This window comes from Pantherophis guttatus, chromosome 8, assembly GCF_059756535.1.
Source record: "Pantherophis guttatus breed Tessera chromosome 8, ASM5975653v1, whole genome shotgun sequence".
NCBI classification, from domain to species: domain Eukaryota; kingdom Metazoa; phylum Chordata; class Lepidosauria; order Squamata; family Colubridae; genus Pantherophis; species Pantherophis guttatus.
The window spans coordinates 8,854,668-8,926,756 of NC_142070.1; the positions used below are offsets into that span (position 1 = coordinate 8,854,668).

Sequence of the window (72,089 nt, forward strand, 5' to 3'; positions counted from 1 at the left end):
CCCTGTGGGCCAGATCTAAGTATCTCGCAGGCCAGATCCAGCCCACAGGTTTTGAGTTTGACATCCCTGAACTACAACATTTTGTCCTGCCCACTCGGTGACAGCTCTTCAAGATGCTGTAAGATTTCCCCTAGGCCTTCTTCTTGTTAGGCTAAAATTTAAAGTTTCTTCTTCAGGATCTGGCCTTCTAAAGAGCAGTCCACGGTTGATCTCCTCTAGGACTGACCATTTGTTTTTTTGTTTGTTTGTTTGTTTGTTTTAAATTTGATTTATATGCCGCCCTTCTCCGGAGACGCAAGGCGGCCTACAATGCGCTAAGCAATAGCCTTCATACTTTTGTATATTTACAAAAGTCAGCTTATTGCCCCCACAAACTGGGTCCTCAATTTACCTACCTTAGAAAGGATGGAAGGCTGAGTCAACCTTGAGCCTTGGTGAGATTCGAAACTGCAATAATTGCAGGCAGCTGGTGTTAATAACAGGGTGCTTTAGACCACTGTACTACCAAGGCTCTTGCAGTCCAAGGGACTCGCAGGAGTCTTCTCCAGCACCAGAGTTCAAAGGCCTCAATTCTTTGGCGCTCAGCCTTTCTTATGGTCCAACTTTCACAGCCACACATTGCAACTGGGAAAACCATAGCCTTGACTATACGCACTTTTGTTGGCAGGGTGATGTCTCTGCTTTTTTAGTATGTTGTCTAGATTTGCCAACTAGATGGGGAAGAAATGGAGGTGGTGACAGGTTTTATTTTCCTGGGCTCCAAGATCACCACAGATGGGGACTACAGCCAAGAAATTAAAAGATGCTTGCTCCTGGGGAGGAAAGCTATTGAGAGATAGATATGCCAATTCTTCTCTACTCAGAAGATAAGACGATGTGTCCTTGGAGGGCAACCTCCAGGATTGTAGACTAGATGGGGAAGTAAAAAAAAGAAAAGACACCCCAACATAAATGGCAGTGATTCACCATGTTTACATCGCTTCGAAGATCAAAATGCAGAAGATGTCCACCAAGTCACTACTTGAAGGAGACTTCTCCTTCATAGAAACAGAGTCAATTGGATTGAGAAGGTCCTTCTCAGCTGCCCAGATACAATGAAGGAAGGTTTCTGGGCCTTTATAGAAAACTTCCCCCTTTTAAATTTCCCCCCTAGTCAACAGGTAAAACGGTATAATTACTTCTGCTTCAGAGAACACCAGGAAAAATAAACGGGTGCAGAAGTTTATACAGACAGACAAAGACGCATATATTCACCAGGGGATTTTTTTCTTTCAACCGGTCTTTTAAAGGCCATATCTGCAAGTTCCCTTTAGGAAGGAAAGGTTTATAAGGCGAAAACACTTCTTCAAACCATCCTTATTGGGAACCGTACGATCCAGCGGCGATGAAGGGCCTGGTTTTGATACTAACGCTGGTCATAATAGCTAATCACATCAGTCAGAACGATGGTAAGTCTCTTTTCTTTAATTTCAGCTTGACCCCATTGGGCTTAACGACAGAACCCATTTCCTGATACAGAATAACAGAGATGGAAGGGACGTTAGAGATCTTCTAGTCCAACCCTCTGCTTAAACAGGAGACACCGTGTAACATTCCAGACAAGCGGTTGTCCAATCTCTTCTTAAAAGCCTCCACTGTTGGGAGCACTCACAACTTCCGGAGGCAAGTTATTCCACTGGTTATCCCAAAGGTGCTTTTTTTCAAGAGGCAACTGGCCTTTCTGGTTTTTATAGATTAACAGAGTTGGAAGGGACCTTATAGGTCATCTAGTCCAGCCCCCCGCTCAAGCAGGAGACCCTACACCATTTCTGACAAATGGCAGTCCAATCTTTTCTTGAAAGTCTCAAGTGAGGAAGCTCCCACAATTTCCAAAGGCAACTTCTGTTCCATTAGTTGATTGCTCTCACTGTCAGAAAGTTCCTCCTCATTTCTAGGTTGAATCTCTCCTTGGTCAGTTTCCATCCGTTATTCCTTGTCTGGCCTTCAGGTGCTTTGGAAAATAGCTTGACCCCTTTCCTCTCTGTGGCAGCCCCCCAAGATATTGGGGATATTGAAATGTTTTAAATGATGGGCCAAACTTTATTTAATTATTTTAAATCTATTTTAACTTTTGTGTACAAATGTTTTACTTTGGCTGTTCACCACCCTGAGTCCGAAAGGAGAAGGGCGGTATAGAAATCTGAAAATAAAATAAAAAAATAAAAATATTGGAAGGCTGCTATCATGTCTCCCCTGGTCCTTCTCTTCACTTGACTAGCCATGCCCAGTTCCTGCAACCGTTCTTCATATGTTTTAGCCTCCAGTCCCCTAATCATCTTTGTTGCTCTTCTCTGCACTTTTTCTAGAGTCTCAACATCTTTAGATGTTGCTATGGTTGCGTGAGGTCTGGTTGTAAGTCCCTTTTTTCGGTGCCATGGTAACTTGGAACAGTCACTAAAGAAATGGTTGTGAATTGAGGTCTACGGGTAAAGTTTTGCTATCAGCACTGGGTCTGCCCCATCCAAAAAGAACAGCTAGGTGTAATGAATTCGCTACCATCACTTCTGTTCCACCCTGAAACCTGGCTTAAAGGAGCAACGCTAAAAAGAAGGAAGATGCCATTTGAGACACATGATGGCACCCTTAGACAATGATTGGAGTACCTCAGTCTCGTTTTGCACAGTCTAGATCAGTGTGCTGCCCAAACATTTTGCCACCAGGGACCCGTTTTGTGGAAGACAGTTTTTCCACGGAATGGCCAGGGGGGTTGTTTTTGTTTTGTTTTTGTTTTTATTAGATTTATATACCTCCCTACTCCCGAAGGACTCAGGGCGGTGAACAGGCACAAAATAAAATACATAGATACAAAAGTTAAAAGACATAATTAAAACCAGATAAAATAATTTAGCCCGAGACAATTAAAAATCCCAATAATTTAAAACAGATTAAAATTTCGATTTAAAAGAATTTTAAAAACAGGGGAGAAAATTAGGCCAGGCCGGCTTGCTGGAATAGAAGAGTCTTAAGAGCACGGCGGAAAGTGCGCAGATCCGGGATCCTCCGTATCTCCGGGGGGAGCTCGTTCCAGATAGTAGGTGCCCCCACAGAGAAGGCCCTCCCCCTGGGGGCTGCCAGTCAACATTGTTTAGCTGACGGCACCCAGAGGAGCCCCTCTCTGTGAGAGCGTACCGGCCGGTGGGAGGCTGCTTGTGGTAGCAGGCGGTCCCGTAAATAACCAGGTCCTAAGCCATGGAGCGCTCTAAAAGTGGTAACCAAAACCTTGAAGCGCACCCGGAAGACCACCGGGAGCCAGTGCAGCTCGCGCAGGAGAGGTGTCACACGGGAGCGCCATGTTGCTCCCATAACCACCCGCGGGGCTGCACTCTGTGCCAGTTGGAGCCTCCGGGTGCTTCTCAAGGGGAACCCCATGTAGAGAGCGTTGCAGTAGTCCAGGCGGGAAGTGACGAGGGCATGAGTGACTGTGTGTAGGGCTGGGTGGGTGGGACCTAGAGTGCTACCTAGATCAGGGATGTCAAACTGGATTTCTTGGAGGGCCGGATCAGCATTGTATTTGTTCTCCATGGGCTGGGACAGGGGGAGGTGGGGGGAGATAGGACAGATGGCCTCCTGTAGCATCCTGTTGGCCAAAACGGGGCACGCCCCATTTTGGCCGGCAGTGTGCTGCAGGAGGCCGTCCAGGCCAAAAATGGGGTGTGCAGGGGCTCCCCTGTCCCCCATTTTCACTAGCAGAGGCACCACAGGCCAGTCCTTTGCTATTTCCACACTAGCCCCACGAGCCGGATCTAAGCACCCCGCAGGCCATTTGACACCCCTGACTTAGATCCTGCAAATGCCCAGGGATTGGGGAACCCCTGTTCTTGATAATACGCCGCACTCCAAGGCACAAAAATAGCTGGTTAAAAAGACTCTCTTAAGATACATTACAGCAAGGGCAGCCATCAAAATACCCTGTTAAAAAAAACCTATAGAAAATAAAAGATCAAAGAAGAGGGTTTAAAAAAATAAAATAAGCAAATGGTCTTTCAACGACAACAACAGCAAAAGACGTGGTGTAATAAATAATGATAGATTTGTATTCGCCATGCTGGTACAGGTGGATGCCCCATGCAAGTATTGCCCTACTGCAGGAGTCCCCAACCAGGGCGTGGGATTCTACCTGTTCGGGAGAACCGGTAGCTCCAATGATCAGCTGGGAGCGAACCGTTTAGCCCCGACAACCAGATGGCCTCACCCACCCCCACCCGCGCTATTTTCCTACCTTTATCTTCTCAGCTGATTCGCGCGGCAGAGCAGATTGCCGCGCCTCAGCTGTGTTTCTTCTACAAAGAAACGCGGAAGTGAAGATTTCTTCAAACTGCACACGCGTGCACAGCGCACGCATGCAAAGCGCATGATCACCGAACCAGTTGTTAAACTGGGAGGATCCCACCACTGTCCCCAATCCCTGGTTTGTGGGCTGCAGCATGCCAGCAACCAGGCTACACAAATAAACAAAGCCCCATCTGTGGGATGCAAGGCAGCACATGAAACCACGACCCCTCCGGTCAGGGTTGAGTTCTACTTACCTTTACTACCGGTTTGGTAGTAGAAGAAGCTTTTGCGCATGCGCAGATCGCCGATGATGACATCCGGGGCAGTGGGCGGGGCCTCCTGCTGGTTTTACTATCGGTTCTTGCGAACCGGTCCGAACTGGGGGCAACCCACCACTGCCTCCGGTCCACGGAAAAATGTTTCTCCCAGGAACCAGTCCCTGGTGCACAAAATGTTGGGGGCCACTGCTTTAGTTGTTCTCTTTTGTCAACTAAAATTCTGAATTTTTACCTTTGCTGCTGACACCCGAAACCCAAGCAGCATATAAAGTCACCTTTTCTACTTTTTCTTGTAAATGCATTTCTCTCAACTATTCAACATTGTGCAACAGTTACGAGAAAGTTTCTTGGTTCTTAAAGTCACTAAGAAACAAGACCAGTGAACAAAGTTTGCTTACCAATCTTTTAATTTAGATGGTTCAGTTAAAGTTTTCATTGTTTGAAGATACTGTGCCTGAAAAATCCTATGCCTAAGAAAGAAATGGGGAGGAATTAAAAGAAATGTTGGAAGAGTAACAGCATATTTAAGGTTTCTACACCTTGTTAGAGGTTTGTAGTTTTGGTGGCATTCATACAATTACTTTCTGCATATGTACACTGCCCAGAGTCACTGTGTGTGAGTTGGGTGGTTATATAATTTTTTTAAAATAAATAAAAATAATAATAATTATACTTGGGTGTTTTTTGAATGTATGCAATTCAAAGTCCAGAAAGGGTGCATTTGCTCAATTTCGTAAGCCAACAGAAAACCTACACTTACCTAGCTACACTTTGCTAAACTTTGACTATTGTGCAAATACAACAACTGGGCCAGTGGGAGGTTTCAAATTTTTTTACTACTGGTTCTGTGGGCATGGCTTGGTGGGCATGGCATGGCTTGGTGGGCATGGCAGGGGAAGGATACTGTAAAATCTCCATTCCCACCCCAATCCATGGGGAGGTTGATGCAAAATCCCCATTTCCTCCCGATCAGCTGGGACTTGGGAGGCAGAGAATAGATGGGGGCGGGGCCAGTCAGAATTTTTACTACCGGTTCTCCGAACTACTCAAAATTTCTGCTACCGGTTCTCCAGAACTGGTCAGAATCTGCTGAAACCCACCTCTGAATTGGGCCGTCATCTGGAGAAGTGTGTTATTACAGATTTTGGATGTATGCAGTCACAATGGCTAAGATCCTATATATCATGCTAACCCATTGTTTGTTACATGAATGGCTTGTAAAGAATCCTGAGCGGCTTGTTACATACTTCAGGCATAAACCACGGTTTCCAGAACCCAAGCTTGGAACTCATCCATGATGCTAGGCAACGAAACAAAAACAAACACATCGCGACATTGTCTATTGTGTGAGCCCAGTGAATTGTGGTTTATCCATTAAACTGCAATTAAAACAATAACTTACAGCTATTCTTTCAGCCTGGAGTGCTTAACCGGCTCGAGGGCGATGACCCAAAGAAGCGAAATAGTTAAACTGTGTGATACTGAAAGCTCTTTGGAGGAAAAATTTAAGATCAAGATGTCAAGAATACACTAAGAATACATTGCAGTAAATTATAAAACGTGTGTATTGGTTTGCAAACAGGTATGGCATTCGAAGGGCATGTCGCCCACTTGGGAAGATGCAAGTGCTTAAAGCAGATTTCAGGGTTTTTTGGACTCAGACAAGTGAAACGCATTCAAGTCATCCCCAGAGGAATACACTGCCGAAGAACTGAGATTATGTAAGTGAGCTTCAATCTGGATTAAACAGTCTAGAGCAGTGATGGCTAACCTTTTTGCCATCGCGCGCCAGGAGCGGGGTGGGTGGGTGTCGTGCACATGCGTGCCTACACCCGTAATTCTATGCGCCTTGCCCCTGCACATGCGCATGTGACCCCCCCCACGCTCCCCTTGCTCCTGGCACGTGATGGCACGGTAGGCCCATTTGTTGCTCTCCCCAGCCTCCAGAGCCTTCCTAGGAGTCTGGGGAGGGTGAAAGTGGCCTGCACCCCCCCCGGAGGCCCTCTGGAGGCCAGAAACGGCCCGTTTGCCAACTTCCAGTGGGACCAGTGGGACCGGAAATTGGCAAATGGGTTGTTTTCGGCCTCTGGATGGCCTCCGGGGGGTGGGGAAGGTTGTTTTTGCCCTCCCCAGACTCCTAGAAAGGCTCTGGAGGCTGGGGAGAGAGAAAAAAACGGGCCTTCCCCACCACCACCCCGAGGTCCTCTGGAGACAGGAAACAACCTGTTTCCCTACTTCTGGTGGGCCCAGAAGGCCCGAAAATCAGCTGGTAGTAAACTCACATGCCCACCGATATGGCTAAGTGTGCCACCTGTGGCACATGTGCCATAGGTTCACCATCATGGGTCTAGAGCAGGGGTGTCAAACTCAAGGCCTGTGGGCCGGATGCGGCCCACGGGGTGCTTCGATCTCGCCCCCCGGTGCCGGCCTGGAAATATCAAAGGACTAGCCCACAGTGCCTCTGCCGGCCAAAACTGGGTGTGTTGCAGGAAGCTGTGAAGCAGTGGTGAGTTTCAACCGGTGTTACCACTGGTTGATTTTGCGCACACGCTTTGCGCACGCTTCGCACGTGCAGCCCCCCCGCAGCCCATTTTTGGTCAGCTGTGTGCTGCAGGAGGTGTCCATCCTGTCTCTCCCCTCACCCCCGCCTCCCCTCCCACTGGCCCATGAAGAAGAACTGCAATGCTGATCCGGCCCTCGAAGAAATCCAGTTTGACACCCCTGGTCTAGAGGAAGCTTGTCATGTGGAACATGGGTCCCCCCCCTAAACCAGTGGTGGGTTTCAAAAATGTTTCACTATCGGTTCTGTGGGTGTGGCTTAGTGGGCGTGGCATGTCTTGGTGGGCGTGACTTGTGGGCATAGCAGGAGAAGGATACTGTAAAATCTCCATTCCCACCCCACTCCAGGGAAAGGTTAGTGCAAAATCCCCATTTCTTCCTGATCAGCTGGGACTCAGGAGGCAGAGAATAGATGGGGGCGGGGCCAGTCAGAATTTTTACTACCGGTTCTCCAAACTACTCAAAATTTCCACTACCGGTTCTCCAGAACTGGTCAGAACCTGCTCTAAACTCACCTCTGCCCCCAACCCCCGGGCCGTGAACCGATATCGGACCGTGGCACACAAGAAATTGAACCACGGAAACAAGTGAAGCCCCATCCGCGGGATGCGGACAGCACACACAAAACCACGACCCCCTCCGGTCCGTGGGAAAACTTCTCTCCACCGATTGAGGGGGCCGCGGATCTGGAAAAACTAACAGCTTCCTTTCTCTTTCAGATTCACTCTGATAAACGAATGGAAATATTGTGTCAACCCTGACACTCCTTGGGTGATTTCATTGCTTAAAAAGCTGACCAAGAGGTACAGTCTTGCATATTTTTATTTATTTGTACTCTGTCTTTATTTTTACAAATAAGGCGGCAAACCTATCCAACACGCCTTCTATTTTTCCCACAACGATAAACCTGTGGGGTGGGTTGGGCTGAGAGAGAGAGAGTGATTGGCTGGCTTTCGTGGCTAAGGTGGGACTAGAACTCATCATCTCCTGGTGATTGGTCCAAAGTCACCCAACTGGCTTTCATGCCTAAGGCGGGACTAAAGCTCAGAATCTCTGGTGATTGGCCCAAAGTCACCCAACTGGCTTTCATGCCTAAGGCGGGACTAAAGTTCAGAATCTCTGCTGATTGGCCCAAAGTTACCCAAACTGGCTTTCATGCCTAAGGTGGGACTAAAGTTCAGAATCTCTGGTGATTGGTCCAAAATCACCCAACTGGCTTTCATGGCTAAGGCGGGAGTAAAGTTCAGAATCTCTGGTGATTGGTCCAAAATCACCCAACTGGCTTTCATGCCTAAGGCGGGAGTAAAGTTCAGAATCTCTGGTGATTGGCCCAAAGTTACCCAACTGGCTTTCATTCCGAAGGCGGGACTAAAGTTCAGAATCTCTGGTGATTGGCCCAAAGTCACCCAACTGGCTTTCATGGTTAAGATGGGACTTGAACTCACAGTCTCCTGCTTCCTAGCTTTGTGCCTTAACCACCAGACCAAGGTTTCCGAGAGCCAGCCTTGTGTAGTGATGAAGGAGCTGGCTTAAGAGCAGGGGGGAGACCATCTCCCTTAGGTATGGAGGCCACTTGGGGGAACTTGGGCCAGTCACCCCCTCTCAACTTGATCAGTTTCCCTTTTGTGAGAAATGGCCATAGTCCAAAATTCTTTTTTGCATTATGTATATTGGTGACTTCACGGTGAGAACTAGGCAGATACAGTACAAGGCAAGATTCTGAGACAAAGATTAAGAAAGGGAACAAATCAGAGGATTTCATGTAACCTTCACGTAGTCCTTGATTTATGACTGGTCACTTCATTTTTAGGATCTTCCCAGGGATACCTATCAGGGGTGGGCTGATGGGTGTTCGCAGAGGTTCGGGAGAACTTCTAGCTAGGTTTCTGTATAGTTTGGAGAACCCCCAAATCCCACTCCTGGCTGGCTCCGCCCACCCCTCCCCCTCCTCCCAGGAGTCCCCACGCGCCCCGTTTTGGATGCAAGTAAATGCAAGGCACATGCGGAGGCTCAGGGAGGGTGAAAAACAGGCCTACCGGAAGTTCAGAAACAGGCCTGTTTCCAGCCACCAGAGGGCCCCCGGAGCCTGGGGAGGCCGTTTTCACCCTTCCAGAGGCTCAAGGAAAGCCTCTGGAGCCTGGGGAGGGCAAAAATGCCCCCTCACCATGGTGCAGGAGGCTGACTAAGCCACACCCACCATGGTCACACCCACCCAGCAACCAGGCAGAGAACCCCTTGCTAAAATTTTTGAAGCCCACCCCTGATACTTATGACCCAGGTTCGAAGTCCTGACAGCCAGCTCCTCTCCTCCCTGTAGTCACATGATTGCAGCTGGCCCACAGTTATACCCCTTTTGATGGAAGCAAATGACAGAAACTGGCAAAATCTGCCAGAAATCAGTCACATGACCACAGGATGGTACAAATAGCCATAAACATGAGCTGATTGCCAAGCACCCAAAATGGGATCCTGTGATTATGGGATGTGTGGGGTGTATGTGGCCATTATAACTAGGTTGTAGGGTAGCTCTGGGGAAGTCTGTTTTAACTTCAACTGGTCACAGACAGAGCAACCAGTCACTAAGTGAGGAGGACCCCGTACATTATCCTGTACAAATGTACGTCTTCTTTTGTGAAACTGCTCAATCCACAGAAGAGTGTCCTGGATCCAAAAAAAAAAACAAATTATCATCCTTATCCTCTTGTCTAGCCCTCTACAAAATAGGAGAATCACATGATTGGCTTATCATGTTGGCTGCTGTAAGGATTAGCAATGTAAAACGAAGTGGTTTGAACGTTTTCAACAATAAAGTTGTTATTTCTTGGCTCTTGGGGAACCATACCAAAAATAACATAGGATTCAACTCGTATAAGGAGTTACGTATGGATTCTATGATTTCTAAGTTTTGTAATCCTTTCATTACGAAGCACTTATGGCAGGGGTGGGATTCAGCCAGTTCTGACCGGTTTGGGCAAACCGGATGCTAATTTTACAATGACTGGCTGGCTCCGCCCACCCTACCCCACCCCTCCCCTCCAAGGAGTCTCCACGCGGCCCGTTTTGGATGCCAGGTAAGCGCATCCGCGTGGAAGCTCTGGGAGGGCAAAAAACAGGCCTCCCGGAAGTCTGGAAACGGAGGGTCTCCGGAGCCTAGGGGAGGCCACTTTTGCCCTCCCGGAGGCTCAAAGAAAGCCTCCAGACCTTGGGGAGGGCAAAAATGCCCCCCCCCCCGTAGTGCAGGTGGCAGAGTAGGCCACGCCCACCATGGCCATGCAGAGAACTGGTTGCTAAAATTTTTGAATCCCATCCCTGATTTATGGCTGTTTTTAACATTTAAAATCGTCAAAAACTTACATAGGTTATGTAATAACAACAAATTTGCTTTGATTGCAGCTAATTGCAAATGGATTTTTTTTTTCCCCTGGGGGTGAACTCCTCCTCTTAAGATGTCTTGAGAAAACAGCCCGTATCCTGCAAGCATCAGGTTTATCTTTCCATATGTACAGATTTAATTGCATCCGTTCAAGTGGCAATTTCTCCATTCCTTGGAAAAAGCTGGGGGCAGAAGGCAGACACGAGAAAATAATGACTGTTTTGGAATGAAATGCGTGATATTGTTCTGTTTGCTTAAAGGAAAGTTAACAATTCTGGCAAAGCTGCTATTGAATAATTATACTATGCAGCTACTCTGCAGTTACCACCCAGAGCTACGGCTTCACAGCAGTTTTGCTTCTAGTTGGTTTCTAAGAATTATGATGTACTCAGCATGTAGTCTCTGCCCCCAGGACTCATAATCCTGCTCGTATCCTACATATTCCCTCAAATATTTTCTTTCTATTTTGTACTCTGCAAGAATGTCTCAGCTATTTTGCTGAAAAGAGAGGGAAATTCACAAACCATTCAGAAGTCGATAAAAATAACGGTTAATTTCGTATGAATGAAATTAACCTTTCAGGTTGTGGCTGATGGGTAACCAAGCCAGGCCTACTCTTTCTGACTTCACTTTCCAAACCACTATGCGTTGCTCTGTTTGTGGCATGTATGCACCAGGGGTGGGTTCTACTTACCTTTACTATCGGTTCGCAACGGGAGCGCGCGTATGCGCTGATCACCCATGATGACGTCGTGGTGGGTGGGTGGAGCTTTCCGCCAGTTTTACTACCAGTTCTATAGAACCGGACCGAAGCGGGGGCAACCCACTACTCAGTGGTGGGTTGCCCCTGGTTAGGACTGGTTCGCAAGAACCGGTAGTAAAACCGGCGGGAGGCTCCGCCCACTGACCCGGACGTCATCAGGAAGCTTCTGGGCATGTGCAGAAGCTTCTGGGCATGCGCAAAAGAACACGCAGCCCCATTGCGAACCAGTAGTAAAGGTAAATAGAACCCACCCCTACCACTACTGGTATCCACAATGTATTATGTTTTAGATATTTGCCGCAAACTATAACAATGCCTAATGTTGTGTTGGCTGTGTGATGAAAATATATATTCCTTTTGCAAAAAGTGCCACCAGCTTTCTTTGACATGTTGGATACATTTGGAGTTTCGAAAAAAAATCTTAGGAGCTGTTGCAAAACTGATCTTTATAATGGAGGCTGGCAAGAGGATTATATAATTTGACTCCGGTGTCCATTAAAAAACAATTTTTAAAAAACGACCTTTTCCAACTAACTGAATTTATTAAAAGACATGAAGTTTGTTCAAAAGGCATAAACTATGCAGCCGCAGACATTTGGAGATTATACAATTCTTCTTTTTTTCTTCTTTCACTGCTTGAAAACATCCTCTTTTTTTGAGCCAATCAGCAAACAGGGATGACTGTTTGTCTATGCTCCAGAACTCCATCAGTAGCCTAGAGCAATGATGGCTAAACTTTTTGCCGTCACGTGCCAAAAGCAGGGAGAGTGCAGGGGGGGAGCATGTGTGCGTGGCCACGCCCGTAATTAAATGCGCCCCACCCCCCGTGTGACCCCCCCATGCTCCCCACGCTTTTGGCACGCCTTGACTTGCAACAGCGTGTTTAGTGACCATTCAAAGTTATGGCACTGAAAAAAGTGACTTATGACCGTTTTTCATACTTATGACCGTTGCATACGATCATAGTCATACGATCAAAATTTGGATGCTTGGCAACAGTTGTTTCAAATTTAGGAAATCTAAATTCTTTCTTGCACCTCAGGATGTTGCATCTGATGCTCACTCAGTTAAAAATTGTTCCATTGTAGACTCCGTACATTTCTGCAATTTTTTTATTTATTTCAAATCTCAGGATTTTCTCATCTCTTCCATTTCTTTTGTTCTTCAACATTAACGGAATTGCTGTAAATTATTTGTACATCGATATAATTATTATTTTATTAGAATGTAATTATAAAATGTTTGTATTCATAAAATTAAAGTATATATTCATCATCACAGTGAAGATTATGCCTATCAACTGAATCTTTTTTTTTCTTTTAATCAACACAGGAATACAGTAGTAGCCAAAATTGTGGAAAACTTTTGGGAAAAGTGTATTTTCTAAAACTAGCTAATAACACCACTTTTTTGGGGGAGTAGTACCATAATATTATACATCAATGAAGAACGTAATGCAATAACTTTTATGAAGGATTTGCTATTAGAATAGCAGTTACAGTATAAAGAAGAAAAGCGAAACACGTAGAAAAAACGAGACATACAAAAATTATCATCATGTCAGTTAATCCTTAGTTGGGTAACCTTTAGCATGAATTACGGCCTTACGACGTCTTCCCATGGAGTGAACCAAGTCTTTTAGTTCTGCAGCTGTTATAATGTGAAACCAAGATTGAAGGATTGCTTCTATTAACTGGGTTTTATTGCTGGGTCGCTTCTGACTAACAAGTTTCTTTAGTTCTTTACTCCATAGATTTTCAATTGGGTGAAGGTCTGGGCTATTCCCAGGCCATTCCATCAGTGGAATAGGATTATCTTGAAACTCCCCCCAACCCAAAAAATTGTGTTATTATCCATCAAACCTCAAAAATACACTTTTCCCAAAAGGTTCCCACAATTTTGGCCACTACTGTAATAGGAGCCCAGCAGAGTGTCATGCCCTCGTATTTAAAACTTCATTAAACTTCACTTCTTGGGAGAGGATTTTAACTTTGACGTTGTAAGGAAAATGGCAGTAAAATGCTTGTTATGCACCTCAAGTTCTTGGCTTTTGTGGTTTGTACATGGAAATAATGAGTATATTAAAAATAGATCTGAAGTTTTTGCCCCCCCCCCACACACAAAAAGAGACCACAGGTGAGTTGGATTTGATCCCCAAGGACCTAGCACCTGTAATGGACTGAAGGACAGTCTCTGGTTTCTTATTTAGTAGAGCAAAAAATGCCAAGTAAAAAGCTGAAATTCCCTATTTTTCTCAGGACAACGCTGATCTTGGGGGAGGAATTAAGACAATGCCTTTTTCTTTTTGCTAAACCAACTAGCTCAGAGGTCTTCTAACTGGGTCCTTTCTAACTAATTTTGGATCCCATCAAGTCACTTTCTGAAAAGAGGCGGCTAGATGGTTTGGGGGTAACGACGAGCTGCAAAGAATTTATTCTAATAAAACGTAGGGGAGAGAATAAATGGCTTATTTTCAGACGATCTATCGATTACTGAGATGAATCCTGTTCTTTATTAAGAACTAAGAGCAGACAGGGGGAAAAAAAGAGAATAAGCTTTGTGACTAGAAATGCTCCATTATGACCAACCGCACAGTTTTCATGGATTCACTTTTGTGGCAAATGCCCAGGTGCCTGTTTTGAGTAGCCCTTCAAAACCCATAATCCTCAGCTAATACATCCAATACTTCTGAAGGAAATGATGCAAAAGAGAGCATTGGCAGCTGCTCTGGGATGCCATGAATTCCATTTGTGTCGAAGCGGACTTTTCCCCATATTGATTTTGACCAATCTAGTTTTCTACTAAAGATAAACTACGTCAACACTTAGTAGGTATGGATTTTGTTTGCTTGCAAAGAATCTGGGGTCACATGTGGCTTGAGGTTCATGAAAGGAATGTCTAGTGCAACATCTGAGGAACCTCCGTGTGGTTTTCACAAGAGGCGGTGGCACCTGTGAGAAGTGCACATCAGCCATCACCTGTCATTTCCATAACCATTCCAAATTTATTTATTTTTATTTATTTATTTTATTCGGCTTATATGCCGCCCTATCTCACAATGGACTCAGGGTGGCTCACAACAATAAAACACAAGCCACAATAAAACTAAAGACTAAAATCTAAAAAATTTAAAATTAACCCATTAAAACCCTAAAACCCCATCATCAGACCAGGTCAAGGGATTTGAAAAGCCAAGTTTTTAATTCCCGGCGGAAGGTGCGAAGGTCAGGCGCTAGTCGGAGCTCCAAGGGGAGTTGATTCCAGAGGGTGGGCGCCCCAACCGAGAAGACTCTACTCCTGGGGGCCGCCAGCCGCCACTGTCTAGCCGACGGCACCCTGAGTAGGCCCTCTCTATAGGCGTGAACCGGGCGATGGGATGTTGTTGCTGGCTGTAGGTGGTCTGCCAAATATCCTGGTCCTAAGCCATGTAGGGCTTTATAGGTCAACACCAGCACCTTGGATCTCACCCGATTGTTCAATGTTCAAACATAGGACCATTCTTTGACCCGACTGTGCTAAACCAGAGCTCCTGAATGAACAGAGGGTTACAAATAGATAAAATTCACTCTATGTTTAAATTAGCTTCTCTCCAATCACCCTCGCAACTGAGGCTGTAGATTAGAGGCACTGTATTGCAAACCCAACAATACATTTCAACATCCAGATAGCACCATTTATGGCTGCCCCGCCGTCAGAAAGGTAATCCGTTACTCTTGCAAATCCTTATTTTAGAAAGAAAAGTATGGGCTCAGATGCAACATCAGCACTTCAGTTCGATGATCCTTTTTATTCACACGTGAGCAGCTAAACAGCAACGAAGGCTGTTTTTGCCTGTGTTAAATAGCAGTTCTTTGGCACCCTGTCTTATGATGCGCTCCCCATTATTACTTGTCTAAAAAACTGCATTTGGTTCTGCTTGGGAACTCTGGCCATCTTCCTTGTGTTTTCCTGGACCGAGACGAATGCAATGATTGTTTTATAAATAGGTAAACCAAAGCCTTGTGCAATTTCTAAAAAGGCACAAAGAAAATTGCAGAGGCCTGTTCCAGACCACACCGATTACCCAAACTGAAACCAAACCCCAAAAGGAATTTTAAGAGGTATACAAATGTGCCCAGTTTTTTTAAATTTTGTCCCCTGCTTCCTACCCTCCCAACAACATTACAAAACATGGCGTGTTTTTTGTATTATTTAATAAACCGGCTCCTTTGCAGTTCATATACAATCACAGGCGATTATTTTTTTTTTAAACTCCATTTTATACAAACATCTCCAAAAATAGTTGGGAGTGAAGTATGGTGGGAACTATTGCTCACTCTGCTAAGTTAACATGCACGTATGAGAAGGAGGGAAATTGTTAGTGCATACCTCCAGAGCATAAAAGAAAAGTTAAAAAAAGGGAAAAAAAAATGCCTCCAAAATGATACAGATGACGACTCGAGAGCACAAACCGGACTGGGAATTCTCTTGTTCCAGCCCTACAGAAGCAAATAGGAGTTGGGGACTCTTGTATTCACTGCATCCAGGGCTGGGGCAAAGACCAAATTCTCAAAAAGGTTGTGCCCTTACAAAAACAAAACCGAAAATTAAGAGTTTTTGTCATGCTAGTTGACTTCCCAGTACTGTATCGTAATTGGCTTGTCCATTTATATATATCTTATATAATGTATCTATATACATGGCCATTTTATATAGAACCCTTTTTTTTTTTTGAGGTATGTAAGAGAAAATACCTGCACCAATGTTGAGGGTAGGGGGAATGTGATCTTTAAAAGGAGAGAAATCTTCTCATGCTTTATAATTCGATTTTAGCCTTTGGTGGGGGTGGAAAGAGCTTAAAACAGAGCTGCTTCTTGCAAACTTGTTAGCTGGTGTGTGCAGTGTGTGAGATGCCTTCCTCCTTCCACCAAAGGGAGCCAATAGTGAGGGGGGGCAGCAATCTGTAAAAAAGCACATTGAAAGGCCAGATGGATCTATCAAAGTCCTGTTCCAGATTAGAAGAAGAGTGCGGCTGTCATTTTGAGTTTTCTTACACCAGGGTTGTTCAGCTGAGCTGGAAATGAATGGACCTGCACCTCTTGGGGATCTGTTTAATGCACTGTGTGAATCCAAAACTCTTACTTGTTTCCCTTGGAACCAGCCGCAAAAAGAAACTCAAAGACAACAGAATTCCTGGTTCACATACACGTTAAACAAACCACAGAGGATGTTAGCTCTCCCGACTTGCAAGAATAGCTACCAAGAAAGTTAGTGTTTAAAGCCACAGGATGATTGGGCCTATTAAAGGACTATTGCTCTGCTTAATAATTTATTTTCTTCTACTATGTAATGCAGCAAGTTGCAATTGATGGAGACCAATTCTGTTTGAAATTGGGTTGCATTCTTCAGTCATTCATTCCACTCCACCTCCATCCCCCTTTACAAGCACGAGGGAACAATTCGGAGCCCGATTCTCTTTTCCCTTTTGTTATTTCAGACGCAGTTAGTCAAACAGAAAGGAGAGAGGGGAAGGAGATACCTTAAAAGCTATCCGTCTGCAGAAGCGAGGGTTCCTTAGGATTTAAAATTAACTACTTGACTCTTTTTATTTTCCTTTTTGTTTAGCGTATTTATGAGACAAATATAGCTCCTTTAAAAATTTGCATTCACATAATGGAAACCTCATTTATTAAAAATATCACATTTGTTTTTTCAGATTAGAAATAGTAAAGTGCATGAAAAGTTTAAAATATAAGCTCAAGGAATCTCGTATAGCAGCAAAGCAGAAATACCCAAAAACATAAAAACAAATTTGCCTTTGTTGCTGCTGTTGAAAAATTAAGTGTTAACTCTATCCACTAAGGCAGGGGGTGGGGAAACCCATGGCCCTTTTACGACTCGTAGACCTGAGCATGGCTCAGGAATTCTGGGAGTTGAAGTCCACAAGTTGTAAAAGGGGCATCGTTCCCCATCCCTGCACTTAGGGGCTTACTGCTAAATGTTTTTCTTTCGCCAATATGGCTAGGCAGCAGCGACAGGTGCAAGGGATCAAAGTAGGCAAGATGGAAGATGCGCCCCTTTCCAAGGGCATTCATCCACCATCTTGCTTGCTTAGTACCCCTTTTCTCTGTACTGGAACTGCCAAGCCCTACTATTCTGCTCAAGCCCATCACAATAGCAGTTGCCCCAAGTGGATAAAAACCTCATCTCTCTCTTAAAGAGATGGCATTAAAAGAATTTTTTTTTTTTTTGGCACCTTCCAGGAAAAAAAAAAAGAAAAAAAAAGAAAGGTTTTAAAATGGCCACCAGAAGCACAAGTGCACGCAAGGGGATGCTTAAAGATTTCTTAAAAGAAAGAAAATTAACAGCTTAACCTGCAAACAAGCAGGTTCCCTTTTTTAAAAAGAACAAAAAACAAACCCAACTTGATAGAAGAAGAAGAAAAGAAAGAAAGAAAGAAACAACAACAACAAAAGAATTAAAAGCCTGACATGGCTATTTGGCGACTAGGGTTCAGGAAATTAAAAAAAAAAAAAAAAGGGGGGGGGAGAAATGCTGAGGGAATGGTTAACATTATTCTCATTTTTCGTATTGAAACAAAAAAAATTGCACCGAGAAAAAAAAAATTGCTTGTTTTGCCTGAAGGAGGCTGAAACTAAACATTAACCTCCCACTTCACTTCTACTAACCTTTCTTAACCAAATACCTTAAAAGGGGCAAGGGAAGGGGTTTATAATTTACAAAAGATAAAAAAGAAGGGTCGCGTTTGGGGTGGAATCTCTTTGTATATGGTGGACATGTAGCAGAGGAATTCTCATCGCTGATTTTAAATGCAGGAATTCAACGTTTAATTGGATGTGCTCAATTATTGTGGTTCCCTCTCGGTCATCTGTCTCACTGCCCCCGTGTTTCTCTGAAGTCATCCAATTTGTAATTCCCTTCAAGTAAAAGACAGATGCTATCTTACTTTTCTGGCAGAGAACATGGCCTCAGGCCAGAGGTTCAGACTCATCCCTGCCCCTTAGTGCCATGGAGGTGATTCAGTGAATTTCAGACCAGAGCATGCAAGCTTTTATAGTTCAGAAATGGAGATGGTGCAAACAGGGCAAAAGACCCTGGTGACTTAGTGCCAGATGCAATCAGATATTTATGGAAAAGCTCTCTCCTGCATAGAGCAATTTTTTTTTTAATGGCAGGAAGACTAACATCTCGCAACTTTGTTAGCTCAAATGGGAAGTGAACAAATTTGAACTCAGAATCAACATTAAAAACAGAAAGTGTTATTTCCAATGATATCCAAATTCTCTACAGCAATGTTTCTCAACTTTGGGGATTTTAAGGTGTGTGGACTTCAATTCTGGGAATTGAAGTGCAGACGTTGTCAGCCCTGAAGCCATTTTGGGAGCATTTTAAATTCCCAAGGCTGAGAAACACTGCCCTACAGGGCCAACACATCTTTCTAATCTAGTGCAGAGGATTTTTTTTTTTTTAAATGAGTGATTTCGGAGCAGGGGAAGGGCTTGTCTGGCTATGACTGATAAAAAAAACGGGGGGAAAAATACAAAACCTTTAGCTATGGATGTATACATGTAAGCAAATCCCTCCTTTCTGATTTGACCGTTGATTAAGGCAGCTTTCTGTTAAAACACGTAAAGCCCACCGCCTTTTCTCTGTATATCCTTTTGTGTCTGTACCTTCAGAACAAAACAAAAATTAAAAAAAAAACAAAAACACCCCATTGAAAAAGGGAACGAACAACAACTTTGGTTCCAGCCCTAGTGCCAAGTGGTACCAATATGCACCGAAAAAAAATGTGCAAAATTGTACTGTCAACACACACGAAAAACGGAAAAGGAGCATGAAGCAGCAGCTATTAAAAGGTTGGCCATACTTCACTCCTACAGACTTTGATTTACAACTGTACAAGTCCATAAACAAACGAACGGGGTCCCTGCCCTCCAGAAAGAGCAGCACTATCTCCTGTTTGGCAAATGGATGCCGTTGATGGGAGGCAGGAACGGAGGGTGGAGCTCAAGCTGAGTCAACAGTGAGAAGTGGTCGGAAGGGATGTGAGGGTGGGGGCACCCCGTGATGTTGTTTTCAACCAGCCAGTGAGGATCCAAAGGCCCCAGGACACCAAGCACATTCATGTGAGTGTTGGAATAAAAAATATAGTCAATTACACCCTAGAAAGGGAGAGATTTGGGGGGGGGGGAGAGAGAGAGAGAGAGAAAAAAGTAAAAATACAGACAGAAAACACAAACCTGCCAATAGATTAGCTTAGGTTCCCCTTTAAAGAAAAAAGAAATGTTCCTTTTTATCCCTTAAATATGAAGGGGTGTGAAATGAGTGGTTTCAGATTGACAATCTGCTTGTGCTTTGATCAATTTACCAGGGAGGGATATAAAGCCTCCACTGGCTTGATTTAATTCCCAGAGGTAATGAAATGATGGTTTGTTGCGATAAAAATGATAACTGCACAAAACACAAAGGTCGCATTGGCATCAGTGGTGGGTTTCAAAAATTTTTTTACTACCGGTTCTGTGGGTGTGGCTTGGTGGGTGTGACAGGGGAAGGATACTGTAAAATCTCCATTCCCATCCCACTCTGGGGGAAAGATACTGCAAAATCCCCATTTCCTCCCGATCAGCTGGGACTTGGGAGGCAGAGAATAGATGGGGGCGGGGCCAGTCAGAATTTTTACTACAGATTCTCCAAGCTACTCAAAATTTCTGCTACCGGTTCTCTAGAGCTGGTCAGAACCTGCTGAAACCACCTTTGATTGGCATCTGTACAGTTAGTCTTCAACTTGTGATTGTAACTAAGCTTAGAATTATGGTTGTTAAGTCATGGTGGCTAAATGCATGTGAATGTACCCAATTTTATAACCTTTTTTGGCAACAGTTGTTGAGTGAACCTGTTTCCTTCAATGGGTGTTTTTGTAAGAATCTGGAAGCAAATGCTGGAAACTGGCAGAAAACGCCAAAAAACCAGTCATGCGGATTGTGGGATGCTGTAAATGCAAGCCAGTTGCCAAGCAACCAAAATGTGATCACATGACCATAGTGTGTTTGTGTGGCCATTGGAATCTGGAACCGGATTGTAAGTAGCTCTGGGAAGATCTGCTGTATCTTTGAATGGTTGTTAAGCAACTATTCGTTAAGCAAGGAAACATATGATGGTCTCCTTCAGTTAAATTATACCAGAGGTCTCCAAACATGGCAACTTTAAGACTCGTGGACTTCAACCCCCAGAATTCCTCAGCCAGCCATGCTGGTGGGGAATTCTGGGAGTTGAAGTCCACGAGTCTTAAAAGTTACCACGTTTGGAGATCCCTGAATTAGACTGCAAGCCAATCAGAATCCGGCAGCATTTGGTCATTTAGGAGTCCAGTTCTACTCGTTATGAGCTTAACGTGAAATGAGAACTTGCAACAATGAATGAACCTTTCAACTGTCAAAAATGGATAGATTCCGCTGTGGAGCACTAACTTACAAAAACATCAGACTAAACATTCTGATCCAGAATTCATATCTCCTTTTAAATATGGTGGCAAGTGTGGACTACCCGCAAAGATTTATGGGTAGTCATTCTTTTTCCACCTGGGAGTTCACAAACTACCTTCGATGGTGCGGGTTTTACAGTTCTTTTGGGGCTATTTTTTTTTTTAATCAAATAGCACTTACCTTGAAATCAAAAGTGTAATTAGTATAAGGCATCAAGTTGTTTTCATAGGCGCTCTTGAGTTGGAAACCATGGGTGATTCTTCCTTCAGAAGCCCCATTCTTTCCATTGCCACTGAAGTTCATGAGACACTCATTATAACGCAGCTCCTTGAAGTCTTTGTGGTTGTCAGCCACTATTCCATTGCTTAAGTATTCCACCACACCTGGTTTAAATAACCAACAGTTGAAAGACTGAATTGTGCCTTTTAACTCTTCAACGTTTATTGGGCAATAGCAAGCTAACAATTTCTTTTTCCTTAGACAATTATGAACATTTACAAAAAAATATTATTCAGTAGTTAAGAGCCATAATTGTTATTGAAGATCCACTAACTGGATTTACTGCACTGCAATTAGAAAGTTGCTTAATGTCCTTCCACATTCTTCTTTATGGATAAAAAAATAACTGGTACACCAAATGAAAAATTACTAGTTTGACCGAGGACTTGTACATATTCACTCAGGTCAGCCTACTTCAAAAATCTCTGCTGATATTAAAATACTAATCTATACAATCTGAGAAATATGTCAGACAAAGCTTGGCTTTGAGAAGTGAAGCCACGCTGTTTCAAGAACGCAGATCAGAATTTAATTGTGAAGCTGCAATCCTGTCTTCACTGCATAGGAGAGAATAAACTTCCCAAGAAATAAACACAAAATGTGGGTGTGCATCTCAATTCTCGGAACATTTCAACATTTTCTCCACAGCTGACCTGGTTCAATTATAGGCTGCCTTTTTCAAATTACTTTTTTATTTATTCAATTGAAGCCTCATTTTTCTTCTTTGGCAAAAGCCGGAGTGGCTAATAATCATGCAATCATTCTGCAATTATTTTGGCAGAAATGCATTTTCTAGCATGCTCCTCTCTCCAAGAAAATTCGGACGCTCTTATATACATATAAAAGTCACCATTCCCTATTCTAAGCATTTTCTTAATAAAAATATTGCAACAACTTTATAAATTTGTTATCAGATATTCTCTAGATATTAATTTTAATCTAAAAACCAATGCTTAGATCCATTTCTTCTACTCAAAACAATTGCATTCCCTAATAAAATCCCTTTTTCAAATTTAATCATGTAGAGATACCTTTTTAAAAACTCTGAGATACATAAAGAAAAGTAGATGCCATTATTGCTTGATCTATTTTATTCTTTATTATCTAAAGAACAGCCTCTGGAAAAAACAGAGCAGGCATAAAATAGCTGATTTCTAATTCCCTCTCACTCAAGTAACAATCATAATTAAACACAGTGTCTTAAACGCTGAGAGTGGTTCTTCTAAGAATATTTTTAAGTTTTGCACAAAGGTTAAAATCATTCTTAAAAAATAAAGGTGTGGATCAACTCCAAAGTCAAGGCAACTGCTTCCAAATTACCTGAATCAGGCAGTGAGTTGAGATCTGCACACAGCACCAGAGGAATGGAATTTGTGTCTGCTGTTGGGCTTCCAGGCCGACCAGAGGCTTTTTCAAGGATATTTTTAAGTTCGGAGACAAACATCATCGTCTGGACAAGCTTTACGTCCGAATATTCAGGGTCCCAATGCATATGGGCATTTGCTATTATAAGCAGCTGGCTGTCCAGTGTATGAAGTGGTTTCATACCTAAGATCAAGGCATAGTGGTCAAAATTAAATCAATTCATCCTGAGATATGGAATTGCATTTGTGCGTCTTTTTGTGCATCATAAACTTTATAGATTCAAGATTTGCAATGAGTGTTACCTTTACAGCCAGATGAGGCGCTTACAAAATGGGATGGAGTTTGTAACACAACTTATTTCTCCCCTACTACCTATTTTGATACAACACACATACCTCCATGAACACAAAGTAGTTATAGATATGACACGATGCACAGGGACATCAATTGGATCTGCCTTCCCCACCTGGGCATATGGCTCATCACCCAAAATGATCAGGTCCCCAAAAGAAATAGATCCACCTGGGCAGAAGCAGAGAGGGGCCATCCATTTGGCCTGTTTCGTGAGAGCTCCTCTGTTTTTCAGGTGGCCATTTTAGCAACAGATTCACCAGGTGTCTTGGCATGGGCAGAGAAATAAGTCCTCTGCCTAGTGCTGGTGAGAATGAGACCAAGCTGTGAGGCAGAGGACGAGGAGTAAACAGTGATTGTGGGACAGCCTTTGGGCCCCGTACAAAAGGTTGCCAACTCCTGCTCGTATTCTCCCTAGCAGAGCCTGCCCTATGACTCCAATTAACAATAATCATAGGCCCAGCTAGATTACCAGGAAGGTAAATAAATGCTTTCCCATCTGAATTCTCCTGTCATTCCACATTAATGTTACAAAGGATATCAACCCCTCTTCTTCCAGGCCTAATTTAACCCACCCAAAGAATTCTGAAAAGATACAGATAATGACTTCTCCTTCTTGGCTGTGATGAGCAGATCTTCACCCCTGGAAGCTGCTTTAGCAAAGCCCTGTGTAAAGTCAATGTTCAACCTGTCACAGGTTTCACATAAATTTCTAAGTAAAAATGATCTTTGGCTCCATTTGTTGAGAAAGGTATAATTTTATTAGAGGTCAAGTATAAAGCAATAAGGCAAAGTCAGAACTGAGAATTCGCCTCCAAAATCACTAAATTCTACCTTCCCCTCTCTATCTGCCTCTCGCTGCCCAGCAACCAAGTTCCTACAAGATGTTTCCTTAACAGTCAATCTGAGCCCAGGTTAGTATGTGGTTCCCTCCTTCTTCCAGTTGTATGACCTTGGAACAGCTTGCCAAGGTGGCACAGTTCCTTTCTCTCCCAAGCATCCCCCTCCAATCTCATGCTTTGTCAGCTTCACTTAAGCTAAGTAGGGCTGTTGCTACAAAAAGAGAGCCAGTATGATGTAGTTTTTATTTATTTATTTATTTTATTTTATTTGAATTAAATGCCGCCCTTCTCCGGAGACTCAGGGTGGCTTACAATGTGTTAAGCAATAGCCTTCATACTTTTGTATATTTATACAAAGTCAGCTTATTGCTCCCACAAACCGGGTCCTCATTTTACCTACCTTAGAAAGGATGGAAGGCTGAGTCAACCTTGAGCCTGGTGAAAATTGAACTCGCAGTAATTGCAGGCAGCTGGAAGCCACTCAGGCTCATTAGTTACTTAAGGCACTAGGTTAGAAACCAAAAGACCACAATGTCCAGTTCTGCCTTAGATGTGAAGCTACCTGGCTGAATGGACCAGTCCCTCCCTCCCTCCCTCTCTCTGTCTCTCTTTCTCTCAGCCCAAGGAGGAGGCAGTCACAAAGCACTTCTACAATCCTGCTATGAAAATTGCAGGGACTTGTCCAGGCAGTCATCATGAATCAAGACTGACTCACAGCCTTCTGTCTCCAAATTACAAAGTTGGTTGTGTAATTTCCAGATTCTAGACTAGCCTCAAGATACAGAAGCCTAGAATGACTTCTAGCCTCAAGATACAGAAGCCTAGAAAGAGTCGTTCTCTTTCAGTCCACCAGGGTTGCTGTTATGGTGGTGGCAGGAATGTGTGAGGGGGAATGGACACCCACATGAAGTCAACTCGATCTCCCATCGACCCGTGCGCTCCCACAGAGAGGGCCTCCTCGGGGTGCCATCAGCCAAACAGTGCAGGCTGGTGACCTCCAGGGGGAGGGCCTTCTCTGTGGGGGCACCTACCCTCTGGAATCAATTGCCTCCAGAGATAAGGAGAATCCAAGACCTCGGTGCCTTCCGCCGTGCCCTTAAAACCTTCCTTTTCCAGCAAGCCGGGCTGGCCTAATTTTTTTTTAAGTGTTTTTAAGTGTTTTGTTTATTGTTTTTAATTAATGGGGCCAAATTTATATATGTATATTTTAACTGTATTTTAATATTTGTATTTGATGTTTTTACTTGGCTGTTCACCGCCCTGAGTCCTCAGGGAGAAGGGCGGTATACAAATTCAAAATAAAATAAAATAAAATAAAATAAAATAAAATAAAATAAAATAAAATAAAATAAAATAAAATAAAATAAAATAAAATAAACTCAAACTCTTAAAAGAGACAAGCTCAGTGTCAGGGTTCCAAGGTGTTACAAAAGTAAACCCGGGGGCTTTAAGATTCGGGTTTTCCCAGATGTGTCAATATGATATCTCTAATAAAATATGAACTTTGAGGGAATGCCTGCCTCGGAGTCTTATTCGGTTGGGGGTGTTATTTGGAACCCTGACATTCAGCTATAAATATAACAAACGAAATCCAGCCTGCAACCGTCCTCATTTGGGGTATGAAAACACAAAACACCAACCTGCCCCAAACAGTTCCTTCTGCACCTCTAACACAACCGCAACTCCGATGTTGTCCTTTGTCATAACTCGATTCAGCATAGCTTCGGACCCTTCTGAGTTGGCCATCGCCACTTGGTTGAACTCGACCGTGTGCTTCTGCACCAGTGTGAACCTGGAACCAAAACCAACGTCCATACATAAATCACCAATTGAAAAAAAGAGAGAAAGAAACAAATCTATAATGACTGTTGTTTGTAAAGGGGAAAAGATAAAGAAAAGCACTCACTTCAAACTCCTTTTGGCGCAGTAGAATAAGGTAATAATATACATCCTCAACTTTTTACTTTTATATAATAATATATTTCTATAAGAACAAACCTAAGAACAAACCAAATCCTCTTCTATTTTCCCATTGTTTTCATTTTTCTTTGTCTTTCTGTATTTTATATTTTGATAAAAATCTGGAAAAAGGACTGTTATTATTAAGAAATGGAAAAAATAAAAATGACTAGTAGGAATTCTAAGCATCCCTTCTGCATTTTTTATATGGATGTGGTGATTTCAGAACTGCTGTCAGTATGGCCAGAACAGATGCTGATTTGGGAATGAACTCGAGTTTGCACACTCGAGCCGCAATACAGAGGAATGAATCTCTTACTTTTCTGTTTTGAAGAATATTGCACAACCGTCCACATGTTTTCGCTCCTGCTCAGACATGATTTTGGCACGTGACTTTGGAGAAAAAAATCCGTCATATCCACGCTCTTTTAATGCTGGCAGAAAGAGGGTGAAGTATTGCTCAGTTTCTACTTCCTGGAAGTGAATACGGCAGGGTTACTGGTGCACAAGAGAAAATTGTGCAAAAAAGCAACAACTTTGGCTTCTACTTGTTTCTCAAACCTCTACGCTGGAATGCAGAGAATCTACCGAAAAGAATGTCTGTGGAGATTCTTCGTCATCCAGGTCATGGTTGTCCCAAAGGTGCTTTTTTCACGAGGCAACTGGACTTTCTGGTTTTGCTTTGAAGATGTTTCGCTTCTCATCCCAGAAGCTTCTTCAGCTCTGACTGGAATGCCCTACCATCCAGTCAGAGCTGAAGAAGCTTCTGGGATGAGAAGCAAAACGTCTTCAAAGCAAGCTCAGTTGCCTCTTGAAAAAAAGCTCCTTTGGGACTACAGAAAGGAAACCTCATGTTACTCACAGCAACAAAGCAAAGAAACTTTGAAGGCGGATTCCCTTAATGAATGCATGTTTCACTTAACAACCATGGTAAAAATGGTCATAAAATCAAGTCTGGTCACATGGTGACTCACTTAAGTTCTGGTTCCCTCTGTAGTCGAGGACTATCTGTAACAGAATCTTACAAATGTGAATGTGCCTCCCTCACTTCCTGTGCGTTAGAGAGGGCTTGTCTGAGATATTCACTGAAACTTATCTGATTGATGCCTTGGTAGCTATTTTCCCTCATGTCCTTCAATTATATTTCCAAAACCCTCAGTAGAAGAAGGAACCCAACAAATGGCCATCATGATGCTCCAAAGAGGCTTACAAGTGGTTAAGACACCAGGAGACTGTGAGTTCTAGTCCCACCTTAGGCAAGATAACAGCACTCTGGGAGATCATGCTGGCCACAAGACCATGGCACCCCCTCTTGCCCGAGAAGTGGGCTAGCATGTACACGTGTGCTCCATTTGCACACACTCAAATGGAGCGGTGTGCATGGGCTTGCCCACTACTCACACAGAGCCATACCCTCTACTCCCACCACACCGATCTGCAAAGGCAGGAAGGTTGTGGGAACTCTGGACTCCGCAGGGACTCCTTTACCTTTATTTTAGGCAAGATCGGTGGACATCACCTCCCAGAATTTTCAGCCAGCATGAGCTGAAGTCCACACATCTTAAAAGCTTGAAAAACATCCAAGGAAACAGTCTAGGCCAGGGGCGGCAAATTCAAGGCCCATGGGGTGCTTAAATCTGGCCCCCGGGGCTGGCCTGGAAATAGCAAAGGACTGGCCTGTGGTGCCTCTGGCAGCCAAAATGGGACCGGGCGGGGGAGGGGGGAGGCGTGCCCCCCCGCCCTGTTTTTGGCTTGGACGGCCTCCTGCAGCACTCTGCCAGCCAAAACGGGGCACGGGGGCCCTGCATGCCCCCCCCCGCCCCATTTTGTCCGGCAGGGTGCTGCAGGAAACATCCGTCCCATCTCTCTCCCCTCCTTCCCGGCTGGCCCGTGGAAGAGAACTACAATGCTGATTCAGCCCTCGAAGAAATCCAGTTTGACACCCTTGGTCTAGGTCAGTGATGGTTAACCTTTTTGCCGTCACATGCCAAAACTGGGGGAAGCGCGAAGGGTTTGCACGCATGCATGCCCACACCTGTAATTCAATGTGCCCTGCCCCCCCACACATGTGAGTGTGACACCCCCCCACTCCCCCCGCTTTTCGCATGTGATGACATGGTGGGCTCGGTAGGCCCGTTTTTCGCCCTCCCCAGGCTCCAGAGGCTTTCTAAGAGCCTGGGGTGGGCGAAAACTGCCTGCCCCATGCCCCCAGAGGCTGAAAATAGTCACTTTCCTGACTTCCGGTGGGTCTGGAAGGGCCGAAAATCAGGTGGCTGGTGCACACATGCATGCTGGAGCTGAGCTAGGGCAACACTCGCGTACCCACAGATATGGCTCCACGTGCCATTTATATCTGTAAACAGGTGTTTACAGAGTAATGTGAAGATGATACTCTGTGAGTCAGACGCTATGTTAGAATAGGCCTGTTTTAGTTATACTTACCTGAAGACTAATGATATCTGCATCCCAGTTCACAATTTCTTCCATGATTCCCTTTTTTCTATATTCCCAGTTTAAAGCCCAGGAGGGACAGTAGCCGTATAGCTGTCGGGTAGCGTATTTATCACACAATACATTGTAGCACATGACAGTAAACGAAGCTGGAGAAAAGAAAGCCAATGATGAGAACAACGACATGTGTCAAGGAATTTTTTTTTGACAGAAGGACTATCTTATACAGCGCTACAGATATCAGCACTGTGACTGAGACCTGCCAATTTTTTTTTTTGCTGAACATTTTAATTAGGTTATTAAGTGAGAAGGAAATGGAAAATGGGATAGAGAAGTGAGGAAAGGTAGGGGAAACAATAGAAAAAGCAGCATTGACTTCCGACTGTTGCAGAGTAAAGTAAAGCATTAGCATCAAATAACAGCTTTTTGTTGAGAGCTGCCAATTTTCAAAGAAAGCAAGAGTACAGCATTCTTTAAAATAAAACAACATTTTACATGTTAGTTTGGTGTGGCGGTTAAGGCACCAGGCTGGAAACCAAAATATGGCGAGTTCCAGTCCTGCCTTAGGCATGAAAGCCGGCTGAATGACTTTTGGCCAGTCATACTCTCTGTCAGCCCAACCCACCTCACAGGATTGTTGTTGTTTGGAAAATAAGAGGAGAAGGAGTGTTAGGTATCTTAGCTTTCCCTGAGTTATTGATAAAAATAATAAAGGGGAAATAAATAATAACATGCAAATAAATTTTAAGCACAGTAAATCCTTTTTTGTTTTTGTATTGCAGTGCTTTCTAGAGTATTAATTAAATGCTGCACTAGGAACCAAAGGTTGATTGCTAAATGCATTATAGCAGAAGTCTTCAAATTGGCAGTTTTAAGACTTGTGGACTTCAACTCCCAGCTGCAGGCTGGAGAATTCTGGGAGTTGAAGTCCACAAGTCTTAAAACTGCCAAGTTTGAAGACCTCTGCATTATAGGGTGGGGCCAACAGATCATCTCTTAATTTCTTAATCCACAGCAATTATGCACTCGCTGCACCTCATGTCACCTGGGTTAACTTTGGTTTCTTAAATAAGCCAGAATTGTCTTTACGCCACTCTAAAAATCAAGCAGATCACATTAGGGCTTAGTGCAATGCACAAAACCAACCAGAAATTAAAGCTGATGCATTCAGCCTAGAGGTGGTGCTCTCGCCTCACAATCAGGAGGCTGCGAGTTCGATCCTAAGTAGAGGCAGATATTTCTCTCTCTCTGGGCACACTGGGAATAGATTTGCTGAATATAACTCTGCCTTGGCGACAGGAAGGGCAACTGGCCATTAAATATTCTGCCAGCTCCATTCAGTTGCCCAGACTCCACCCAACAAAGGATTATGGGGTCTTTAAAAGAAGATGGTGATGATATAGCCTTCCCAAAGTTATAGCAGGCAGAATGGAATTTCCATTGCTAAGTGATGCAGCTGTCGGGTGGAACATCATGTGACACCACATATTGAGTTTAGGTAGTCCTGGCTGCAGCGGGTTAGGCAAGGACCTCATGCTTTTCCTGCCTTGCCGTGCTTGCCTCTGCTTCAACACACTCCCCTACCTGATCCTCATCTCTGCTCTTTGGCCATCCTGTGCTCAGCTGTCCTGCATTCAAGTCCACAGCCACAATTGGGCACACCCCATCAGCAGTGGCAGGAAGATGGCAATGGTCAGCTGGGGGTGGTAAAACCCAGGGCATCAGATTACAGGGTGACCAGAAGGGCAGAGATGGGGGAGAAAAGGCAGGTGGAGAGAAGTACACACTGCAATCATAAATGTGGGTAGGCTAAACCAGGGGTCAGCAACCTGCGGCTCTGGAGCCACATGTGGCTCTTTCACCCCTCTGCTGCGGCTCCTTCTTGTCACTCAAAATATGTATCACAACCGCCAATGTGCGACACCCTCCGGGATGTGATTTATGAGCTTTTCAACCCCCAGTAGGCCAACCATGGATAAATCCAAGAAAAGAAAAGTTTCAGAAGAAAACAGAACGTTCAATTCAACTACATATGCTAGTTTTGTGGTTGCTCAAGAAATAGTCAGGCACGGGAAGGGTTTTGTGGCTCCCGGTGTTTTCTTTTTTGTGGGAAACGGGTCCAAATGGCTCTTTGAGTGTTTAAGGTTGCAGATCCCTGGGCTAAATCAAGCACCCACATTTTTGACTGGAGATGTGGCGTAAGTACCAATTATTCACTTCATAACTTCAAGCGGTTGCTGAATGAATGGTCGTTCACTGAGGACTACCTTAACTTGCTACGGCTGAAGCTTCTCTTCTTTCCCCTTTAGCTTCTTGTGGTGCTGCCACATAAACTCAAGATGCATCGTTTGGGTTTCTTGCGAGTCTCATTAACCTTAAGCTCTCCCAGACTGGTGCTATCAACTTTTAAATAGTGTTTCTCTATTCAGCTTTTAACGTAACATTTAAATGGAGCGTGGTCTAAGAACGTTCCAGGTTAAGAGCCTGTAGTAAAGTGGACTAAAGCACTGTTATTAACATCTGCTGCTTGCAATTACTGCAAGTTCGAATCTCCCCAGGCTCAAGGTTGACTCAGCCTTCCATCCTTTCTAAGGTAGGTGAAATGAGGACCCAGATTGTGGGGGCAATAAGCTGACTTTGTATAAATATACAAAAGTATGAAGGCTATTGCTTAACGCATTGTAAGCCGCTCTGAGTCTCCAGAAAAGGGTGGCATATAAATTAAAGCAAAAAAAAAAAAAAAAAAGTTATTATTTTCACTCCTTGATCCTTCTGCAACCTGATACATTTTAAAAAGTATAAGGGCTCTTCTGTAAGCACAACAATGCCTTAAGTTAGTTGGAGCAGAGAGAATACCGCTTGCCAATCAAAGATGGCTGAAGTAATACCTGAGGGCAGAATTTGGTCTCGCTCTTTTAATGTAATCCATGGCCTTGGAGGCAGCTGCTCCGGATGAACTGAAATAATGATAAGAGACTGAATGTTAATGAGGGTTATAAGCCAAATCCCTTGAAGAACTGGAATTTAATGTCATAATCATACATGATTTAAACATGGTACCCGCATGGCACCAAGTAGCCAGTTCTTTTTAGCAAGAGCATTCAGTATAAAATATAGTGTATTCAGAGAGCACACGTATCCTTTTAGGAGGACTCTGAATATAAAATTATTCCCCTAACAAAGCTTACATATCATAAGTAGGATAGATTGCTGGTATCATTTAAAAAGAATTGTTACCTGCTAGATTGTCAAGCATGTAGTTCAACAATTTACGTGTCCCATCTGGGTCCTGGTAGAGGCTGAGAATATCTTGTGATAAAGGATTGCCTGGAATCAAAGCAACATTTTTAAAAGAAATGGCTTCCACAATATTCTCAGCTTGAATGAATTAATGTTTACTATAACAATCCTTATCCTTAATTCTTTATTTATCTTGGAAGACAGCTTAATTTAGTAATCTACTTTTCATTTCTAGAACAAACCTGAAGACCCTGATAACATTTTCATTCCCAGGAAAAATGCTTTATAAAGACACATGTGAATCAACAGAATAACAGATTTGGAAGGGACTTTAGAGGTCTTCTAGTCCACTCCCCGCTCAGGCGGGAAACCCTGTACCATTTCAGACAAATGGTTGTCCAGACTCTTCTTGAAAACCTCCAATGTTGGACCATTCACAACTTCTGGAGGCAAGTTGTTCCATTGATTGTTCTCACTGTCAGGAAATTATTCCCTTAATCCTAGGTTGCTTCTCTCCTTGATTACTTGATGGCTTTTTATCCTGTCTTCAGGTGCTTTGGAGAATAGGTTGACCCCCACTTCTTTGTGGCAGCCCCTCAAATATTGAAACACTGCTATCATGTCTCCCCCAGTCCTTCTTTTCATTGAACTAGACATACCCAGTTTCTGCAACCATTCTTCATGCGTTTTAGCTTCCAGTCCCCTAAACATCTTTGTTGCTCTTCTCTGCACTCTTTCCAGAGTTTCAGCATCTTTTTTATATCGTGGTGACCAAAACTGGATGCATGTATGGTCTTAACAAGGCATTATAACATAGTACTAAGAGGAAAGCACGAATTATTGTGAAATCCGTTTTGGTACACAATCAGAAGGACAGTCGGAAAATATTTTGCCATCGCCCCATCAAATGAAGAGGTTTATCTCAAACTCTGTTTATCTGGCTCTGTCTTCCAAAACAGAGCCTTTCTGCTTTTTGTCCTTCATGAAATTTTTCTTAAATGTGTTTGGCTGAAGTATTTGGAACGTTTTTTTTTAATTCACAGGGCTGGAACTAAAACAATATGAGCAGAAGTCATCTTTACTAGATTAATGAAAACCGCAGGTTTCAATGTTTTCCTATCTTTATCTGCAACTGGAGTTTTCAAAGTATTATTCAAAGGCAATTCTGTCCTTGAAGACATTCCTCTTGGCTTAGATTCTTTTTTAGGGCTGATAAACAGGTCAAAAACTTTTATCAGTACAATAAAACATGTAACTAGGAAACAAAAGCAAAGAATGCTTGTGGGCTTCAAAGAGGCATTCCATTTGTCAACAGAACTTGCTCTTTTAAGGAAAATTTACCTGGCTGATCTTGCTCCTAACAGGAGAATAACTTTAACCTTCCCTGCCTGCTCTGCTAACTCTCTCTAACTGAGATTAACCTAAGTGTTTCTCAAGTTAACCTTGATTCCTGGCAACTATATGGACACATGTTGGGGTTTTGATAAAAATATAGATTTGTAGTGGTTAGTGCAAAAATACTATAGACAGAACAGCAGAAATAAATTGTATCGAAATAAAAGGCTGAAAAAAACCAAAAAACACTTCAAGACTGATATAAAGTTTATTAATTGACTGCTAAAGGAAGACCTTCTAACTTGATTTAAACTGCCATAATTCCCCAGGTTTGGCCAGGCAGGATGGGAGATGATGTTAGAAATATAGAAAGGTTAGAAATAAAGAACCAGGCTAAGAATATGTAGTGTGTGTGTGTGTGTGTGTGTGTGTGTCTATATATATATATATATATATATATATATATATACAGATAGTCCTTGACTTACAAGCATCCGTTTAGCAGCCATTCAGTTACAATGGCTCTGGTATGCATTTATGACAGGGATCACCTTTTGCCACCTTCTGACAAGCAAAGCCAGATTCATTTAATAACTCTGTTACTGATTTAACAACTGCAGTGATTCATTTAACAACTATGGCAAGAAAGGTCGCAAAATGGGACAAAACTCACTTAACAACTCTCTTGCTTAGCAATGGAAATTTTGGGCTCAATTGCAGTTGTAAGTCGAAGACAACCCATATTGCCTCCAAGAGGTTAACATAGGAGGAAAAAAGACAGACATAAGGGGGAGAGGAGAGGAGAAGAGAGGAGAGAGCTGGAAGGGACCTTGGAGGTCTTCTAGTCCAGCCCCCTGCTCAAGCAGGAGAACCTATACCATTTCAAACTAGTCACTGTCCAGTCTCTTCTTAAAAACCTCCAGTGATGGAACGTCCACTTAAGCACACAAAAATATATTTCTTACTACCCCTTACCTTTCAGACCTAGGTTTTGTAGCTGGAAGAGCCGTCCAAGTTCATAAGGCAAAACTCGTAACAAATTGTTGTTTAAAAGCAATTCCCTAAAACCAGAGTAAATTGTTTAATAAAGGTAGTTTAACAGAGGTTTTACACATCTGCATTCATTGTGATACTTTTTTAAGTAGTGAGGTGGAAAACATATCAGAGCGTCTGTGTTAGTATAATCAGCCTACCTCCAAATCAACCATTTCTGAGGATAAGGTATACAGTGAGTGCTGGATCGTAATGTGTACAAACAAAATAACAACTTCTGTTTACAAGTTGCTATCACAATGGATCAATCAAAAGCTGAAGGAAGTCCACAAATGTAGCCAAGACTATGGGCTTCTGACTAATCTTTATTTCAGATTGAAATAAAGGATCAGGCAAAGAAGGACAAAACATTAGAAGAATTATTGTCCTGTTTTTAGGGGGAAATGTAAAAAATACCTCTGGCTCTAGAACAGTAGCCGAGCTTGTTTTTCAAGATCATAAACATCCTGACTTGGATGCTTAGAAATTCTTAAAAGATTTTGAACAAGTAGTTTTGCAGAGATTAAGCTCATTTCAAAGTACATAAAAATGCCAGAACGGTACATTAGAAGAGAAACTATTATCCAAAATAAGAGTCCCATGTTGAGTTTTCTACCATATGTAGTGACATTTATCCATAGCTTGAATCATCCTCCTTCCCCAATGTTCTTGCCCATCTTATGCCAAGAGCACAAATTTAAAAATATTACTACCCCACCAGAAATTATGTAAAAGAAAAGTACAAAAATTCTTGCATCAGTACAGTAAGTAGGGCGTGTCAAATTTTTCAACTTTCAATTTCCAAATATTAGGGGTGCTCAAAAGTTGTGACATGCCTTGAGGATTGTAAAGATATTTTGGTTACTTCAATATAATTTAGATTTGCTTGTTAAATAACTACATAAATATCATAACTTTTTAACATTTTGTTTGTTTCATTACAGTAGCCAAAAGAAACTTCGGCAAAAACACTTTTAGATTTGAGGTTATTTAGGAAGAGAATTCAAGACTCCTCACCTGAGAGAAACCATGTTTCCTAGTTCTGCTGGTAAACTTCGGAGTTTGTTGGATGAGAGATCCAGGTAAACCAGATTATGAAGCTTGGCAATATCAGGTGGAATGCGAGTTAAATAGTTGTCATTGAGGTGGAGAGCAGTCAAGTGTGTTAGTGACCAAAGTGATGGACTTAAATTGCGCACTCTACCTAAAATCAGAAGCAGGTAGAGAGAGTTAGTTTTCTTCTACAAGCTCAACAAATATACTTGATCTTGCAACAAAATGTACCAACTATTTACCAATGATTTCAAGCCAACAAAATTTATCCTATTCAGTGTGAAAATAATATCTTACTACACACGCCCCTCTTTGGTTAACCAACAGAAAATTCTGATTCAAGAATAATTCTTGTTTGTTTAGCTAGTTTGACTCTTTCACACAGGCACATATATATAGAAGTCACAGTGGACAGAACCAGTAAGATACATATAAACAAACAATTAAGAATTATTCCTGAATCAGAATTTTCTATTGGTAAACTGAAGAGGCAAAATCTGTATTTCTTCCAGGCGAAGATAGGTGTCAAGACCAAAGAATTAAATATTAACAATTGCCTCTTCTACAAAAAAACCGTATTTTTAAAAATTCTCTGCGCATTTGGATTAAAATAAATATTTAATAATGATATATTTCCCAAATAGGAAAAATGAAAGTCACAAATACAGGATAAAGGAAACCCAGCTTACCAATACAGGTAGTCTTTGACTTACAACTAATCTCTTTGAAATTCTGATGGACTGAAGAAAAGGTACTTACAACCTAGATTTGAAGTTCTGGTGGCCAATACCACCCAAGTCACGTGACTGCATTTTGGATGCTCGGCTACCAGCTAACCTTTATGCCCATCTGCAGTATCCCACAGTCACATGACTGTGTTTACTTCTATTTTCCAAGAAAAAATATGCATTGTGGACAATGGGTTCTTTTAATAACCTCAGCATTTGTTTAATGACTGCAGATTTGCTCAACGACCATGGCAATTCACTTAATGACCACCGCAAAAAAAAAGTAATAAAATCGGGTCAATCACAGGATAACCTGCATGATTTTCAACCATAACTCCCGATTCAATTATGACAGGGGTGTCAAACTCAAGGCCCACGGGCCGGATCCGACCCAGGGGGTGTTTAGATCTTCCCTGGAAACAGTGAAGGACCAGCCCACGGTGCCTCTGCCAGTGAAAACGTAGCTCAGGAGGGCTGCACGTGGCCTTCATGGGAGCCCGTTTTTGCTGCCCCCCCCGACACGAGTGACGTTGAGCTGACCACGCCCTCCCTGCCCCCCCCCGAGATCAAACTCAATGAAATCGAGTTTGACACCCCTGAATTATGGTCATAAGTGGAGGACTACCTGTATAAAAAGGATCTGCTAAAGACATACACAATCCCCCAAAGAGGTTTAATAGGAGCATACAGTCCAGATCACAGGGAGTTCATTGTTCTACTTTCCTTCGATCTGGTCATTTATCGGATTCCTTACCCGAGATTTCCAACTCTGCCCAGTGGGACTTCTTCCCATTGGCTACCTCTTCTGCTGACATGATGGTATATATTCTGCGAGGATCTGGAGGATCATATTTTTCCTTTGGCATCCCTGTTAGTCTGAAAGAAACAGCGTCTCATTACTACAGCTTGTAAGTTATAACAACACATCTCTCATCATTAAATGATTCATAAGCACGGAAGATAACTGGTGTACAGTATGTCATGGAAGGCTTGTTTGCTGCAAAATTCTGCAGTGAAAATCAAGCTAGCCATAATGGGAGCCACTCTCTAGTCTTAAAATGTTGTATTTATTACTACAGGTGGTCCTCGACTTACAACAGTTCATTGAGTGGCCATTCAGAGCTGCAGCGGCACTGAGAAAAGTGACTTATGGCCCTTTTTCTACATTTACGACCGTTACTGCATGAGGTAATGTGATCAAAATTCAGACGCTTGGCAACTGACTCATATTTATGACAGTTGCAGTGTTATGAAGCCGTGTGATCACCCATGGCCACCTTCAAAGGGGAAGCCAGATTCACTTAACAACTGTGTTATTAATTTAACCACTGCAGCGGTTCACTTAATAACTGTGACAAGAAAGATTGTAAAATGTGGCAAAACTCACTTACACATCTGTCTCACTTAGCAACAGAAATTTGGGGCTCAATTGTGGTCGTAAGTTGAAGAGTACCTGTATTGTGCCATCCATTCTGGACTGGCTTTGAAAAGTTTACAAAACAAAGAGAGACTGCATGAAAAACAAGAGTAAAAGCAAAAGTTATGAAATTATGCTATAATGAAAGAACTGCTCAACCTAACAACGCCCTGAAGGTCTTATCGATTAGCCAGGTTACTATGGCTCTTCTGAAACCCAGCAGGGATAAAGCAATCTTTATGTAAAAGCAAACTGTTCCATAAAAGACGGGGCCACCACTGAGAAAGCCCTGTTCTGGGTGCCAGCAGATGAAACTTCTTTGGTAGCAAGACCCTCAAACAAGCTGTAATTTCTGTGTTTCATTGTCAAATAGATTTTATTTATTTACCAAATTCATTTGAAGCCCCCATTTTCTGGTTCAGGGCAAGATTCATTTTGGAGCGAGCAGGTCTGAAGATATCTAGAAATACCCCAATGGCAAAGAGTAGATTTAGGGTGATGGTGGCCTTATCAACAAAAGGGCGATCAGTTCAAAACAGTATTTTGGAAGAGAGACCATTGCAATTTAAGTCTCCATGGATGGCCTGTTAACTTCTGCTTTTTTATTTAAAATATTTCCCTTTATATGATGATATCACTGTGTGTGCTCTTCTGTGGGATTACTGTTATTGCTTTTTAAAAACAGTATGTCACTTTGAAGCTTAAGTGCACAGAAAAATGATATAGAAACTATTTTAATAAATAATAAATAAATGGGTATAATTTTATACTTTACCTAGCCACTAGATTTGCTTCACATAGAAATACTATCATATCTAACTAAGTAAATACTTCTGAAGTAAAAATAGAATAAGGGAAAAAAAGTTTCTTCAATACTTCCTCTAAGTATGTATTATTGTATTGTATATCTAACCATGCTCCTACAAATAAATTTTAAAGCTCTATAGTATTATCTCATGCCAAAAAGATGAGTAACATTAACCAAAAACGGTAAATTTATTGCAAGTAACTTCGTGCGTAATTTACTTTCTCAAAAATCTGCCATCTCTATAGAAATGTCCTTCTGTGGCAATTTAATTAGAGTCATTAAGTTCTTTTTTCTCAAAATAGAAACATTAATTTCCTAGAAATACTAACCACTTTTTCCTTAGAGACTTTTAATTTTTATTTTGCCGCGCAGAAGTGGTCTAAATTAATACTTATGGTAAATTAAGGCTTTCAATTATGAAATATAGCACATAATTAATTACACTGTTCCTTAGCATAACAATGGCAAAAGCTGGTATTTAGGTTTAGAACCTAAATGTGGACTTTTAGAAGAGGAAACTTCTATTTTTTTTTCTGCATTTAAGTTGGAAAAGAAACTAGGAAAAAGAAATAAACCTGAAATTTGGAATTTTGAAATTCAAAATCAGGAATCATTTGGTTGATTTTACACTTGTCTGTGGCAAGGAAATGCAAAGCCAGTTGTTTATAGAGATTGTCAGCTTCTAGAAGTCTCGGGCAACAAACGTGTATTCAACATCCTCAACACTCAGCCCTAATCCTGGATCAGATCTGGATCATCCTCGATTTATGACGACAATTGAGCCCAAAATTTCTGTTGCTAAGTGAGATATTTGTTAAGTGAACTTTGTTCCATTTTACAACCTTTTTTGCCACAGTTGTTAAGTGAATCTGGTTTCCCCACTGACTCTGCTTGTTAGGAGGTTGCAAAAGGTGATTGCATGACCCCAAGACACTGCAACCGTCATAAATATGAGTCAGTTGCCACGTGTCTGAATTTTGATAACATGACCATGGGGATGCTGTAATAGTCGTGTGAAAAAGGGTCGTAAGTAAATTTTTTCAGTGCCATTGTAACTTCAAATGGTCACTAAATGAACTGTTGTAAATTGAGGACTACCTGTATAGACAGGCACAAGCAACCAGACTGTGGCCATAGATCTCCTTAAGCAAATGAAATAGAAGAATTTAAATATAATTTCTATAACTCAATAGCTGGACTGAGCTCATGTAAATTCTTCTGCTCCAAACAGCTGTACATCGTGAAGCTCCATTCAGAATTAGGATGTGCTGCTGCTATGTGCGTTGTTGTTGTTGTTTTTAAATATATTTCTAATGGTTAATTGTTCTTTGCCCTAGTCAACAATATACGCTTACTACATTCCAACACAAAGTTTTCAAAGACTTTTATGCACAGTGGCCCTATTTGGCTGACACACAAAAATACATGAGCACAAAATATGTACCTTAGCAACTGGCATTCGTACACACTGAAGACAAAGCTACACTCCAGGCTATAGATTTACAAGGGCATCCTTGAAAACACAAGCTGCCAAAAGAGTTGCATTCCCGAATGAAGCAAATTGTATCAAGGACAAAGGGAGTGGGTGGATTGTTTTCTTAAAATAGCCACCATTCTGGATCTAACCATAATCGCTAGTGTCAAATCCTCTTTTCTATACAACTTCAGAGGAACAACACCCAAATGTGAACTTTACAAAAAAGTTCATTTTAAAAACGAACACATAAAAACCATTCCTGAAACCAAACCTAGCATAATAATCTTGTGCTCTCCATCCTTAACACTTGGCACAAATATCAGTGTGCGCTTTGATCCATGAGCTGGTAACATTTTACAGGTAGTCCTTGGCTTACGACTACAATTCAGCCAAAAATTTCTGTTCAGTTGTGAAGTGAGTTTCGTCTCATTTTACAACCTTTCTGGCCACAGTTGTTCAGTTAGTAACACGGCTGTTAAGTGAATCTGGCTTCCCCACTGACTATGCTTGCCAAAAGGTTGCCCGTGACCCCGGGATAGTGCAACCATCATAAATATGAGTCAGCTTTCAAGCATCTGAATTTTGATCACCTCACCATACGGATGCTGTAATGGCCTTAAGTGTAAAAAACAGTCACACGTCACCTTTTTCAATGCCGTAGTAACTTTTTTTTTTTTAATTAGATTTATGTGCCGCCCTTCTCCGGAGACTCAGGGCGGCTTACAATGCGTTAAGCAATAGCCTTCATACTTTTGTATATTTTTACAAAGTCAGCTTATTGCCCCCACAAACTGGGTCCTCATTTCACCTACCTTAGAAAGGATGGAAGGCTGAGTCAACCTTGAGCCTGGCAAGATTCGAACTTACTAACTGCAGACAGCTGGAGTTAAATTACAATGCATTAGTCTGCTGAGCTATCCAGGCTCCTACTTTGAAAGGTCACTAAACCAACTGTTGTAAGTCAAGGACTATCTGTGCTTTAGGAAAAAAAAACACAAACACTGGATTGAACTTCCTACTGTGCTCCAATTGCCAATGTCTAAGAACGGATAATTTCACAAAGGATTTGGACTTTTCTGGAGTTATATTGTGGTACAGAATAAACACCGTTCGTTTTGAAGCCAGCTCATTCCAAACCTAACAATGGAGCCAACAAGAGCAATCTGTGAAATTCAGAATTGCAGCTCTGAGAGCCAGATAAGAAGTCTGGGAACTGAGTTCTCCATTCTCATTTGCTGATTTTTTTTTTTTTAAACTACAGGTAATCCTTGAGTTACAACCCACAATTAAGCCCAAAATTTCTATTGCTAAGGAAGACATTTTGGCTTAACAATTGTTGACAATTCAATGGCTTTGCTAGTCAGGTCGCAAAAGGTGATCACGTGACCCTGGGACACTGCAACAGTCATAAATATGAGTCAACTCTCAAGCATCTGAATTTTGGGCATCTGACCATGGAGATGCTGCAACATTCATAAATGTGAAAAAAGGTCATAAGTCACTTTTTTCAGTGCCCTTGTAACTTCGAACGGTCATTAAATGAACTGTTGTAAGTAGAGGACTATCTGTACTACTTATTATATCATATACAAGTAGTCCTCGATTTACAATCAGTTCCTTACCATTTGACGTTATGACCTCCAAAAAAGTGTTCCAATGGCCATACCCCCTCCATGGTCATGTGATCACGTGTTGACCTGCTTAGCGACCAGCACAACTTACATACACAATTGAGTTCTGAATGACAGTGGAAAGTCAAGGACTACTTGTACCATTGTAATTAGATTTCTGATGGTTTACAGAAAACAGACACCATCTCAATATGAAATGCATATACCCTGCATGAAAAAAAAATTAGAGTCAATCCAAGATTTTCAAGTTAAATGATTTTGGGAAGAAGGTCTAAGAAAGCTTTTCCATCTCACACAGCCTGGAGAATTGTTATCTGTGAAACCAGGTTTCTATTAAATTCAGATGCACAAGGATTTGGATCTGGAGTTTTACTATCTTAAGAGCTCCACCTGATCATTCAATCTATTTCTTCATTTTGCTCTCAACCAGTTGTTACAATGCACAAAGACATCTCGCCTTTAAAGACCACTTGGAAATTTCCAACTGCTACAGCACGCAACCATTGGAACTATTCCAGCCTTAGATCCCCAGTTGTTACTAGACTACAACTTTCCTCACCCTAACAACTGGGGTGAAAGGGATTGATGTCTAAAGTGACATGGAAACTACAAAGATATAAGCCAAACAGTAAATACATATTATATTAGCTTTACATAGACCAGAGAGTCATTGACTGATGGGCACCCATAAAAAATAGATAGATGGATGGATGGACGGATGGGAGAGAGAGAGAGATCAGAGAGAAAGACAGATTGTTTCCAATTTGGTTTAAAACCAAAAGCTCAAAATTGAATATTTCCAAACTGGAGCCTGCTGGGAAGAGGTAGGCTCAGCTATGGAAAAAGCTGCCAAAAAGTTAATTATTGAATTCTGTTCTTAAGGACTTAAATATTTTTTTCCTAAGGTTGCCTCTTGCATTTTTCAAACAAACTTTGACTATGCATTGTAATACCTTTTTTTTAAAGTAATTTTACACTAGGCCCCCTATTAATTTTTATTTTCTACTCTTGATGTAAACTTTTAAAATTATTATGGCACAGTGGTATCTCTCCTAAATAAAACTGTGGTGCGGTAGCTTCTATTTGTAGATTTCAAGCTGTATGTACAAATGAAGATGTCCTAAGGCTGTGCGACACATTTGATATTTACCTAAAGGATTGAATTTGTAATATAAGTAGGATCTGCCTCCTTCATTTTACATTAGAAAACGAGGCTGGTACAAAACCTTGTAATTAAAACATTAATAAAAGATGTGGGAAACAGGCTGGGTAGCCAATCTGTTCCTACATCATACATAAATATATTGCAGTGGCTAAAACACTTTCTCTCTTCTTTGATACTGTTCCCATCAATGTTTGTGGGAAGCCCACCTTGAACAATTTATAGCAAATATAATAAACAATACAGAAAAAGTTATTTGGGGGTGGGGGGTGGGAAACAAGTCCTTGTAACCTGTTGGGTCAGAGTTATGTTACCTTCCAGTAAACAGCCAGAAGTTACTGTGGATATGAGCTATTCTGGTATGTAACTTCTTAACCACTAGACAGGACTCAATGGAAGGGAGGAAATATACCATAATTACTTCTCAGTGAAGAATAAATTTCATCAAAGAGCAACTTGAAAACTGTTAAGACCAAAATGTATTAGAAGCTTATCTTAGTTTTGCCACACTTTGGAGACCAACCTGATTTTAGAGCTAGCTTTAATGATTTATCTTAAAGAAATGTGCCGTGTATTGTACTGGCCTTGAGATGCCTCTAGCACAACTCTTAGGTCAGTAAGATAGAGATGTGAACTTCAGCCCACAATCCTGTTTATGTTTTATGCAATCTCCAGCCAACTGTATTATCAGCATGTGTGGGGTCCTTGGTGCTCTGAGCTTGGTTATCTTGCAGATGTTCTGCTGAGAGCACCAAGGACCTCACAGTTCAACCCTGAACTACAAATATTCTTTTCTATCTGTACAATATCAGCATCTGCTTGTGTTCACTGAAAAAGGCCAGCTTTGAAATTCTGGATAGCACTGTTTTAAATCTATGGCACAAACTGTGCCATATTCATGCTTATGCTATAATGCACAGTGTGACAGACTATAAAAAACACATCTCATTTATAATGCATAAAAGTTTAGGACTAGTCAACTTACAGCATTTGCGTATCAACTGGTATTTTCCTTAAAGTTTTTGGTACTTTCTTGGAGAAAACAATGTTCCCAGTAACTTGATTATGACAGAATCAGGCTTATGCTCCACATTCTTTATTATCTACATGGGACTGCCCTTGAAGACCATCAGTTGAAATTGAAGTTGAAACTTCAAGTGATCCAGAATGAAGCAGCACAGACAGTGATGGATATACCCTCCCTTTGCCTATGTAACATTTCTGCTTCTCAAGCTGCATTGGGTGCCATGTAGAATCAAGGCACTGGTTATTGCCTAAAAAAATTCTACATGGCATAGGTCTTGGCTACCTATGGGAACGCTCGTTTCCCTTATTATCTGCCTGGCCAATTTGATCAAACATCAATAAGGAATGAAGTGTAGTAACTGCATAGTTACATATTTTTTTTTTTTGCAGAAATGGGAAATACATATAATTATATATGGTAATATATATGCTTGTGTAGGAAGGAGAAATTGTGACTATCCAGTTGCTATGGAGCTAGAACCCCAAGCAACCCTAAACAGCATAATAAATGGTGAAGCATAGCAGAAAAAATAGTTCAGCAACATCCAAAAAGTCAGAGTGAACCCAACTAATCTAAATAAATGAACTACTGGAAAGACTTTCCTTGTCATCTACTTCCATACTGAGCTATTCCAATTATTAATCTGGCATGCATTAATTCTGTGTTGTGGCCATTTAGTTCTATCCTGTTTATTTTGGTTTGTGAGCGGAAAAGGCATTTATAAACCCCTGGGATTTTTCCCAGACATCAAATTTCCCCACTTTTTTATTTACTCTCGGTACTTTGAAAGGACTACTTCAAATTTACTCAAAGTTAAAAGCTTCTATGAGCTGATTTTTACAACATGAAATCTGGAAGGGATTACAAAAAAGATCACACAGTGAACTGTTAATCCACATATCAGACTGAGAGCAGCAAAGCAATAGGGGTAATTAGCTGGCAGTTGGCTGGTCTATAAATCAAGGTTTTGTGCCCACATGCAAGATGCCTTCTGTTTTGTCTTCTATTTAAGACATTAAATACTTCTGTTAATTCAGCGTCAGGTCACCAAGTGATGCAAGGCTTTTCCTGGGTCAAAACAAGCTTCTCAGCTGCAAACTGTTCTTTAAAAGCAAAGATTAGATGAACTATTTTAATATACTATAGAACAGAGTTTCTACAATATATCTGTCGTGTTGACTTTATTAAATAAGGATAGGTTTAGGTTGCTACATGAATTGATGCCTATAATATATCTTACGTACAATTGCTCAACAACCTATTCATCAAATACCTTCAATTTATGATTTTATAACCTCTTTTTACTTAACCCAGGTAGAAGCTACTGAATCTATACAGCAACAAAACTGAGCGGCTCTTTCATTTGTTTTTCATTTACTCAGATTTCTTGGAATGAACGGGGCACTTTGAAACCCGAGCAGTTTATTCCGAGAAACAAAATGATGTCCACACAAACAAGTCTCCATTTAGTTATCTGCCGTAGTGAAAACCTGCAAAATGCACCATTTCAATTTTCCTCTTTAAAAAGATTCTAGAACCAAAAAAAAAAATCCAAGAAATTTAATTTTATTACACTCTAAAGCAGATGGCAAAGGAACTTAAGGCAGGATCATATGATACTTTCACACAAGTGTGTAATAATAATTCATTCTACACTGTCACAGATCCAAACAGAACTTGGACCCAATCCAAGTAGCCTTCATATAAACAGGTTTTGACTTGCTCTGCAAAAACTCTTTCTCCAAGATCCCAAAATCTCACACTGCCAAACATCTCAGCTATGTTGAGAAAAGCACTGCTATATTCAAGCAAAGCTTTTAAAGCTATTTCTGAACAAGGAAAGAGCCTTGTATTTTATACCTGCAGTCACAAGACAGAAAGCTCCAATTGTAACAAACTGTTAATGCATTTCCTTAATCAAAAACCCGATTTTTTTAAAAAAAATATTGCCATTAACAACTATTGCCATTCCTAATCCAACTATTGGAAGATATTTTGTGACCTGTGAATAATGTTATTTCTCAGAAAATATTCTCCATCCCAAATTCTGCCACACCTCAGAAACCCAGCTTTAGAACTATACATAACAGCAATTTATCAGACACAAATTTATAATTCAAAACTCTTTTTGACATCCGATTTCATTTAGAATAAGATTTCTTATTGCATTATAGAATAACATCTATCTTAAAAACAACACTGATGAGCTGAAAAGTTAAAAGTGTCCATGACAAAGAAAAATGCCTTGAAGCAAACAAATTTAATAAACAAAGGATCTTTTTTAAAGGATTCAAACATTATGAAATGTGTGTCTAAATTTAAAAAGCTCATACTAGTCACATAATCAATTCTGGCTCCTAAAATTAATCCAGTATTCCCATTTATAAAACTCTAATCTTTTGTAAGTATTTTATAAAGACGGAATAGCATAGAAAAACCACAAAAGGATTTCAAATATCCATCTTGCTTTGCCTATAATTGTCACTATCTTGAAGCTCCTACACAGCAAAGGATGATTGCCCAAACTAACCTCCGTGCCATACCAACCCAGCTGAAAAGTACTTTTCACTTCGAAGATGGATCCAACAGGAAAGGGTTGCTTCTACTGGACAAAGTAAAATCGAAAGTTGAAAAGACAGGACTTAAAAAGCTTCTTCTTGTCCTATCAAACAAAACTCCTCCCTTCAGCCCAAAGCGCTTCGATTCTTACTAATCTGCATTGTAGTAGACCTATCAAAACTTGCAACTTGTAGAATTGATGGGAGGAGGAGGAGTTAACATGCTTCTGTGAAATTGCTTCCATCTCAAATTTTGGGCAGCTTGGACGTTCTCGTTAGTCTAAATAAGGTGGAATTGTTGGATCTATCTTCTAGTGATACTTCATAATAAATCCAACCATCCTTCTCGGTCACAATAGAGAAAGTCAAGAAGAAAGGGATATACAGGTAGTCCTCTTACAACTTACAACCACAATTGAGCCCAAAATTTCTGTTGTTAAGGGAATCAACGCAGTTGATAAATTAGTAATCTGGTTAAATGAATCTGGCTTCCCCATTGATTGCTTGTCAGAAGACTGCAAAAGGGGATCATACAACCCCAGGATGCTTTAAGGGTCGTAAGTATGAACCAGTTGCCAAGCACCTGAATTTTGATCATGTGACCATGGGGAGGCTGCAAAGGTTGTAACTGTGAAAAAGTCATAAGTCACTTTTTTTCAGTGCTGTTGTAACTTTGAATGGTCATTAACTGTTTTAAGTCGAGGACTACCTTTAATCCGAGGACTAACGCATTATTGCCATGATAGGTCAATGTAACAGTTTATAGCACCCAATATGATTTTCTACAGCTCTACTCTTGAAGTAGATCCCCAGATGCTACAAATGGTTGTAAACACAAAGCAATCATGTGTGTGACCATCAGGACTGGGTTGTAAGTACCTTTTGGAGGGCCATTTCTAATTTCAAATGGTAGCTAAGCGACCAGTCATAAGTCAAGGACTACCTGTATTACTTAATGAAAAAACAATTGTGTCTCATCCAAGAAAAATCAGAACTGAAGAAGCTTCTTGGATGAGAAGTGAAATGTCTCCAAGGAAAATCCAAGTCCAGTTGCCTTTCGAAAAAGTACCTTTGGGCTTTTTATTGATTCTTTTGTTATATTAGATCTAGCTTAAAGCGATTATCTCAAAACAATTAACTCACGTGAGCTCAAAATGAAATGTGCCTCAATAAAACACAAATACTGATCTAAAATCAATGAGTGACGTCAGACTATAAAAATAAAACCCAGATTTCAAATATTATACAACAGAATACATTTATTCTGCCCATCAGAAATACAATTTTAAGTAAGATTTTACTGTTTCTCCAGATAAAGTTTTTATTCTACAAAATCGCAAGCTTCTGTCTTTATGTTCTTCGCTATATAGATTAAAATAACTACTCCCACTCTTTTACCTAACTTAAATAAATTATTATTCGGGGGGGTTGAAAATTACATAAATTCATTTATCACAAAATTGTCATTTGTTAACTCCAAACAGCACTTGTGCCAATCTGCAGCCTTTAAAAAAAGTGATGCAATTGATTACAATATTCAGAAATAAAAACCTTACACATTTAACATTTCCTATATCTTAGAAGAAGCATTTCTAATTAGCTCCCACTCTTATACTTTTAGTATTGTAGTAGAAGCAGGTGCTTCCTTTGTAATAATCCTGATGTTGCAATGCAAGTATGCTATATCTGAAGTGGGAAATGGCGTGATGTCTTTATTTATAGCAAGACTGTTCCATTAAAGATATTTCCTGCTAAGAACATAAGAATAGCTCTTCTAGATCCGGCAAAGACCCATCCTAGTATAGCATTTGTGTCTTATGGTGGAAAATCAGATACAGGTAGACCTCAACTTACAAGTTTCCTTAGTAATCATTCAAAATTACAACGGAACTGAAAATAGTGACTTATGACCATTTTTCACAGTTGTGACCGTTGCAGCATCCCCATGGTCATGTGATTTGGATTTACATTTGGATGTTTGACAATGGACTCACATTTATGACAGCTGCAGTGTCCCAGAATCATGTGATCCCATTTTGCGGCCTTCTGACAAGCAGTCAATGGGGAAACCAAATTCACTTAACCACCGTATTACTAATTTAACCACTGCAGATTCACTTAACAAATGTGGCAAGGAAAGTTGTAAAAAGTCAACAAAACTAACTTAATAAAATGTCTCACTTAGCAACATAGATTTTGGGCTCAATTGTGGTCGCAAGTTGAGGACTATGTGTGCTCATGGTGTGTATGGGTGTCCAACTGTGGCAACATTTAAGACTTGTGGACCTTAACTCTCAGAATTGAAGAACACGGCTGGCTGGGCAATTCTGGGAATTAGTCTACAAGTCTTAAAGTTGCCAAGGTTAGAATCTCCCATTTTACATTGTTGGTTTTAAAACTTCTTCCATTCCGTTTCAATATTTCTGATCCTAATTGTTTTCTAATAAGAAAAACTGCTTGTCTGTCCACCTTCTCTGTACCATGCATGAATTTATACATTTTGATTGTATCTTCCCCTTTTTTTAAACCTAGACACTTTTAAATATTCTAGCCTTTTCTCGTACGGAAAGTGCTTGAGCCCCATGGTTACTTAACTTGAAGTTTTTGGTACTTTTCCAGCACAAACGTTTTTCAAATGTTGCTACCACAACTAGACAAACAATATTCCAGACGAAGACATGGCAATCAATTTGTACAAAGGCATAACTGTTGGTACTTTTCAGTCCTTTTCCTAATGATCAAACCAAATCATTTTTACATTAAATCTTTATTATTGCCTTTGAACAGCCTTTGCAGTAAAAAAAGAAAAATAGTTTGACACAATAATTTGTTATTGCGAATGAAAAAAATAGGACAATAATACAACGTATCTATTAAAGTTTTGTGCAACTATACGACTTGGTGAAGAAGGCACCAAATCAATGTCCCTGATTGTCTTTTTACCATTGATTTGGCATTCTCTAGGGTTAACTGGTTTAAATATTCAAGATAGTAAAATTATATAGACATGATGCTAATGGTTAAAGGCATCTTCAGACCCCAATCAGCGTTTATCTTTTTTATTTATGTAAATTATGCAACGTCTTTTGTTCAGGGGCTCAGGGTAGACACACACAGCATTCCTCTTCCTATTTTTCCTCCCAACAGCAATCCTGTGAGTACATTGAACTGATAAAGAATATTTGGCCCAAAATCACCCAATGAGTTTTCTTGGCTTAAAGTATCTGAATCTGAATTTCTTCAATGCCAGTGCAATGTGGCACTGTTGTGTGTGAAGTTAAATGGCTTTTTTCCCTCCGAAAGTACATATTACATTTAAACTGAATTACAACTTAAAAATTTGCTATTTGGTTAATATTTATCCAGCTGAAAGAAACTTTTCTAGAGTTCTTTACCATTATTTTTGGTTTTCATCCCCAAACTCACTGCTTATCCCAAATCAAGATGATTTATGACCAAGTTGGAAATCCTTGTTTTGAATATTGAAACTTCTTCTGGAAAGAATTCCAGTCCTTTCTTCCCTGAGAAAACTACCCATTTATTCCTGTGCCTTCCTTTCTAGTTATTAAACAGATAGCAATCCTGTGTGAAGTATTTGTGTCCTTTTGGAACTTTTTTTTAAATCTTTGCCACTGAATGTTATCAATGTTACTGGTAGGCCCTACTAAATACATAAAGGAAGTCTGAGTAAATAAAGCTTCAGATAGCATATTTTACAGTGACATTAACGAAGTGGACTGTGTTCAAAGGAAAACAATCAAGATAATAAGGGGTCAAAAGAAAAATAAATGCCAATGCCAATGGATGTGTTAGGTATATTTAACCTGCAGGAAGACATGATAGTTGTCTTCAAGCGTCTGAAAAGCTATGAGGTGGAAGGTGGGACAAAACTCCTCAGGACTGTTCCAGAAGACAGGATAGGAAATGCAGATTTCAAACTATCTTGGATGGACATGAAAAAGAATTTCCTAACAATAAAAGCTATTTTTTTAAAAACGAAACAGGCTGCCTAAGGAGCTAGTGTTTCCATCAATGGAGTCTTTCCATCAATTCAACACAGGCTAAATCTGTTGACAACGCTGTACTATGGTCTCTTGAGTTGAGCAGAGGATTGAGCTAGATAATCTATGTGTTCGGTACTTGTTGCATACATTATATAAACATAAATAAAAACAAACTGTGAGATATGCCAATGTGAAAAAAATATTGACCCCATAGTTCAATCAATTTTATTGAAGGAAGAACCTATCTCAATGAAGTATTCATATATCTAGCCTAACAATCGAACTCCATAAATTTCACAAAGTTTTACTCTCCTCTTGTAAATTTCTTAATATAGAGCACGATTTCCCCACTTCAACCATTTCTAGGTTCAAACCCCAAAATTCTGTAGCACTGGCATTAATGAGTACTGAGAATTGAAATTCATACAACCAAGAAAATTTGCCAAGGCTGGGAAATACAGTTCTAAAGGTTGAACGCCTGTGTTAGAAAGTAATTCATGCTTTTGAGCCCACAAAAGATTATAAAATCATTTGTAAAACTCTGGAGTCTTCACTGATTTATATTTAGAGACACAGCCTTGAAATGGAGATGATTTGGGACAACTTTGAAATATGAGTGCAGTATAAAATTATTCAGTAAGTCACAAAGAATCTCAGAACAACATTCAGAGCTCTACAGGCCTCTTTTACCTCAATCGAAGTCAGCATTAATGGGCCCGTCATAAGAAAATCACTGGGTAAAAATGGCATTCATGAGAGAACAGGAAGATGGAAGCCATGTTCAGCCAGAATATTGATTATTGTCTCATGTTTGCCAAAAAGCCCTTGGATGAGTTTTCAGACTTCTGGAAAAAAAGAAACCAGATGAATCAAGTAATTGAATTTCCCAGATCAAATGTTACGTCTTTTAAGTGTGACAAAAATTGATCACTGAATTTCATGGTAATGGCCTCATACAAAGTATGAAGAATGGAGGTGATTTACTCAAAGTCTTTAATGAGGAATTTTGTCAAAGGCTTTTTTGAAAACCCAAACATCCAAGACTGATATTCAACTTCATCCATCTGCCTGCTGACGCCCTTAAAAAAGTCTAGATTATTGGTGAAGCAAGATTGCAGAATCCATGCTGACGGTCCTTCATCAAGGCTAGCCAGCAAGTCTATGTGCTTGTTTTTATTATGACTGCTACCAATTTGCCCAAAACAGACATTAAGCAAACTAACCAAACTTCTTGGATCTCTTTTAAAATAATTTAAAGAAGTATTTTAAGGGAGGTAAACATGGCAAAGTCAATTAGTTTAAACCAATTTATCTAAGGAACCTATGCAAGATCAGGCTCCTTTTCATCAAATTGGGTACTGTGGAATTTTTACCACCCAAATGCTTCAAATAATTTATTGGCTGCTACTGGGAATTTTTACTGTAATCTATAGATTGAATGAACCAGTTAAAGAAACAAAAAAGAATCACTCTAAACATTATAAAGGTAGTCCTCAACTTATAACCACAATTGAGCCCAAAATTTCTGTTGCTAAACAAAATAGTTAAGTGAATTTTGTTTAATTTTACAACCTTTCTTGCCATGGTTAAGTGAGTCACTACAGTTGTTAAATTAGTAATACGACTGTTAAGTGAATCTGGCTTCCCCATTGACTTTGCTTGTGAAAAGCTTGCAAAAGGTGATCGATCCCATGACCACAGGACACTGTAACCAGCATAAATATTCATCAGTTACCAAGCATCCAAATTTTGATCACCTGACCATAGGGATGCTGAAACAGGCATAAATGTAAAATATGGTCATAAGTCACTTTTTTCATTGCCATTGTAATTTCAAAAGGTCACTAAATGAACTATTGTAAGTTGAGGTCTATTTGTAATGAACATTGCAGAATGGCTTTAAAATACTAATACGTCTAAGACTAAGAAGTCTTTAGGTTGCACTTAAAAAGATGGCATTTAGTTTCGTTGTATGAGGTGCAATGACAATAAAGTAAACTAAACTAAAAACTGAGCATTATGCAATACTGATGCAACAAACTAGTGACTCAGAAGCATATTTTTTATAATAGATTTACTCTGAAAGAATGTGTTAGAAAATGAATCAAGTAATAACAGACTAAATAATTTCATAGATTTTACACCACACTCTATTCTGTGCCATTTTTGTGGAGAAGCTGACCACAGTGTCCACTTTTCTTGCTCCAGTAACCAAGGATACCATTCAAAGTCATTTTATAGGGAGATAATAATGTACTAATGCTACAAGGTTAAGCACAGCAAGTCAGCAAGGCAGTCACATCAAATATAAAAGGTTTGCAAATTAGATGTATAATTCATCTTCAAAAGCCATTAAAAATTATAAATAAGACCTAAAATGAAGTATGGGTCAATGAAGCTTTTCTTGTCATGAAAATGTATGTTAAGAAAAAGCTCTAGTTGTCAGCCAAACAGGTTTATCATAAACACTGCAAGGACATAGGATTTCCTATCTCTAACTTCTCCCTAGAGTTGAAGAATACAAAACAGACTATCTACACCACAGGTTTAGTTATGACATACTGTGAAACATCGGGCCATTATCTTTAAAACATAAAGTTAAACACATTTTTCCCTAAGAGAAGAAAAACTCACGAAGAGTACAAAACAAAGGAGGTTGGAATCTATTATTCTGTTGATGCATGTACTGTACTGATTAGAGCAACCTTGAATGATGATGCTAAAAAAACCTAGAGAATTGAGTAAGCTGAACATTAGATTTAATTTTGAAACTTAACTTGCGCAAATAAGTCCTGGTTATTTAGTAAATGCTTATTTATTTCCAAATCAAATAAAAGAATTGGAAAAAAAATTAAGTTAACATAAGAAATGCAGTTAATGTGCAGCCTGAATGTCTGCAACCCTTATTCTATGAAAAACACCAATTGCTCAAAAACATCTGTTGTATATTCTTAGTATGTCAAAGGATTCGACCGAGAGCAGAAAATCTTGCATAGTGTATGCCAAGATCCCACCATTATTGTCAGATTATTTTAGTGTTTTACTGTAATAAAACTAATCAACCAAAACAGTCTCTCACAATTAAACAACCCATACAGAAATATGAAGTGTATTGTTATTTTTAACAATACACAATTAACAATTACAACCATAATTAATCCCAAAATTTCTGTTGCTAAGTGTGTTAAGTGAGTTTTGCTCCATTTTATGACCTTTCTTGCCACAGACGGTGAGGAGGCAGTTGGTCTTGGGATCTGGGAAGAGTTCGATCCTGTCACTCCTGAGGAAGTGGACAGGATCATGGGAAGGTTGAGTGCCACCACATGTGTACTGGACCCATGCCCCTCCTGGCTAGCTTATGCGGCCCGAGAGGTGACACGGGATTGGATCCAGGCAGTAATAATGGCATCCTTGGATGAGGGGATCTTCCCTGCCGCCCTGAAAGAGGCGGTGGTGAGACCCCTCCTCAAGAAACCTGCCTTGGATCCAACCATATTGAATAACTTTTGTCTGGTCTCCAACCTTCACTTTGTAGCGAAGGTTGTTGAGAGCGTGGTGGCACGGCAGCTCCCATTGGCCTTGCAGGATACAGACTACCTGGATCCGTACTAATCGGGTTTCAGGCCGGGGTACAGCACTGAGACAGCATTGGACGCACTGGTGGATGATCTTTGGAGGGCTCAGGACAGGGGACATTCCTCTGTTCTGGTCCTCTTGGATCTTTTGGCGGCGTTTGATACCATCGACCAGGGTATCTTGCTGCGACGGCTCGAGGGGTTGGGAGTGGGAGGCACCGTTTTACGGTGGTTCTCCTCCTATCTCTCGGGCTGTACGCAAGCGGTGTTGGCAGGGGGACAGAGGTCGGCTATGAGGCCCCTCACCTGTGGGGTGTCCCAGGGGTCGGTCCTCTCGCCTCTCCTGTTCAACATCTATATGAAGCTGCTTGGGAAGATCATCCGTGGTTTTGGGGTGCGGTATCATCAGTACGCTGATGATACCCAGCTTTTTATATCCACCCCAAACCAGCCCAGTGATGCCCTCGATGTGATGTCCTGTTGCCTGGAAGCGGTACGGATCTGGATGGGGAGGAACAGGCTTCGACTCAACCCTGCCAAAACCGAGTGGCTGTGGGTACCGGCATCTTGTTCCGATCGAGATATTCCATCGTTGACCATCGGGGGTGAGGTGTTACCCCTGTGGATAGGGCCCGCAACTTGGGTGTCCTCCTGGATTCACGGCTGTCTCTGGAAGACCATGTGACGACCGTGACCAGGGGGGCATTTGCCCAGGTTCGCCTTGTGCGACAGTTGCGCCCTTACTTGGACCAAGATGCCCTACGCACCGTTAGTCATGCGCTGGTCACCTCCCATCTTGACTACTGCAACGCTCTCTACCTAGGGCTGCCCTTGAAAACCACTCGAAGGCTTCAGCTGGTGCAGAATGCGGCCGCACGGGTTGTGATGGGAGCGTCCCGACACTCCCATGTTACACCCCTCCTGCGCGGCTTGCATTGGTTACTGGTTGCCCTTCGGGTGAGGTTCAAGGTGCTGGTTATCACCTATAAAGCCCTTCATGGCCTAGGCCCGGAATATCTGTCGGACCCCCTGCAGCCAGCGACAATCCCCATCGCCCAGTGCATTCCTAGACAGGGCTTCCTCAGGGTGCCGTCGGCCAGACAGTGTCGGCTGGCGACCCCCAGGGGGAGAGCTTTCTCTGTGGGCGCACCCACCCTCTGGAACCAACTTCCTTTGGAATTCTGGATGGCCCCTGACCTTCACTCGTTCCGCCCCGAGTTGAAGACCTGGTTGTTCCGTTGCCTGGACTGATGGGGGGGGGGGGGTGTTAATTAATTTTAAACTGTTTTAAATTGGATTTTAATTTTATATCGTTTAATAAGGAACTATGCATTTTACCGTTGTGAGTCGCCCTGAGACCTCGGAGATAGGGCGGCATATAAATTGCATAAAATAAATAAATAAATAAATAAGTTGTTAAGAGAATCACTGCAGTTGTTATGTTAGTAACACAGTTGTTAAGTGAATCCGGCTTCCCCATTGACTTTGCTTGTCAGAATGGCAAAAGATGGTCACATGACCCCGGGATACTGCAGCAGTCATGAGTCAGTGACCAAGTGTCTGAATTTTGATCATGTGACTATGGAGATGCTGCAGCAGTCATTAAGTGTGAAAAACAGTCATAAGTCACTTTTTCATTGCCTTTGTAACTTTGAATGGTCATTAAATGAACTGTTTTAAGTCAAGGATCACCTGTATTTTGGACATATAGTTAAAAGTCTTTCAGCCATTATTACTCTAAAGATCAGTTTAATACTTTATTGTTAATTTTACAGAAGGTTCTCCCCCAGAGGGACTTTAGAAATCAGTAATTAATGAGTTCAGAAAAACAAATTTGTCTTCATTTTTTGACGGTTAGGTTGGAGGACCAGTTACTTTTCTCTCAATAATGTTGTTTTTAATGAAACCTTTCCTAAATCCACTCCAAATAGAAATCTTCTATAAAGTAAGTATGATTTACTTTGACCCAAGCCCACCATGTATGATTCATGTTATTTGTTTGGCTGAGTAGATTGAGGTAAACTGGAACAAGTGTTGAAATCCGATCAGTTTCACTTGAATTTGTCAAGAGCTAGACACAATGCAAATTAAAATGATTAGTCCTTTAAAACTATTTAAGGAAACCATGGCTATTTTTTATGAGCCACATGTGCATTTAGTTGTGTCTGCTGTATTATTAGTTCTTACTTGTTTACATAGGAAATTTCACTGGGGTTATGGAAAATTTGCAGTTGAGTAACATTCAAGACTAATAAGTCAAAATCAACTTGGAGCTCAGAACGTATACTGATTTTTCTCTCTTGAAAGATCAAGCTAACTCGGTGCTATTTCAAATAATTAATTGTATGGAAAAATCAGGTAAAAGGGAGGATTCAGGGCAAACAACATCTCAAGTCAGCTATAGATATAGTCCCTTTTAGACAGATACAGTGTTCAACTTACATCCATTTCTTTAGCGACTGTTCAAAGTTACAATAGCACTGAAAAAATTGATTTATAATTGGTTTTCACAATTACAACTGGTCATGTGATCAAAATTTTGCCGCTTGGCAACTGGCTCATATTGATGATGGTTGCAGTGTCCTGGGGTCATGTGATCATCTTATGCGACCTTCTGACAAGCAAAGTCAATGGGGAAGCCAGATTGATTTAACAATTGTGCTACTATCTTAACAACAGCAGTGATTCACATAATGAATATGGCAAGGTCGTAAAATGGGACAAAATTTACTTAACTGTTTCACTTAACAACATAAATTTTGGGCTCAATTGTCGTAGGCTGAGGACTACCTGTATGTAAAAGTATGTTAGGCAAATGCAATGCTTAGTAAAATTAAAAGCATTTCAAAAGAATTCTTTTTGGAAAATGTGTTATTATTAGGCAATTTTACAATTAATGCAGAATTATGAAATATCTATATATTTCCTTGTTAAAAAACAGGAATAAATTGATTCCCTCCTAAGAATTTAAAACAATATTTAAGAACAAACATGTTGCTTCTATGGCATAAAGATATTTTGTGCAATTTTTATCTGAAACAAACATAAATAAAATGTGGAATGTCCTTTTCATTTAAAGGACACTAAAAACAGGACACAGAAACCTGAAAAATACAGCAGCATGGAATATGCTTGATAAAATAATTTTAGCTAATTTGAACATTTTAACTACAAAATGCTCTGCTGAACATGAATGTTCCAGATCACAGACGGAGAAAAAGCAGGATCAGTATAGGTTTTCATGTTATTTTCCACCTCATCTCTAATATAGGGCTAGAGGGACAGTTTGGTTTAGTGGTTAAGGCACCAGGTAGAAAGTGGGAAACCACGAGTTCTAATCCTGCCTTAGGCATAGAAGTCAGCTGGATGACTTTGGGCCAGTCGTTTTCTCTCAGCCCATCTCAGCTCATAGGGTGGTTGTGGAAAAAACAGAAGGAGAAATAAGTATTATATATGTTCTTTGCCTTGAGTTGTTATTAAATAAATAAATGATATGGTATTAAACTTGAAATGTAAGCAGTTGAATTGTCATTCATCCAGAAAGCCTGAAGAACACTATTGAAATTTCCCAATAGGCCGATTCTGAAAATATCACAGAACATACCTTAGATTGTTTTGACATTCTAATTGGACAATTGACAATACAATAATGAACAATAGAAAGAAAACCATTTAGTGCAAGCAAATGCAAAAGGTTAAAATTCATTTTACTTGCTGCCATTAAAAATGTGTAACAATCGACAATTAAGAAGGCAAAAGCCCCTGGTTTTGACAAACCCAGCAAGAAATCACATTCTTATTTAATAGTCTATCCTCTATCTGATTAAATACAGGAAATCCTTGACTTACAACCACAACTGAGCCCAAAATTTATATTGCTAAGCAAGACAGTTAAGTGGGTTTTGCCCCATTTTATGGCCTTATCACATTTCTTAAGTGAATCACTGCAGTTGTTAAGTGAGTAACACGGTTGTTAAGTGAATCTGGTTTTCCCATTGACTTTGCTTGTCAGGAGGTCGCAAAAGGAGATCATGTAACCTGGGTCTCTGCAACAGTCATAAATACGTCAGTTCTCAAATGTGTGAATTTTGTACACATGACCATGGGGCTGCTGCAGCAGTCATTAAGTGTGAAAAACGGTCATAAGTCACTTTTTTCAGTGCCACTATAACTTTGAATGGCCCCTAAACAAATGGTTGTAAGTCAAGGACATGTATTTGCATGCTAGCTTATTCACAAATGATTATTTATAAATGTATTACTAAATGTATTTGTCACCATCTCGCCATGGGACTGCAACTGTCCACAAAATTTAAAAAATGACTAGTTGAAATGCTGCTCTTATAAAGGCAAGGAGTTAACACATACACACATTACATACACCTAGTCAATCAAAGACAAGGACAGACTAAACTGACTCTGAATATGTAGAACTGGTTTACCCTGGAATCAATGGTTTATATATATATATATATATACACAAAACAGCTGCCCCATCACCCAGGATTTGTACATCTGGATTAACACTTTAAACTAAATGGCTAATTTTAATTCTAATGGCTAGGTGGCTCAGTGGCTAAGATGCTGAGCTTGTCAATCAGAAAGCTCAGCATTCGACAGTTTGAATCCCTAGTATAGGTCTCCTGCGTCAACAGGGGGTTGGACTAGATGACCTCCAATGTCCCTTCCAACTCTGTCACTGTTGTTATTATTATTATAAATGTGCGTACAATCACCCTTTACACAACTTGTTACAGTCCAGAGTCATTCCGAGGAAAATACAGGTGCCCACACAAAATTCTTCCTCTGGAGTGAACAGGATATTCCACATTATTCACAGTTGCTGTTGTTTTCCCCACTGAATGCAAACTCTTCTAAACATTAACTACGAAGCCTTTTGCAAGGGCCAAAAGGCAGCATATAAAAGCCTATATAACTAAAAACCGGGAGCACCACATTGTCGTGAATATATTACATGTCACGCTTACACAAAGTCTTAAGAGGGGGAGCATTGTTTCTCCTTCGATCTACACAGCTTTGGTTGAAAACATGTCACGTGTGACAAATGTCATGCCATGCGAAGCAAACGTCTAGACCGAGATCCCTTGTAAGGAAACATCCTTTTAACAACCCTGCAACACTCACACCGGGCCATTCCCCCCCCCCCAACAAGACCTGTATCCTAAAGTTTCGCCCAGATTATCTATTCGAAATAAATTACGTCTTGTTTTTCCATCTTGTGGGGGGGAGGTTAGGTGGGGGAGAGGCTTGCAACAGCAACTGGGGGGGGGGGGAAACTACATTATAGAGCATAAGTAAAATTTAATGACACTGGGAGCTTCTTTCCAAAGCAACTTCTGGGCCGCATGTGCAGCCCGAGTAACTTTTAAGGGTGAATAGTAATAGTAATATAGATAGAAAATAAGATAGATAGATGAATAGATAATGATAGATAATAATGATAGATAGATGATAGATAATAATGATAGCTAATGATAGATAGATGATAGGTAGATAATGATAGATAGATAGATAGATAGATAGATAGATAGATAGATAGATAGATAGATAGATAGATAGATAGATAGATAGATAGATAGATAGATACATAAAGCCAGAAGTGTCTCGGGTTTTTTTTCCTCCCGAGCGAAAGGCGCCTCTTTCCACACGTCCAACGCGCGTGGAAACACCGAAAAGGAGCAAGTTGCGGAAGAAAAAAAACCCCTCAAAACGCAATCACGAAAGGGCAGGGAAGTTGTAAAGGTGCACGCCAGCAATACACACACAGAAGCCAGCACACGCGAAGACCTCGGCTGACACGCAACCTCCCCGCGTGTCTGGCCAAGCGCGTTCCCACACACACACACACACACGCGGGCGTGACTAACACGCGCTTGAGCTCCCTTTCTCACGCCTGGGTTCCCTTAAGCAAGGCCGGCTGGCTGTCTGACTGGACTAGCCTGCCTCCTTCTTTCCTTCGCCGCCGACCAGGCCCCGCCGCCCGCCTGGCGCTCACCTGCATCCAGCCCCCGGGGCGTCTGTCGACGGGGCTGAGGCGGCTGCTCAGGCGGCGGGGCTGAGGGCGAGAAAGACATGCAGGAGGCAGCGGCCGGGCCGGGGCGAGCGCAGGGCGGGCTCGAAGAAGCCACGGGCCTGACGCGGCGTCGGGGAGGGGGGTGGTGGCGGCGAAGCGGGCAGGCGGACACCTTCCCGGGCCGTCTTTCCCTCCTCCTCCTCTTTTCTCCTCAGGCCTCAGCAACAGCAGGAGAAGCGGCGGCGGCGGCGGCGGCAGCGCGGGGATTACTGCCGGAGGAGGAGCCTGGCCTGCCTCGACGTCGCGGCGTGAAGAAGAAGGAGGGTTTCCTCCTCCTCTTCCCTCCTCCTCCTCCTCCTCCTGCGGCGGCGCCTCTCTTTTCCCGCCTCGCCGCCGCCGCCGCCGCCCTCCTCCTCCTCCTCCCGCGCCTCGCGCAGGCCCATTTCGCGCCATGGCGCGCGCGTTTCCCACCTTCCTCCCTCCCTCCCTCATCGCGCAGGGCCCCCCCCTCGCGCGCTTTCCTCCTTTCCCCCCCCCCGCCACGCGGGGGAAAGGCGAGGGCGCGTGGGCAAACGGAGAGTGCACGCACGCGCGCGCGCGCCTCATAAAACGCGCTCGCTTTCGTGAGGGAGCGCGCGCGTGCGCGATTGCGGGTCCCTCGTGCGCCTCCTCTTTTCCCGCGCTTTCTTCGCCCCCCCCCCCCCGCGCGCGGCAGCCCTGAGTAGAGAAGAGGAGACGTGGGGGAGGGTTTTTTTTGGCGGCGTTAAGGGTGGCGGGCTGGGGGTGAAAAGGGGGCCAGGAGGGGAAGGGCTGGCCTGCCTGCAGATGTTCTGGGTGGGTGTTCCATCACTGGAGGTTTTTGAGACGAGCCACTGGAGGGCCATTTGTCTGGAAGGGTATAGGGTTAGGGTTAGGGTATGGAATGGTTTAGGGTTAAGGTATGGAATGGTATAGAGCAGGGGTCAGCAACCTGCGGCTCTGGAGCCGCGTGTGGCTCTTTCACCCCTCTGCTGCGGCTCCCTGTCACTCAAAATATGCATCACAACCACCAATGGGCGACACCTGCCAGCACGCAATTTGTTGAGCTTTTCAACCCCCGGTAGGCCAACCATGGATAAATCCAAGAAAACAAAAGTTTCAGAAGAAAACAGAATGTTTAATTCAACTACATATGCTAGTTTTGTGACCGCTCAAGAAATAGTCAGGCACCGGAAGGGTTTTGTGGCTCCCGGTGTTTTCTTTTCTGTGGGAAACGGGTCCAAATGGCTCTTTGAGTGTTTAAGGTTGCAGACCCCTGGTATAGGGTTAGGGTTAGGGTATGGAACGGTATAGGGTTAGAGTTTGGGTTAGAGCAAGGAGGTTGGACTAGAAGACCTCTTGGGTCCCTTCCAACTCTTGTTACTCTGTACAAGTAGTCCTCAACTTACTATACTTCATTTAGTGACTGTTCTAACTTACAACGTCACTGAAAAAGGTGACTTATGACCGTTTTTCACACTTAATGACCATTGCAGCATCCTCATGGTCACTTAACAAAGATTTAGAGGCTTGGCAACAGACTCGTGACGGTTGCAGTGACCTCAGATCATGTGATCCCCTTTTGCGATCTGACAAGCAACTCAATGGGGAAGCCAGATTCACTTATAGGATCACTTGCTTGAGCAAGGGGGTTGGACTAGACTAGAAGACCTCCGAAGTCCCTTCTAACTCTTATTCTGTAGAGGTAGTCCTCGACTTAACAACAGTTCATTTAGTGACCGAAGTTGTTTCAAAAAAGACTTCGTTTGAGACGCAATTTATTTGAAGACGGCCTGAAAACCTGACAGACATAACTGAAAAAAAGTGACTTACGACCATTTTTCACACTTAATGACAAAATGATAGTTACAGCATCCTCATGGTCACGTGACCAAGATTTGGATGCTTGGCAACGGACTCATATTTATGAGGTAAAATCCCAAGCCGAGACATCTTGTGTCCCCAGATGATGTGATCCCCTTTTAGCGACCTTCTGACAAGCAAAGTCAATGGGAAAGCCAAATTCACTTAACAATTGGGTTATTAACTTAATGACTGCAATGATTCACTTAACTGAAAGGAAAAGTCGTAGAGCCTTGGCGGCGCAGCAGACTAAAGCACTGTTAAGTAATACCAGCTGCCTGCAATTATTGCAAGTTCAAATCTCACCAGGCTCAAGGTTGACTCAGCCTTCCATCCTTTCGAGGTAGGTAAAATGAGGACCCGGTTTGTGGGGGTAATAAGATGACTTTGTATAAAAAAGAACACCGCTTGGAGGGGGGCGAAAGCCCTACTAAGCAGGTATATACAAAAGTATGAAGGCTATTGCTTAACACATTGTAAGCCGCCCTGAGTCTCCGGAAAAGGGCGGCATATAAATCGAACCAATAAATAAATAAATGAATAAATAAAATGGGGCAAAGCTCACTGAACAAGTGTCTCACTTAGCAACATAAATTTTGGGCTCAATTATGGTCGTAAATTGAGGACTACCTGTATTCTAAAGGAGTGTTGGGAGATTATAAGTAAGGACAGTGCAAGGTGGGCGTGAAGGAAGAATTGGAGCAAAGTATAAGTCCTCAATTTACGACCCCAATTGAGCCCAGATTGAGTCATAAGTGTGAAAAAAACGGTCATTAGTCACTTTTTTCACTGCGATTGTAAGTTTAAACTGTCAGTAAATGAACTGTTGTAAACCAAGGACTACCTGTATACCAAACAGAAATTATGATAGATATACTTGGCTTCTGAAGCTTAACCTCTCTGACCTATTCTCAATTGTTCTATGAAAAAACAGCTAGAAACGTAAAAAATTTATACAGAAAAGAAAGGATTGGGTTTTTTTAAAAAAAATATTTCATTATTTTTATTGTATCTTTATTTCTCATTTTATTTTTTACATTTTTGTCAAACAATAGACACAAGCAAGTTTAAATTCTTTCAGTCAATATCCTATACAGGTAGTCCTCAATTTAAAACAGTTCATTAAGTGACCGTTCAGTTACAAAGGCACTGAAAAAAGTGACTTATGACCATTTTTCAAACTTACAACCATTACAGCAGCCTTGTGGTCATGTGATCAAAATTCAGATGCTGGGCAACGGACTCATATTTATGACGGTTGCAGTATCCCAGGGTCATGCGATCCCCTTTTGCGATTTGACAAGCAAAGTCAGTGAGGAAGCCACATTCACTTCATAACCGTGTCACTAACATAACAACTGCAGTGATTCACTTAACACGGGTCAGCAACCTGGAGCTGCATGTGGCTCTTTCACCCCTCTGCTGCAGCTCCATCACTCAAAATATGCATCACAACCGCCAATGTGCAACACCTGCCGGCACACGATTTATTGAGCTTTTCAACCCCCGGTAGGCCAATCATGGATAAATCCAAGAAAAGTTTCAGAAGAAAACAGAACGTTTAATTCAACTACATATGCTAGTTTTGTGGCCGCTCAAAAAATAGTCAGGCACGGGAAGGGTTTTGTGGCTCCTGGTGTTTTCTGTGGGAAACGGGTCCAAATGGCTCTTTGAGTGTTTAAGGTTGCAGACCCCTGGCAACTGTGGCAAGAAAGGTGGTAAAATGGAGCAAAATTCATTTAAATGTCTTAACAGAAATTGTGGACAATTGTGATTGTTAAGTCAAGGAGTAATCTCTTTATTTCCATTCATATTTCTCTAATTGCTTCTTCTTTCTGGAATCCAACAATTGTCAAAGAATTGGTAATCTCTATCTTCTCTTTTATGCCTATAATAACCCTGTTGGCTTTGTTTCTTAAGTCTTCATCCCTAGTAGAAAGGAAGCAGATTTATTTATTTTATTTAAGCACATCTGCATGCCTTAAATGCCCCTCTTTAGTCCTACTGTTGAAATATAGGTGGTCAGCCCTTTAAGACAGTTTTCCCTTTTTGTAATTGGCTAAATAAAATCTAGTTAGAACAATTAATCAGCGGAATGGCTTGCCTTCAGAAGTTGTGGGTCACTGGAAGTTTCCAAGAAGAGACTGGACAGCCACTTGTCAAATGATAGGATCTCCTGCTTGAGTAGGGGGTTGGACTAGAAGACCTCCATGGTCCCTTCCAATTCTGTTATTCTGTTGTAGTTCATGCTACAGTTGACAGTTTTCTATGAATAATATTCATAGATTGTAACAAATGGTAATAAAATGCTGTCAAAATACACCTGAAAACTGGAAAAGCCCACTCCATAATCATCTTGAACCTGATTTGGAGCAGTGTCAGATAATTTATTCAAATTACCAAGTATAGTTTGACAACTGTATTCTGATATCATTGCAACTGTCCTAAATAATTGTAACCTGTGAAATCTGAACGCTTATAATTAAGAGAATTATTAAAGCAGGAAATGACTCACGCTGGGCTGGGTTTCTTTTTGACCTTCAAGGTTCTGCAGGCATATTTTGAGGGAATCTTGGCTTACGTGAAACCTGATGGGATCCACACTATAATTTGTTCCTTCCAAATAATATATTGCTCAGATCACCCTTTTCCTCCTCCAAAATGAATTTAAACCTTTTCTTGTATTAATTTTTAAATCTTGGCTCATATTTATAGTTTAACTATTTTTGTACACAACTTTTGCAGTCCACAGTGATACTTACTGTAGGTGACAAATGAAGCCTATGGCAATAAATTGCATCAGATCTGAAATCTGCAAGATTATATGTCAAAGAAGGGAAGTAGGCGTGTTAATGGATTGAGAAATTGTGTTGGGTCACCACATTCTTCTATCCATACCAGGAAAAAAGGTGTTTTGTCCCATACTCAGAAATGGCGTAGCAGTCACTGTAAATAATAATAATAAAATCCTAACATTGCGGTTATTGTCAAACAATTGTCATGAATTCCACTTGTGTAATTTTTTTTTGTCCTAGAGTTCCATATTTTGCAATACATGTAGTCCTCACTTAACAGTGGTAATCAGAACCAGAATTCCTATAGCTCAGCAGAGTCGCATGGCCGCACTGCTTAGCAATGGAAATTCCAGCACTTCCGGTTGCTGCTGTTAAGGAAATCCATGCCAGAAATCCAACATCCATGACACATGATATTGCATGCCAGTGCAACATCATGTGTTTGTGTCAAGCGCCAGGGAAGTCATTTGAACTGATTGGACCTCCTGACTTCTTGACTAGGAGTAAACATTAGTGGACCAGATATTTCACAAAATCGGGAGCTTGATGATTCATATCTTTATTTCGGGATACCTGACAAGGCTGCTTTCAGACAGGATGACTCTCAACTCTTAATAAATCATGTGTTTTCTTCTACAAGCTGCAATAGAATCATCATCAGCTGTCTGCCTCCGCAGAGATCATGGGCCCATTTACTAGATTTCAGTCTATTAGGTTGTATCTGATAACATAATATCCTGCTGTATTGTACCTTTTCCCAGTCCATCTGAGGAAAAAAGCAAATAAATGACTCTTGTGGGAGTAAAGTACTTCTGCAATTACTACTTTAAGATTGTCTTTTATTACCTGGGCAATGTGTTCCTTGTCGACAAAAGTTTGATTGAAAGAATCCCATTAAGCCACTCCAGTAAAATTATAGGTTTCTTCTACTTATGCTGCCTCTGCAGATCTCACATTGGTGACCTCTCTATCCAACCCAACATTCTAGTATTAAGGGGTCTGGGAATCGAACCGGTTAATGATCTGTAATAATAGTTTCGTAGCTTTCTTAGACAGACGCTGTGGTTTATCAAATCTCAAGGGATTTCCCCTTCTATTACAGTTGTTCAAGTGTTATGGCTCTCCCCTCCTTCCATCCTCCACAAAGTAATTAATGAAAAAACACCCTTAGTATACTGCACAATTGATGAAATGGTAACGTTTATTTAATCCAGGCATAAAGATCTGTTTCAGTGAATAATATTACCGTGTTTTCCCCAAAAATAAGACCAGGTCTTATATTAATTTTTGCTCCAAAAGACGCATTAGGGCTTATCTTCTGGTTAGGTCTTATTTTGGGGGAAATACGGTACTAAATGCATCCATCTGATTGACAATCTTAAAGGGGGCTTATTTTGGGGGTAGGGCTTATATTACGAGCATCCTGAAAAATCACGCTAGGACTTATTCTCTGGCTGGGGCTTATTGTTGGGGAAACAGGGTAGTAGCTCAGAGTTGCACCGTGGTGTCCTTGGTGCTCTCTGAGCTTGGTTGTTTGCTTGCAGATGTCTCATTACCCAACTAGGTAACAATATCAGTGCGAGTGAGTCTAGGATTTGCTTCCTGTATATATAGAGGTAGTTCTTGAGTTACAACCATTCATTTAATGACCATTCAAAGTTACAATGGCAGTGAAAAAAAGTGACTTATGACTTTTTCCCACTTATGACTGTTGTAGCATCCTTATGGTCATGTGATCAAAATTTGGATGCTTGGCAACTGGTTCATATTAATAATGATTGCAGCGTTCTGGGGTCATGTGATCACCTTCTAACAAGCAAAGTCAATGGGAAAGCCAGATTCACTTAACAATCATATTACTAACTTAACTGCAGTAATTCACTTAACAACTGTGGCAGGAAAGGTTATAAAATGGGGCAAAACCCAGTTAACGTTTTGCTTAGTAACAGAATTGAGCTCCATTGTGGTCGTAAGCCAAGGACTATCTGTATAGTAGTTTGCCTGCTACGTTGTGGTTTCCTCTGGTATTTCACAAAAAGACTAGAACACGTTACCTCAGCAGCCAATGCTCAGATAAGCAAGGATCAATGCCAGACAGCAATCAGGCAGAAATTGTATAAAGTTAGCACCTACCCCTCTTCTAGAAGAATGAAATATTTTGAGAAATATTAAAAAGTCAGAATATTATATTTCCCTGGATGAGAAATGGAGAAACATGTTTTTTTAGAGGCAGGAAGCAGACTCACTCTTAATAGCCCCCACTTTTCTTAATAGCCCTCAGCAGATGTCAGTACTTAAGATACAGAGATAAAGAGATAGATAGCTCTATTCATAAGCAAATTCCCCGCAAGGTCTGAACAAAGGTAGGGTTAGCCCTCAGCCACAATAGGAATTGCCCAACAAGCCCCTTCATTGCATCAGCCCAAACTTCAACCAAACGTAGCTCAGACAAACTCCTAGGATTTGTACATGGCACCACGGGAGTCTGACAACAGCCAATAGAATACATGTTCTGGAACAGGAACAGGAAACTCATGTGCAAAGCCCAAGTGAAGGTATAAATACCCTCTACTCTCAACTCCATGTGGTCAGCTACCCAGAATCACACATGCTTGGCGGTCCTGCTTCATCAATAAATGGGCCCTCTTTCCAATCAGCCTCCAGCCTCTATTCTGTCTCCAGTGCCTTTCTCCCAGCTTGGAACTGAACCAGATGGATATTTCTTCCAACACTGTTGTGAGGCAAATAGGAGGAGGAAGGTGTGTTGAATAGGTTTGCCACCTTGGGTTATTTGTAAAAAAAAAAAGGCAAGATTTAAAAAAAACCTTTTATAAAATAGCAGGATTTGTTTAATGACAGTAACTAGAACTGCCAGAACTGGTGTGCATCAAGAGTCATATGACATTGTTCCTTACGACTACATTACTTCGTGACAGAATTCCCAGTACCAATTACCAATGATGATGATGATAATGATGATGCCTGGAATGCACTACCTGAATCTGGTTTCATCCCAAAACCCCCAAAGTGTTAACCTTAGACTGGCTACTGTTGACCTCACCCCATTCCTAAAAGGTCTGTAAGGGTGTGCATAAGAGCACCAGCAATCCTTCCGTCCCTGTTCTAATGTTCCCTTTAATTGTATTCATTTTATGTATTCAATTCATGCTTATACTTATATATATTATCTAATATGTACTCGACAAATAAAATAAAATAAATAAAATAAACAAGGACACCTGTAATAATGTTGAAAACAATATAAAACGTAATTCCTGGACAATAACTTAAATATGTTCATGTTGTAATGTTCTTTACAATAATCTATAGATGGAAAAGTATATTAGCATTAACAAATGCATCGATTATAAAACAATACCTACTGCAAAAGCGGATGGGCTTACATATCAGGCTAAGCCATTATTTAACCACGGTTCATTCAATAAACTGCTGTTGGTTCACAAATCATGGTTTATAAACCACAGGGAGTTGAAACTGGCAGGACTGCAAGGTGTGTCTTTCCTAATAAGCCATGCTTTAATTAAGCCTTTAATTAAGCCTTGGGACTAAACTAAAGTCCCAAACAAGATGCACTAGAAGCACTCTTTGCTTGCGCAACCCCGTTAATGCAACAATGCGCTGTTCCACTTTTTCTTCCCCCTGCGGCGGAACCTTTCTTGCCGGCTCCGCGTAGCCGGCCGGACCGCTTTTGGTAAAGCACCTCTGCGCTTTTTTTTTCCTGACCAAGATGGCGCTGCCCGTAGTACGATGCTGCTTGCAGAGAGGTGAGGGTCTCGATCCGGCGTGGATCACATCCGTAGAAGCCCTTTTTCCTCCCTTCCCAGCTTAATTTCTCTCCAAAATGTCTCAGCTTGGGATTTTACATTATTAATAATAATGCATTATGTGGATATGCCCCCCTCCCGACTCCCAGCAGGACGATGGGTTTAGAACGGGGCTACTGCTGTACAGCAGCGTTTCTTAACCACTTGCCAAATATTAAAGATGTTTGCAAAAATCATATTCTTCCCATTCTTTTAATTTGCTGAAAGTAGGGCTTTTCATTAAAAAATATTTATGGTAATATCTAATAGGGTTAATATGATAAATAAATATTCTACAAACGCATGTCTTTGGAAGCTTTCACCTGCCAGCAAAGCCATGGATCTAATTTATAGCTGGCTGAACCCACCATCCTAGTTTATATGATTATATCATGTATATATTGTAACATAACAATGTGCAATATAAGATATAATGTTTATTATTTATTTTACCTCCCTATAAGATGACTTTGGCCAGCTTAGAAGTAATTATTAGCTGTTCTAATAATTAACAAATATACAGTTTAAATAATAAATATCCCCAGACAGAGGATTTTTCTTTCACTGAATGAGCAGCTACTTAATTGTTTTTTGATTAATTAATTGTAAATTAGGGTGTGTCAATTGTTCACAGAGTCTCTTTTTAGGAGTATCTTTGGGCCATTATTGGTAAAAAGCATGGAAGCAGATAACCTATTTTGAAGTAAGGAAGTTGATGAAATTGGTGTGAAATCTAAAAGTACAGCAAATTTCCCCAAATCCAGATTTTTTTAAAGAAATAATTCCAGATATACCCTGACCTGGCTGGCCTTCATCCTTACCCCCAGCCATCAAAAATTAGAGTCTGGCTATACTGAATAATTCTAAAGAAAACTTCTATGAGTACTTCTGAAGAAATAGACATTTTAGATTATGCTCATATATAAAATACAGCCCGTTCTGAGAGCAATTCTAAATTGAAAGCTGATTTCTCCGGGGTCTCATTTGGCTGCAGATGAACTGAAGGTAAACAGTTGTAATTTTTAATTTTTAAAAAAAATCATCCAGCAGTTATTCAAAATATATTTTTAAATTTGAGAACGGGAAAGTTCTGCCAAACCATGTTATAGTACTTGCAAATATCAGCGCTGTGTTGTCTATAGATCTTTTTCTGTTACAAAGGTCTAGAAAAGCCATACCAATTTATGCAATTAAGTGACATGACTAGCAATATAGTTCATTTTGGATTGTTATTGTTTTTGTCTTTCTACAGTTTTTGCTCAGAGTCCTAGCCACATTTCCTCTAGAATTGTTCAGTATCCTGTAGCGGTTCCTTGTTTTACCAATTTACTTGTTCCCAGTAGAAAGTATGCTGCAAAGTAAGTAAATAAGGGGGATTAATTTGAATAGTTAATAGAAATATGTATACACATACACACAAACATGCCTATACATAGATACATACAGATGGTCCTGGGATCGCATGATTGCCATTTGTGATTTTCCCTCTGACTTCTGATAAGCAAACTTATTGGGGGAAGTCAGATTCATCTAACAATTGTATTAACAACTATGGTGGTTTACTTAATGATCGCAGCTAAAAGGTCATAAAATTGGATGCAACTCACTTAACTGCCTTGCTTAGCAACGGATGTTCTGATTCCAGTTGTGGTTGTTAAGTTGAGGACTACCCTTAACATAGTATCATAAATAGAAATATGGCGGGGCCAGACAAACTTCAAACCAACTAGTATCTGAGTTCAGATATGCAATCTATTCTTAATAAAGTACTGTACACTATCCACTATAAAATATATTATCTAAAATTTTGTCAAATTCAATGATTATAACCTACTGTTTCTTCTACATTATACAGGCAATTGTGAAATGCATTTGCTTCTTATTGAAGCATTTATAAATATGATATAATGTTTTGTACTTTGAAAACATAGAGTAGATGTGTTTTTAATTATGTTCAGAAGCTGGCTCCATGCAGTACTAGTTATAGTTAAAAATATTAAGGGAGTCAGATTTTATTCATTCTGACGATCATCCAAGATGGATAATCAAAGTTTAAAATTTAATTGTTTAATTTATTTTCTACTCATATTAATGGCATAATCTATATTTGTTAAGAAATAATTAAATTATTAATTTAATTTAAATTTCTAGTTCCAGACGTTTGTCATGAAGCAGAGCTGAACTTATTAAGACAGAAACGAAAGCAGCTCATCTGGAGTCTTGTTTAATGTTTTCTAATTTTCTAATCCACAAATATAAAAACTCTTTTAATTTATATTTAATTTCTTGTCTCTCCTTCTCTTTTTCCTGCATGTCTCATAATTGAAAATAATGACTAATAACTAGTCACCAGTGTTACTTTTGGTATAGCAAACAGTTTTCTCAAATTAAGCAGATTTCTAGTATCATATATGTTGTGTTTTCTTCTTAGCTTTGGTGTGCATTAAGGCAACTCTCATCTCTAAGATAGTCTGTGGCAGTGATGGTTAACCTTTTTGGTGCCGAGTGCCCAAAGCGCAGGTGTGCCCCAATCCCCAAAATGCAATGTGAGCACCCCCCGCACATGCGCCCCGCATCCCGGCTCCTGTTTTGGCTTCCAGGTTGGTGCAGGAGGCTTTCCAGGCCCAAAACGTGGCACGGGGGGGCTCACGTGACTCCCCCGCACCCTATTTTGGCTTCCCCAATCTCTACAGTTTCTCGCCCCAGTGCATCCTAGCTTTCTCCTACATTTCTGCCATGGCGAGGTACCTGCGGAGGGTGGAACCTGCGGAGATCAGGGAAGGCATGGGTGGCAGAAATGCAGGAGAAAGCTAGGGCTCTGGGGGGGGGAACTGTGGAGATTGGGGAAGGCCTCACCCCCTGCGCACCCCTTCGGGCAGAGACCCGAAGACCAGTGGCCGGCAGGAGGTGCATGCACATGCGCAGTGGAGCTGGGCTGGGGCAACGGCTGGAGTGCCCACAGAGAGGGTTCTGCTTGCCACCTGTGGCACGTGTGCCATAGGTTCGCCATCATGGGTCTATGGCTATGCCATTTTTAAAAAAAATATTGTGAGTATTCATTCGGCAAAGCTGCATAAAACAATCTCTTTATTTCCTTAAAGGTCACCTAGAAAATATAGAAGAGCCTCTCAGGAAAAAAAAACAGCATTGGAGCCTAAGGAAAAAGAAGACCGTTATAAATTGCCTTTACCGCTTGAGCCAAAGGACGATGTTTATTTGACCTGGTGTTATCAAAAACAGGTTTATGACACAGAAACAGCTGTAGAGCTTTTGAAGAAATTTCAACCACTGGATTTTACACCTCCCACCCAGGAATTGTACGCACACATCACCTTGGATATGGCATCGGAAAAGAAGGTATTGGGTTGTATGTACCATTCCCTTTTTTACAGCCTTAGTTGGTAGTTGGAATTATATATATATATATTCTAAAAATACGAGTTCCAGGTATATTAGTAAAAAAAGAAGCAGATATACTGCGAACTCCGGAACTTAAGATTTTAAAATTTTAAAAGAATTAAAAAAAATTATTTTACTAAGCTTTTGTCAGCCATCTGCAGACATTGTCAGAGTATTAAATTACCATTACAGAGATCTCTGCCTTTATATGCCATTAATCAATTTAGCCCTTGCGTGTGTATTAGGCCCTTCCAGCCGTTTTTTATTATATATATATATAATCCCAGAAAACACACACACACACACACACACACACATATATTCAAAGCGAAGTTAAAATACAAAACTCAAAAAAAAAAAAAAAATCCAAAAAGAGTCAAAAAAAGAAGAAAAATCCCCAAAACACAAAACATTAAAAAAGAAAAAGGTGCATTAAAAAAGACCAATACATATACACATATTATCTCCCCTAGTTGAATACTGATTAATACATTTACTACAACCTTAGTAGCTGGATTTTTTTTTTTTTCTTTGAGATGTTGTTAAGAATGAAGGTTGTTTTTTTTTTTTATCCAAACCAAAATGGAGAGCACTTCTCAGGACAAGAATTAACAAAGATTATAACCAGAGACTGAGCTGTCTATCAGGTTGTTTCTCAGGGTATTTTTTTAAAAACAAACTTAACATGTTTTGTCAGTTATAAGCATGGTTGAAGAAAATTAGAAAAACCAGAGTTCGGTTTGCGTTGTGTGAGGGATGCTTTGAACAGGTGAGCTATCTTTGTATACTGCTTAAAATCTTCAACAGCGTTGAAGCCCTAAAAGTAAATAATCAAGATATCAAGGGTAGAATTAAGAGTGCTACTGATTGGGAAACTTTTCTAAATTCCATTGTACTTTTTACTCTTTTGAGTTGTCCTATGTTTTTAACCACGATTACAGGTAGTCTTCGCTTAACTGGTTGTTTAATGACAGTTTAAAATTTTGATGGCCTCAGAAAAAGTTATTTACAACCTATTCTTAAAGTTACAATTGGCTAGACTAGTGAAGAGAAGGACCAGGGGAGACATGATAGCTGTGTTCCAGTATTTGAG

The 72,089-nt window shown here is 41.0% G+C and overlaps 3 protein-coding genes across 5 annotated transcripts in view; 2 read left to right on the forward strand and 1 right to left on the reverse strand.

The window, feature by feature from the left end:
* Window positions 1–5,932: 5,932 nt before the first annotated feature.
* LOC117673693 (growth-regulated alpha protein) lies at window positions 5,933–10,834 on the forward strand. The gene is made up of 3 exons (XM_034431220.3): window positions 5,933–6,310; window positions 7,868–7,951; window positions 10,542–10,834. Exons 1-3 carry the CDS (start codon window positions 6,174–6,176, stop codon window positions 10,543–10,545), a joined length of 225 nt encoding a protein of 74 aa, XP_034287111.3. The 5' UTR covers window positions 5,933–6,173; the 3' UTR covers window positions 10,546–10,834.
* A 6,100-nt stretch (window positions 10,835–16,934) lies between these two features.
* On the reverse strand, window positions 16,935–59,773 carry CNOT6L (CCR4-NOT transcription complex subunit 6 like). Of its 3 annotated transcripts, none has more exons than XM_034431218.3 (12): window positions 59,080–59,773; window positions 36,159–36,280; window positions 34,641–34,827; window positions 33,567–33,652; window positions 31,254–31,343; window positions 30,905–30,973; window positions 28,008–28,165; window positions 25,885–26,039; window positions 25,247–25,398; window positions 22,369–22,596; window positions 20,950–21,152; window positions 16,935–19,449 (listed from the first exon to the last, which is right to left on the reverse strand). In XM_034431218.3, exons 2-12 carry the CDS (start codon window positions 36,268–36,270, stop codon window positions 19,237–19,239), a joined length of 1,653 nt encoding a protein of 550 aa, XP_034287109.1. In that variant the 5' UTR covers window positions 36,271–36,280; window positions 59,080–59,773; the 3' UTR covers window positions 16,935–19,236. The 3 variants fall into 3 exon arrangements, with proteins under 3 accessions (XP_034287109.1, XP_060542995.1, XP_034287108.1); XM_060687012.2 differs by lacking the exon at window positions 59,080–59,773 and adding an exon at window positions 50,179–50,333; XM_034431217.3 differs by lacking the exon at window positions 59,080–59,773 and adding an exon at window positions 45,457–45,537.
* Window positions 59,774–67,411: 7,638 nt separating this feature from the next.
* Window positions 67,412–72,089, forward strand: part of MRPL1 (mitochondrial ribosomal protein L1) — a 21,991-nt gene continuing 17,313 nt past the window's right edge. Inside the window, exons 1-3 of the mRNA XM_060687011.2 lie at window positions 67,412–67,558; window positions 68,850–68,955; window positions 70,699–70,954. Coding sequence (XP_060542994.2) covers window positions 67,522–67,558; window positions 68,850–68,955; window positions 70,699–70,954 — 399 coding nt within the window. The 5' untranslated portion in view covers window positions 67,412–67,521. The remainder of the gene's footprint in view (window positions 67,559–68,849; window positions 68,956–70,698; window positions 70,955–72,089) is intronic.

Coding starts and splice junctions, on each gene's coding strand:
- CNOT6L (XM_034431217.3), bottom strand. Junction 26,040..28,007: donor CAGATATCATTAGTCTTCAG/GTAAGTATAACT, acceptor ATTCACTTCCAG/GAAGTAGAAACTGAGCAATA. Junction 25,399..25,884: donor ATATTCTTCAAAACAGAAAA/GTAAGAGATTCA, acceptor TTTTGGTTCCAG/GTTCACACTGGTGCAGAAGC.
- LOC117673693 (XM_034431220.3), top strand. CDS start 6,174: ATGGCATTCGAAGGGCATGTCGCCCACTTGGGAAGATGCAAGTGCTTA. Junction 6,311..7,867: donor TGCCGAAGAACTGAGATTAT/GTAAGTGAGCTT, acceptor TTTCTCTTTCAG/ATTCACTCTGATAAACGAAT.